This window comes from Phyllostomus hastatus, unplaced genomic scaffold (genome assembly GCF_019186645.2).
Source record: "Phyllostomus hastatus isolate PE091 unplaced genomic scaffold, TTU_PhHast_1.1 phas_contig_80, whole genome shotgun sequence".
Classification (NCBI taxonomy): domain Eukaryota; kingdom Metazoa; phylum Chordata; class Mammalia; order Chiroptera; family Phyllostomidae; genus Phyllostomus; species Phyllostomus hastatus.
Window position 1 is genome coordinate 45,739,636 of NW_025333960.1, and position 72,089 is coordinate 45,811,724.

Consider the following 72,089-nt stretch of genomic DNA (forward strand, 5'->3'; position numbering starts at 1 on the left):
TGGTGAATATGTTCTCCCATTCAGTGGGTTGTCTTTTCATTTTGTTCATTGTTTCCTTTGCTATTGGAAACTTTTTAGTTTGATGTAGTCTCACTTGTTTATTTTTTCTTTCCCTTGCCTGAGGAAATTAAAACCACAATGAAGCCCTGGCTGGCGTAGCTCAGTGGATTGAGTGCGGGCTGCGAACCAAAGTGTCGCAGGTTCAATTCCCAGTCAGGGCACATGCCCGGGTTGCAGGCCATGACCCCCAGCAACCACACATTGATGTTTCTCTCTCTCTCTCTTTCTCCCTCCCTTCCCTCTCTAAAAATAAATAAATAAAATCTTAAAAAAACAAAACCACAATGAGATATCACCTTACAAGTGTCAGAATGGGTATCATCAATAAAGCAATAAAGCAACAAGTGCCGGTGAGGATGTGGAGAAAAGAGAACCCTGGTGCACTGCTGGTGGGACTGCAGACTGGTGCGGCCGCTGTGGGAAGCAGCGTGGAGTTACTGCCCAAAATTAAAAATGAAACTGCCTTACGACCCAGCAATTCCAACTGTGGTCATTTATCCCAAAAATCTCAAAACACTAATTCAAAAAAAACATATGCACCCCTATATTCATGGCGGTGTTAGTCACAATAGCCAAGATTTGGAAGCAGGCCCAGTGTCCACAGGAGATGAGTGGATAAAACAGGCACACTACATTTACACAGTGGAAAACTACTCAGCTGTAAAAAAGATTTTACCCTTCGAGACAGTGTGGATGGACCTGGAGAACATTATGCTAAGTGAAATACGGCAGTCAGAGAAAGACAAACACCATATGATCTCACTCCTATGTGGAGTTGGATCTGAAGAACCAACTGAGGTAACAAACAAAAGAGGGAGAGACTCGTAAATAGAGGCTGACAGCTCTGCTGCAGAGGAGGGTCGGGGGTGCAGGGAGGGGCTGAGCAAACAAGAAAAGGACTCATGGACACGGACAACAGCGTGGAGACCGTGGGCAGGCAGGGGGTGGGTGTTGGTGGAAGAGGGTCTGAAAGGGAGAAATGGTGATGGACAAAATACCATAAAAATAAAATATTAAAAAGTAAGTATTTTTTAATTTTTTAAAAATAGTAATTCACACCTGCAAAAAAGGAAGAGCAGCAGAATTCAGCCAAAGCAGAATTAACTAAGATAAACAGCTTTGAGATGCATTGTTTAAACTCTTTCTCCCCATCCCACCTCTCCCTGGTTTGTATCCACACACACAGACCGACTTGACTGGATGAACTTAAAATTAGCTGCGATGCTGGCAAGAGGGTAAGTTGGTGTAATCTTTCTGGCCATGGGTATCACACACCTGTAAAAGCTACCCTCCCGTTGAACTCATAATTCTATCTACATGACTTTATCCCAAGGAAATAATCATAGAAATATGCAAAGGTTTGTACACAAGAATGTCCACCAAAGAATTTGTAATAGCAAAACAAAACAAACAGAAACACATTTAAATATCCAACAACAGATAACAACGGGTTTCTAAAACATGATACATTTCCACAAAATGGAATAATGTGAAGTAATTTAAAATTACACCTTTTATATTTAAGATAGAAACCTATAAGTAAAACCCAACCCACAGAACAGCACGTGCTGACTGTATACACACCAGGAATGCATAGGCTGGCCTTGGCAGGTCTGGCAAAGATGGACAGCCAGTATTCACAGTGAGGTATCCTTGATTCACGCAAATTCGTGTGATGTTAATCTTTTATTTGTGTTTCCATGTTTTCTCCTTGTTTTCCGTTAAACAGATATTGCGTCCTACCAAAAGTGGTAAAAATAAAACTGAGCAGAGCACTGACTGCAAGGCGTTTTTTATCCCACGATCCAACCGCCCGGTATGGCCGAGCCCGTCCCTCACCTGCCGGGGGCTGCGGCGGCACGGCAGGAGTGCGCAGCTCCAAGTGCGCTGCTGACTGGTGACGTTCCAGACCCCTAGTCCCGGGTCGGGCTGCCCCGGTCCCTTGTCATGACACTTCCATGAGACCTCACAGCATAAACGCGTATTTTAAAACACAGGTACAGTAACTGGACGATGCCACTGTGCCATTCCCCAGACAGGGAGAGAAACCGGAGCCTTAGAAAGAGGGATATACCGTGTGTTTGTGTGTGTGTGTGCATGTGTGTGTGTGTGAGCAGGAGGAGCACAGAGAACAAAGAACAACCTTCAGTCGACAGGTCATTTGATGGATGCCCCGGCCGTTGAGGAGAGGCCCGCAGCGCCTCGGCTCCTGGCAAGTCAGCCGGACACTGGCCAGCAAGGAGGGCCCTGCAGCCTGGGGGCTCAGACCTCGGGCTCCCCTCAGCAACGGCTGGCTTGGTGGCATTACAGAAAGGCTGCAAGATGCAGCTGTTTAATAAACGAGCTCCCAGATGATGCTTGGAGTTTGATATGGATCAGTCCAGCCTCTCTCAAATCGATCAACAAGTATTGATTGAGTGCCTACTGTTTGCTGGGCTTGACGCTAGGCATTTTGGGAGATGCAGAATGAGTACAGAACAAGGTCCCTGTCCTCCTCAATTAGTGCTACGAGCCCATGCGTAGCAAAGCGGGAACTGCCTCGTGTGACAGCACGGGGCACAGAAATGCAGAGGAGAGGGCGCACTGACATCGGTGGGGCCAGGAGGGCCTCAGATGAGAGGCGGACCTGAGCTGGAGTCGGGGGGCAGGGAACACCACAAATACCACGGATGGGAGAAAGACGAGTATGTACTGGGGGAGCACCGGCAACAGTAACGAAACACTCTGAAGTGTCAGAACCTTAGCAGAGGCTTATTTCTTGCCCGCATAAAGGCCACTGGGCAGTGGGGGTGTGCTGGGGTGGGTAGGAGGTGGTGCTCTTCTCCAGGCAGTGATTCGAGGTCCCAGGCTGTCAGGGCTTTAAGGCCACTCAGGGCTTCGACATCCAGCCTGCACACGGGGAACAGGGGAAGGATCACATGAGAGGCTTACATAGTCTAAGCCTGCAAGGGGCTCATACCACGCCTCCCACATCCTGTTGACCTCCAGCTGGTTCACTGCCCACCGAGATGAAAAGGGGATGAAGACTAGGGCGCCTGATGGGTCAGCCACTCGCCAGCAGCAACTCTGCGAAAGAGAGACGTGAGACTTTGGGAAGTCGGCCCCAGGGGAGTAAGAGCAGAGGTGCGACCCAGCACATCGGGGCGAGAAGCTGCAGGAGGCCGTCCACCGGAGGGGCCCGCGTCTGAGGTGAGCTCCAGAGGCCCAGGTGGACGGAAAGAAGCGCTCCGACACAAGGTGCCTGAGATGATTTGGGCAGGGATGACAAACTGTAACCCTAGGAAGTCCAATCGAGGCAGGAGCTGGCCCCGGCCATCAGCGCCGTGGGGACTGGGCACGGGAACGACTTCAGGGAGGGCCTGTGATCCCCTGATGCCACAGCAGTGACCGCTGCTCAAGTCTCCAACGGGCCCAGCACCCGTCTCTGTCGCATGCTTGGCCAGCAAGGCCAAGGAGTTTGCAGCCCCTTCCTCAGACATCACTTGGATCTTAGAGAATGTTCACATTCCCGAAACAAATCAAAGAGAGACCAGGACCTCAGCTGGAACAGGGGATCCTAAGGAGACCTCAGGTAAGGAGGCCCTGGTGCACAGGTTCTCGAGAAAGCCCAGCGTTCCCGGCCCCCAAGGCTGCGGGAGCCTGCTCCAGAGGATGAAAGCCTCGCCCCACCCCAGGGCGCGAGAGGGGACGAGGGCCTGTACTATATAACTCCACGGACCCATACGGTTACATTGTTTTTCACTGATGGCACCATGGACAGTGGCCTTCGATAAGTCACTAGACCTCCCCACACCTTAGCTCTCTGTGAAACAAGTGAGTTTGACACTACGTATGTGTACATACTATATGTATTCACATATACACACGTACGTATATCTGTGTATCTATATATCTACTTATGTATAATATATAGGTATATTTCTAATTACCTGTCTATCGCTATAGTAAAAGTTGGCATCTGTACAACATGCCAAGCATTACGCAAAGAGTTTTTCATGCACGGGTTCTTCTAATCCTCCCAGCAGCCCTATCATCATCCTCAGCACCCCCACGTCACAGGCGGCGAGGAAGCTGATGCTCAGACAGGCCAGCACTGCCCAAGGTCACGGCAGTTAAGGAGGTGTAAACTCGGCCCTGTCCGAGTCCCCACTGGGCTTCCCATCGTCATACTCTGACGCTTCCTGAGTGTTCCTCGTCCCCATCAGTGTGGGGGTTGCTGGCCTACACGAAGGCAGACTGGCCGGCCGCTGCAGGACACCCCGGAGCCCTGCCTGTCCCAGCGCACACAGAGCGGTGCGGTGGTGAACGGCACGGGATCAGAGGCGAGGCTGGAGCCCAGCTCTGCCCCGTACTAGTTACACAAGCTGGGGCACATCACGTAGCCTCTCTGTCCCTCATCTGCAAAGTAAGAACAACAACAGCACCTGTGTCACACGGTTGTCTTCAAGGACTGAGTAAGTTAACATGTTTTGAGATCAAAACCAAGTGCTGTTGGAGTGCTGGCTAGTATTTCGCAGGGCTGCACAGCCAAACACATCAATCTGGGAACCACTTTCCTCGGGGCAGTGGCAGGAGCTGGGCCGCCCTCCTCGCTCAGTGAGGAGGAAGCTGAGCTGAGAGGCCTGGCTCAAGGTCACTCAGGGTTCTAGTGTGACAGCCAGTGGGGCCCAAAGTCCTGCCCCCAGGCTCCACGCCCAGTCCGAGCCCCACAAGTCCACCTTGCCTCCCCAGGGCAGATGCAGGCATTTCCTGTACATCTCATCACAGAATTGTAACTAAACAGAAAATCACAGAGCTCCAACTTTTTTTTTGTCCCCTCAAAGTTTCCATCCAAGGCGCAGTGCAGGGAACTGTTTTTACTCGGAGCAGAATTGAGTTTTAGGTGGCAACAGCGGCTGTCTCCCAGAGGGCAGCCTCTCTCACAGCCCCACTGCTCTGGCCTTGCAGCTGCCTGGGGCAGCAGGAGCGCCGGACACTGGCTGCGGCAGCTGGGGCAGCCCGGCCTGTCCTAGCACCGCCGGGAGCAGCCCTGGGAGCTGCAGGGCAGGAAGGGGGGAATTAGTCCCTCTTGGGCTCTTACACGGAAGCATTTCAGGAAACAGAAAGGATTAAATGTGACGAAGACGGTACATTGAAAGTAAAATCAGACAAGGGTTAGGATGAAACCCCTCCTATTAGGATGACGTCCCTTTCCATTTGTGTGATTCCTTTGTTTCTGTGTATCTTACTGCTCTCGTCGGTGCACGTCTTCAGAGCGGCTGGAAGTGTGTGTGGATGGGGTGAGGGTAGGAGGGAGGGAGGGAGAGGGAAGGGAGAGGGAGACAGAGACTGAGGGATTGAGAAGAGAGAGGAAGTAGGGGGGACAGCAGGAGAGAGAACCAAGGAGACACCTATGAGCCTGGGGGCCCGTCCCGTGCTTCCTCCCCAGGCTAAGGGCTTGTTTCGTGCGCTCCCAGGTGCCGAGGCACAGCTGTCCGTGTACAAGCTCTGAGATCAGCACCCGGCCTGTTCTCCTTTTCCCATCCTGATGATACATGAGAGAGCTCATAACTTCAGGCACAGGGTCCTCTTTTCTGTGCTTTGGATACAATGTACCTTCAATTCTAAATTAGTAATGACTGTTTATTGCTCAGCAGGTGCTGAGCACACGGAGCCCTTCCTGGACCAAATGCTCTAGCGTGCTCCGTTTCCTCTTAAAGATGCTTCCACAGGCTCTCCGTCTACCCAGTGGTCTGCTTAGATGGGCTTGGTTCAGGGATTAGAGCTACTGGACTTTACAAACACCATCTGTGCGCTGACCCCCCCCCCACCGCCCCGCAGCGACTCCTGCCCACCTGCAACAGCAAACACGTTGAGAGGGTCCTGTGAGCTGCTGAGAAGGAAATCTCTCAGGTCTGCAACCAAACAATCACAGCCCATGACAATTCAGCTTTACCATGAGAGCTTCCATATAGACAAACCGATGCAATGCATTTAGCATGCGCCGGCCTTTCTCTTGAACCTGAATATGTAGATTTTTTTTTTACTAAACATAAAAATAAAATAAACAAGCACATGCTATTCATCATGTTCAACATAACCAGGAGTTTTTGATGAGTTAAGTAGTTTTATTAGTAGCCCTCTTTTTATTATTTTATGCTATGTGTGGGTTCAGCTCGAGTATGTACATATCACAGGGATGAGAGAGATGAAACATGGTGCAAACCCTTGAGCTTGCCCAAAGCAACTCTTGTATCTGTTAAGTCCCCTATTACTCAGCCCTCCCAGATGTTTTAGAATCAGCTGCAGCTGTTGAGCAGGTGGTCACAGCTGAAACTGCCATGGGTCCGTCATTTATTCAACAAGCATTTATTGAGAACTTACTATATACCAGCTACTGTGCGAGGGACAAGGGATCAAGCTACAAACAAGAAGAGTCCAGTCCCTGCCTCCGTAGTTCCCGTCGCAGGTCTCAAGGCCAGAGACCATCAGGCCCAACCCCCCAATCACACAGACAAAGACACGAAGACCCCCGCAAAGAAAAGGGACTTGCCCAAAGCCACATCGCACGTGAGAGCTTGAAATGAGACTGAAATCCAGGTGTGCTAGCCCTAGGCTGGGCTCCATGCCAGCGTGGGCCCTCCACCTCTAATGGAAGAAAACGTCATCGGTCAGCGACCCTGGCCTGTGGCACACGGCTGGTCATGGGACCATGACACAGACAGACAGAGGAAGATCCCATTTGCAGCTGTGCTGCTGCCGTGGCTTCTGCTCTGCCTGCTGCCTGCACATGCAAAGCAGATCCCTAGCTTCCAGAGGACAGGCACCCAGGCTCGCGTCTTCACTGCACATAGACATTTAAAGAAAGAAAAAAAACAGGCCTCCAAATGTTTACAGAAAGACATTGCTTAAGGAAAAAAAACATTTTTCCTGCACTGAAAGAGGCTGGCATCTTTTCAGATTCCAAGGAGTTTCCAGGCGGAGTGGAAAGGGAACCAGCCTCAGGTGGAGGTCAGAGGCTGGGGGACCTCAGCATGGCGGTCACTCCCATCTAACCCCTAGGGCCCCCGTCTGTCACTCTCCACTCCTCCAGCAATGGGGACCAGGAAAACAGACAGGCAGCAGAGGTCGGCCACAAGGACGAGGGCAGATAATGACATTAGCTAATATTTACCAGTCCCTGGAATTTCCCTACATTCAGCACGTCATTAAGTCCCCATGAGAACCTACGCGGTGGGTGTTAGTTCCCCGCCCCGTATCTTCTGAGGAATGGAGCCGCACCCTCCTCCCAGACTCGCTGCCAGCCAGTAGGGAGCGGGACTTGGCTCCAAACCTCAGTCCGTCTGACCCTAACAACCAGCCTTTGTGTACCACACAGCAATCGGGCGCAGGAGCTTTCCTGGGAAGAGGTGATGGGAACAAGGAAGGCGTGCCCTGGCTGGTGTAGCTCAGTGGATTGAGCGCGAGCTGCAAACCAAAGTGTCGCAGGTTCGATTCCCAGTCAGGGTACATGCCTGGGTTGCAGGCCATGACCCCCAGCAACTGCACATTGATGTTTCTCTCTCTCTCTCTTTCTCCCTCCCTTCCCTCTCTAAAAAATAAATATTTAAATAAAAAATAAATAAATCTTAAAAAGAAGTCTTTTTTTTTTTTTTTAATAAGGAGCATGATTAAAGTGAGGGGAAGGGAGAAGGCTCGGATGGCGAAGCAACAAATGTTTAGTGGGCACGTGCTATGCATCAGACAGTCTGCCAGGCATCTGCTGGGAGGACACCAAGGAAATCAGTCCCTCCTGCCATCCCATCCGGGGCACGGGTCCAGAATTCACCCACTCGTCATGCTGCGATCTAGGCAACATCCCCATCTCCTATAACCTTCGCTGTCTTGATCCTTCTGCGTACCACCTGTCAGCTGTAAAATGGGGATAGTCAGGTGCCTGCTTCATGAATGCAAATGTAGATCAAGTAATTAGAATAGCCCAAGGCACATAGTGAGTTCCCAGTAATAGAACATAGCCAGAATAGTTGTAGGAGGCTCTCAGTTCAATAATGTTGTCCTTAGTGTGTGTGTGTGTGTGTGTGTGTGTGTGTGTGTGTGTGTGTTTTACCAGCACTTTGAAAGGATGGTGAAACTGACACCACCAAGTCCTCAGAGAACAAGATCGAATGCAGGGAAACCTAGAGGCAAGTTTGTGGCCAACGGGTCTACCTTCCTTTGCTAACCACACCTTGCCGTGTTAGCGCTCTGCATTCTGCCCACGCAGGATCCCATTCTCCTTCCTATCTATGCAGGCCTCACAATTTCTTCACGGCCTACACGAATACGAGCATCCTAGGAACGGGCCCCCGACTGAGAACCCTTCAGAGCAGCGCCGTCCAACAGAAATACATTAGCCACACGTGTCATTTTAAATCTTAGGCAGCCATACTTAAAAAGGTGAGAATAATAATTGTAATTTAAATTTTTACTTAACCCAGTATATCTGCATGACTTTCACCTCGCTGTGTAATCAATATAAACATTAGTAACGAGGGGTTTTACATTCTTGCCTCTGTACCAAGTCTCTATCTTACATTCACAGCACATCTCAGTTCGGACTGTGGCCACCTTTCCAGGGCTGACGGCCATGCGCGACCGGAGGCTGCCATTCTGGACACTGCACATTTAAAGCCAACCGAGCCTGCTTCTGTAAAGACAAAACCATCTCCTGCTTTAACTGGGGGGGGTGTGTGGGGGGGTCATTAGAGTAGCAGGTGGCCCTGTTGGTCTAGCTGCCCCCAGGGGATGTGGGAAGCAGCAGCCAGGTTCCAGCCACAGCAAACCACACAAGCCCATGTACAGCCCCGCTGCTAACACATTCATGGTTTCACGCCCCAGCACGCAAACAGGCTCTGGCTGAGGAGGCCTTTAAAAATACCTTCAGGTCTGTGACAACCCCTTCCCAAAACCAGCTTCACAAAGACAATGCTTCCACATCCCAGCACTCCCTTTTTTACTTTAAATTTTATTTTTCAATCACAGTTTACATTCCATTACGATTTTGTATTCGTTTCAAGTGTACAGCATCTCGTTAGACAATCATATACTTTGCAAAGTGTTCCCCCAATATTCTAACACTCCCTTTTAAATGAGCACCCAAAGTCCCCATGTTGTCTAGCTCCCTGACAACGACACGGTTTTGAATAATTTATTCATTTTTTTTTCAGGTCTCCTGAGCACCAACTGTACACTGGGCACCACATTAGATAAGATATGGCTCCTGGCCGCAAAGCTGTCACTAGGGGAACACAAGCAGTATCAGGACGGGCCTCTTCCTGGTCCTTTCTGGAATTCCAACTGGAATGATCACAACTACGCCCCAGAACAGAAACTTGTGCAACTGCCTAGCCTGCAAGCTGGCTCTGCTGTTGGTTTTGGTTTCATTTGTTCATTTGCAATACAACCTCTCCTGGCCTGGGTCCCTAAATTAGCTGCCCTGCACTACTTCCACTGCCTAGTTCGAGGCCACAGAATGTACAGTTTTCCAGGGCCACCCAGGTAATCTGGAGAAAGAATGCTTGTAGCTGTGTCTCTGACCCAAGCCCTTTCCTCTCGCGAGGGCCAGTCTCCAGACAACCGTGGAGTGTCTCCTAACACAAAGAGCTGATAGCTCCCATTTTTGCCATGTGTCAGGTACAGTGATACAGAACTCAGAAGAGTAACTGGACCCAAATTGTGTTTCTGGGAAGTGGTCTAAATTAAGGTTTACTGCTCAGATGACCAGTTTTTTACAAAAAAAAAAATTATTTGTGCACTGTAAGGATTCTTTTAGAGAAGCTATTTTTGGAGCCATTTTGCCTTTCAGAGGCTTCTGCACCCCAATCAAAGAATGCAATCCATTGTCCCCCAAAGGCTGGGCATCCTCTTTTCAAGGGTGCCCCCTGAGGCGGACTGTCTTATCTACGTTAAAGGTTTCCCAAACTGGCCGTTACCATTCCAAACTATAAAAAAACTTTACCCATTTTCCAAAAAGGCACAAGACCCTGATCCACAGTGGGTATACATATAAGAAGCAGGAGTTTTCAGGGCAGGTGGAGAGTTCTAGGCCAGGTGGAGCCCATCTTTACCTTCGAATTCCCTAAGATGTCTTAACTGAGGGTCGCTCTTTTTCAACAGCTGTTCCAAAACACAGGGAATCACACTTTCACCTTTTTTTAAAAAAAACAAATAGGGTTTTGATTTACTAACAAATTTCCACAAACAAAAGATAGGTATGTGCAATGAAGTGGAGTAGCTCCAGACCCCAAGGGAGCAGATCTGGGATCCAAGGGAGGCCCACCCCTCAAACTACGGGTGTTGAGCGCAACGAGCTCTGTGTGTGCCGCTGGCTGGGGCGCACCGCTGCAGCTATGGGGAGTCCTCTTTGGATCCCACTCACGACATCAGAAGCTGTGAAAAAGCCAAAACAGCAAAAGCGAAACCATTAGATAAACAACAAAGTAGCATTTGGTAAAAGTTTATTGTGCATGTAAGAAGAATTTACGAACTAGGAGGTGTCACATTCAAAACTGATATGAAACTCAGAGGTTTCGGAGTGAAAATGTGGAAGCTGTTCCACCTTTACAATGATTATTACACTACGGGTTCCAGGATGGTAGGGGGTTGGTTAGAAGTGAGTATCTCTCCAATTTTAGGAAGGGGACCACATTTCTTTTATGATGATCGGAGGCATTTACAAGAAATAAGTTAAATTTTATTATGTTCAAAGCTAGATTTAGTTTTGCTTATGTGGCTTCAATGTTCTTGTATGCTCAGGGAATTGTCAAATCTGGTCTCCATTTTGGATTTTATTTTAACAGTGGGAACGGATGACCACAGGGGGTGGGTCTGGTAGCGAGTGTGTGTGCCAGTTCTCTTCCTGATGACTTCAAGACTCCCGCGAGGCAGCAAGACAAGATCATCAACTGAGGGAAAACATCATCAACATGGGAAAAGCTGGAGGAGAAAGGAAGTAGCAATCAGTTAAATATGAGTGTGAGAGGGCCTGAGAGAGGCAGCGGCATCTCCCACTGGAAGTCAGTGTCACAAATCCCAGGTGAGACTCATCAGTGTGTGCATTTCCCCGGTCCAGTTCAGCTCTGTGGGTACAGGGGACGTTGGACTTAACCAGGGATGGAATTTTGAGAAAGAACGTAAATATGGTAATGGGCCATGCCTACTAAGATGGGTGAGGAGGAAGAGAGGCCGTAGTGGGGGGGATGAAGGACAGTACGAAGGGGGTAGGTTGTCCACGGCCACACCACCGTGAATGCGCCCGATCTCACCTGATCTCGGAGGTAAGCAGCGCTGGGCCTCGTTAGTACTTGGGTGGGAGAAGCGGGTAGGCTCAGGGCACTGCAGGCACTAAGCAAGGATTGGTTATTAGGCCTGGAGACCACAGAGAATGAACTGAATAGATGTGACGTAGGGGTCACACAGTGAGGAGACTGGAGTTAAAGGACTGGTGGCTGGTGGTGACAGCCAGGGGTGTAACTTGGGAGGACGGTAGGGTAAATGGTGAGATCAATTGGAAGGGGGGAGAGGTCAAGAAACAGGTAGGATAAGGTAAGAAAGAATCACCTACCAAGAATTATGGCAGGAACAGTATCAGCACGAGTAGCAGCCAGCCAGAAGGTAAAATCTTTAAGGAAGGAGGGGGTGACTCTGGAGTTAGTGAATAACGACAACGCGGGGCAGTGGGTGGCGGGGAGGGTGACATGAGATCAATAATAAGACTTCAGAGAGGCGACAAGGCAGGACAGCTGAGAGCACAGACTGGGGCCAGCCAACCTAGGTCTGCGTCCCAGCTCTGACATGAATTCACTGTGTGACTTTCCTTCAGTCACATAACTTCTCTGAACTTCAGTGTTTTGGTCTATAAACTGGACAGCAGCCAGTTCTGTCCAGTGCTGAACTTCATTCAGAACCACTTGGCTACACTACTCAGCATGGTGGTGAAAGACAGTCATTGGTACAGCACCACGGACAGATGTGCCACTTCCTGCCCCACCAACACACACACACACACCCCAAATGTGAAACGGGAGAATCCTCTGTCCCCTTCTCCCCTCTCCGTGGTCTGCTACCCTCCCAACTCTGTGTACCTTCCCCTCAAGGCCCTGGTGCTCTCGGAAAATCATCTGACATGTGTTCGTGCCGAGAGCTGAAGGACTTGAGTAGGATGCCTCGTTCCTGCAGACCTTGGCTTTGAAACAAAAGGAATCACGTGTGAATAATAGATCTCCCTGATGAGCAGCGGAGCCTACTGGGGATTTAGCCAGGACTTCTATGACCCCTTAAAAACCCTGCCCTGTCTTTCCTCAGTGGCCTCCTCTCATGACCCACGACACTGGCCTTGCTGAGCATCCTCTGGAGGGCAGGTGAGAGTGAGGCCGCTGACCTTTGGGGTGGATGGCAACAGTGGGCAGTAGCCCGAGGAAGGCCAAGAAACGGAAGTTGGCCATTGTAACCGGGGCCCAGGGCTCTCACAGGAAACCACCTGGACTCAGAGATGTGTAGCCACTTGCCTGAGGCCACACAAGCTGCTTGCTGGTAGAATGCGGTCTGAAACCCAGGTCGTCTGACGCCCAGGCCTGAGCTCTGTAGACAGGCCCGCACTCATGTACAGAATCAGGAACCAAGATCTAGACTCCCAAGTGTTGTTACCCACATTTAAAGCAACTTTTGCAAAATGAAAAGTCACGGAGATGAGCCTTCCCCCTCACTGTGCTACAGAGAGAGTTTTGTCATTGCACCATATGCCGCAAGGGCCAAGTATAGATTTTTGTGACAAAATTAGCATGGCTATTAAAGACGGTAAAGGAAATAATCAGAAAGCCAAAGTTAGAGGCAGAGGAGCTAAATTGCCCTCCTCTGCTCTGCAGCACATCCAGACCACACATCCGAGCGGGGAGGGGCCGTGACAACACGCTCCTGCGCCCCACTCCCAGGGAGACCTGGCCTGCAAATAAGAGGGGGATGGGTTGACAGTGCAGACAGAACGATGCGATGCAGGGTGGGGAGAAGTGAGGGAGGGGGAGGGGAGGAAGGTGAAGAGGAGGAGATGATGATAGCAAGCACATACTGTATAATGCTCCCTATGTGCCAGGCACTCTCTGCTTTCCCTGGCCCTTTGAAGCAGCTGTTATCACTAACCCCATTTTACAGATATGGAAATTGAAGCACAAAGAAGCTGGTGTGGCTCAGGGGACTGAGTGCCAGCCTGCGGAACCAAAGGGTCACTGGTTCAATTCCAGTCTAGGGCACATGCCTGGGTTGCGGGCCGGGTCCCCAGTAGGGGGCGCGCAAGAGGCAACCACACAGTGATGTTTCTCTCTCTCCCTCCCTTCCCCTCTCTAAAAGTAAATAAATAAGCTCTGGCTGGTGTAGCTCAGTGGATTGAGCATGGACTACAAACTAAAGGGTCACTGATGTGATTCCCAGTCAGGGCACATGCCTGGGTTGCAGACCAGGTCCCCAGTAGGAGCCACATGAGAAGCAACCACACAGTGATATTTCTCTCCCTCTCTTCCTCCCTCCCTCCCCTTCTCTCTAAAAATAAATAAATAAAATCTTTTAAATAAATAAATTTTTTTAAGAAGCAACAAGACTGACTGTAAATCAGGTCCCAGCCTGGGAAGAGCGTGGAAGCTCTGTTGATCGCTCTCACCTCTCTTGCTGATGCTTGACTCCTACACACAAACATGTTCAAGTTCCCTGTTTTAATAAAAACTTGTTCCTTCGCCCTGTCCACAACATGCTAGTGTTTCTAGAATTATTTCCATTGGCCACCAACTGTCTTAAAAGACGCAGACCCGCCATTCCTGCTTTCTCGACTCCTGACCCCTCATCACAGCAGGCAGGCGTCTGCCCCCACCCTCCCCCCACACCCTTAAGGTGACCGAGGGAACCACAACGGTTGGACCCAATGTCCCCTCCTCCCCAGTTCCTCTCACTCACTTCCTCTCCCCTTCAGACGTCGCCAACCAGCCCTCACACACACACCAGCTCGGCACAGATCTCCTCCTCCATCATCCCTTATACCAGGGTCCCTTCCACCTCTCTGAATACCTGCCTGCCTGGGTCACCTTCACTGGCCACTCCTCCTACGGCCACCCCCTATAGTAGCCCTTCCCAAAATCCCAGGAAGGCTTCTGGGCACAAACTCTGGTTCCCAGCCCTGGGGAGACATCAGCATCACCAACCCCGGTGCCAAAGGCTCCGGATTCAGTGGTCTGGGATGCTGCCCTGTATCTGCGTGTTTTTTAAAGTCTCTGCAGGCCACTCTGGTGCGTGGCTGAGGCAGCAACCCCCTGGTTTAAGGCGCCGAGCATGCCTAGGGGAAGGGAGATTCAGGGGACCGGGGAACACGTTCGGGTAAAGAGGAGAGGGCAGAGGAAATCACAAGAGGGAGGCAGAGAAGGCAAACGTTCTGCAGTCCAAAGGGGGTGTCCAGTGTCTGGCCTGCTTTTGGTTCCTTGAGCGACTTCTAAACCGTTTCCACCCATAAATCTTCCCTAGTAAATCCTACCTTCCTCCCAAGCTAAAAGCAGACTGCTAGAAGTAAAAAGGGAGTACAATAGACCAATTTCTCCTATTATGACAGCTCCATAAGAATTGTTTTATTGCTTTATTGGGAACTTGATTTTTTTTTAATAAGATCAGGCAAAAATGGGCATTAGTATTCCACACATCCACAGAGGTGACCCTTAGCAGTCAAGGAAAAATAACATAAAGCAATGGACTTTTCACTGTAGGATCACATCGATGCTTTCTTTTCCTTAAGAGCGTTTTCATGATTCAGACAGTTCACGGGAGCATGAGAAGAATGTCCGTTCAAGGCCATCTGGCTCGGCCCCTCCTCCCGTGCGCACTCGGGGAGGCTCCGTGCGGGGCACGCAGGTTCACCGTGCGGCCAGCCTCAGTTTCAGTCCCAGGCTGGCCACTTCCTGGCAGAGACCCCTTGGGCATGAAGCACATGAAGGTCCCTCCGTTTACTTGGCCATAAAGTGGGGGTCGTGGTACCTCGGAGCTGTCGGGAGAATAAACGTGTCAATGACTGACGTTAGCCCTCTTCGTTGGATTTTGAATCTTGAACGTGATATTTGACCTCTACAACCACGACCACACACAAAAGCATTTCCTGACAGCATGTTGACACTACCAGTGTCTGTCACTAGCGCTTAGGATGCTCTGTGGCATCAGCCCCATTTAATGTAGGCGGACTATGGGCCGCCTGGGCGGAGCCCCCATCTGCCAGAGCGCCCTCCAGCGGCCTGTCCCGGTGAGTCGGAACAGAACGGAGGTGTGGCGGGCTGCCGGCCGCCGCACAAGCCAAGCTCTCGAGCAGGTGTGGGTGCGAAAGGAAAGGGGTTTTCCTCCGGTGCCTCACAACCTGGGGGAATGGCGGACTCCTGTCTCAGAGACCATCTCCTCTTTCTACTCGGGCCTGAGGTTCTCACGGGGACAGGGAGCGGAGGGCTCTTTCCCCATCCAGTTATCTCCTCCATCTCTCTCTCACTGCCCTGCATGTAGTGTGTGTGCACGCACACACACACACACACACACACACACAATAAAGCTTCTAAAAATAATAATAAACACGAAAACCTCCAAATGTTTTGAGATAAAGAACCAAAATCCTGAACACAGCCTGGCCCCTGCTCTACAATTTTATTCTAGCCCTTCTCCCCAGCCCCAGCTCTGTGCGACCAGTCGGTGCTCTTCTCCTTCCGCAGAGCCGCCACGCCACAGGACCTTTGCACAAGCCCCCTCCTTCTTCTTGGGCACTCGCGCATTCCCTCCCCCCACTCGTGCCCACTCTTCCTGCAGGTCTCGGCTCCCACCACTTCCTCGAGCCCCGCCACGTCTCTCTCCTCCATAGCCCCCACGTCACCGGTAGTTTCGGATGTTCTCACAACAGGAGGGCATTCCATCCGATGTGTGGCTGCGCATTATCTTCACAGCATGAAGCACAGTGTCTGGCACATGGCAGGAACTTTACAAATATTTGTGGAATGAATGAATTCCATGGTTCACGAAGGCAAATGTGAAGCCAACATTTTAAAAGATTTTATTTATTAATTTTTTATAGTGGGGTGGGAGGGGAGAAGAGAGTAACAGAAACATCCAATGTGACAGAGAAACATCAACTGGTTGCCTCTCGGACCTGTCCCAGCTGGGGACCAAACCCACAAGCAGACATGTGCTCTGGCCGGCAGTCAAACCGGCGACCTTCCGCTTTGCAGGACAATGCCCAACCAACAAAGCCACACCAAGTCAGGGCAGAAGCCAACTTTTAAAAACAGTGAAAAGTCCTGGGGCTTTAGTTTAAGCAGTTCTGGGCGGGACACAGCGTCTTTATGCTACAATGTCTCGAGTGCTCTCCAGTCCCTCCGAGCACACACACGAGCAAGCACGGCTGACACAAAGAGAGCGCATCAGACGATCTGCCTCCCCCGGCACCAAACCCTGTTTCCCGGGGCGTGTCCCGGCGGCCGCTGCTGATATACATCTGCAGGGGGCAATGCTCTTTGGTGTCTGGGCTCCCTCGTTTTCTCCCGGGCCTCATCAAGCCAGCCTCCAGCCGGAAACAGCGCTCCGCCTCAGCCGCCATCCTGGGAGGCTCTCCTGCATTATCTGGCTCACCTCTGCCTTTCCCGTCCGTGAGACCCACAACCAGCAAAGTTGCTGGGATCCAGGCTCTGCACCCTGAGGCTAGGGGGCTGCCCGCTTAGGTGAGGAGGTGATCCTTCCACCTCCCATGACGAGGCGGACACCTGGCAGCCCCAGAAGGGAACCCGGGTCTTGTCCCTGCATCTTAGCCCAGAGGACAGCTCTCGGATATGGCGACTGTGAGAGGTGTGTTTTCCGTAAGAATGTATTGAGCTTCTGACTGAATGAGACTTCAGCCAGCATGAAAGACAGAACCTGCTATTTTTTTCTTTATTAAGGTCCTTCATGTCACATCCAGCAAAAATAGGTACCCCTCTTACTGTGTGTGCTGTCTCAGCTTTTATTTGCACAAAGGAAGTGTGTCTGGGGGGCAGAGTGAGACACTGGGCACTGGGAGGGGCAGGAGGAAGAAAGGAGGGAAACAAGCAGAAAGGAAGGAGAGAGTGAAGACACAAAGAGAAAGAGAAACGGAGGGAAAGATGCTCATACAGGGGAATTTTTTTATTAAATTCCAACCCGAGGAAGCTGTGTACGGGGACTCCCCGTTTTCTCCTTCTGAAGCCTGAAGGCAAAGCAAGATGCTGTGTCAATTACAGAAAAAAATCAATGAAGACACTGTTCAGGAGTCCTTTTCACCATTCAGTGCGGACGGCATCCTTCCCTTTCCAGCACTGATTCATTTACTTTCGGCCTCTCTGGAGGCTGCTGACATATTGCTGTCTCTGAAGAATCGGAAGCAAAATCACCTTTGTTTCTTACTGCAACTTGTTTCTCTGTACAATTTGTTACAGGAGCTGCCACATGACCTTGCTAATTCTGTAGGACTGAAGGGCGAGACCTCGCTGGGCCAAGTCGTGGATTTGGGTGTCTCCTTCCACTGACCCCCTATCTCCTCCAAGGTGCCCAGAGCCGCTGGAGGCAGCCTGTAGGCTACAAACCTCGTGTATTTTTACATCCTGTTCCCCTCACCGTATCTGTCCTGACTCTAATAAATTAAAACCTGCTCCTAGCGCCTTCCCCGCTCAACAGCATAATGGAAAAAGCCTTCTTAGAGAAAGCTTCCTCCAAAGCAACGGCATTGGTGAAGGAAGCGAGGCGGTACAGCTCATGGGGAGCATCCCACGAGCTGCTGCGTCGTGGGCGAGTTGTGCAGCAGCCGCACAGCTAAAATCTGCCCTAACAGAGTCATTCATTCGAGCCAAGCAATGCCCTTCCCCTTTGGGCCCATTTCAGGTGCAAACATTTCGAGGGAGGGCAGACCTTCAGTCCCTGTACTGGTTTCCTGTTGCTGCTGTAACAAACTACCAAAAACATGAAGTGAAAACAACACACACACTCATTCCCTCACAGTCCCGGAGATCAGAAGTCGAAAACGGATCAGCAGGGCTGCGTTCCTTCTGGAGGCTCCAGGAAGGGGTTCATTTCCCTGCTTTCTCCTCGACGCTCAGCCATCTCCCTCCGTTTTGCACGCTACAGCACAGCCTCCTCCAGTCTCTGACTGTCTGTCTGTCTGTCTGTCTTCTGCTCCCACCGTCGCATCACCTTTCCTAGCTCTGCTTCCTTTGTCACACGTCCTTCTCTGCCTTTTCTGCTCCTGCCTCCCTCTTACGAGGACCTTTGTGATCCCACGGGACCCACCCCAAAAACTCAGGATCATCTTCCCGTTTCAAGGTTCTTCACTTAACCATGTCTGCAAAGTTCTCTCTGCTTTGTAAGATAACAAATATTACAAAGATTAGGGGTTAGGATGTAGACAATTGGGGGACGGCATCGTTCTATCTCCTACATTCCCCAACATGTAGTACGAGTGAACTATGCAATCATATTTCTTCCCAGCTAGGCGACAGGGATGATATATGGAGAGGCTCAGGGGCTGGGTAAGAGAAGGCTGGGTACTAACAGGGGGTAGGCGTGTGGAATTGAGAGGCATAAGTGCATAGCATGGACTTCAAGGACATTTTTCCTGATGTTACTACGTGACTGATATTTAAGGAAAAAAAGCAAACAATAGAACAGATCCCATTCCTCCCCCACCCCAGAAGATTCAGGAAAATGGATCCAATAAATCCCGGTATTTTCCTACACTGGAATATTACTCTGCCAATAAAAGGAATACACTCCTTGTACATGCAACAACGTGGCTGAATCTCAAAAATATTCCGAGTGGAAGAGAACAGACACAAAAACCGTATTCTGTATGATTCCATTTGTGTGAAGTCCGAGACCACAAAAACTGTTATGTACCGGGGAAAACCGGAAGCGTGGTCTACGCGAGTTGGGAATTAACTGGAATGAGTCGTAAGAGAATGCTCTTGGTGACAGGAATGTTCTAACTCCTGACTGAGGTCATGGGTACTCGGGGTATGCAGAGATCTGTCCCAGTGCACACTTAAGATCTATGCATTTCTCTGTATATACATTTTTCCTCAATTAAACAATTTTTAAATGGTTAAACATAGAAGATAGACTGAAAGACTTCAACATACGTGTAATTAGGCTTCTAGAAGAAAACTGAGGAACGACGCCAAGGCAATATTCAAAAAGGAAATGGTTAAGAGTCGATGAGAGACGATGACTTCTCAGGCTAAAAGCGCGTACCAAGTGCCAAGCAGAATAAACAAAGACAAATGCCCACTTAGACACAGCAACGTAAAACTGGGGGATACTAAAGATAAAGTCAAAAGCTCTCGGAGAGAGATAGGGAGAGAGATACAAAGAGAAAGAAAGAGAGATGAGACTTTCTATAACACCAGGCTCATTACACTGGCGGAGAGGTCGGCGGGTCCCAGCGGCCCTAACCTTCAGTGGCTCCACACGCCCCAGGCAGGGCCCCTGCTGCTCAGACCCCCAGGTCAGAGCATCCCTGACCAAGTCCAGAGGCGCTCTCCCCACCCCCAGCAAAGGCCCTGGCTCTGACACAGTGGAAAATTCCCCCTAGCTCCAGCTTCCTGGGCAAGTGACACCCAGAAGCAAGAACTGGGGGCAGAGAGGAGCGAGGCTGAAACCTCACACCCGGGTGCGATCGGATTGCCCCAGGGAAGACCGACTGTGACAGGCAGGCTCTGCCCCTGGGCCAGGCGCTGTGTGGGAGGCCCGGCCGGCTGACCCAGGAGGCTGTCTCCTCTGCCTCTGGCGGGTCACACGAAAGAGACCAGTGAGTGGGTGTTCTGGCACGGTCCTTCCCATAAGCAGATGACAGGGAAGACAAACCCTCTGGGATCTGGGAAGAGGCATAAAAGGATCTGTAGCAAAAATGTTTTCACCTTAAAGATGCGTGTTCTTTTTGTATCTCATTACACACTCTTTCGTATTTATTTGAATGTAAAAATCTTTGCCCTGTCTCTTCGCTGTACGTACCTCCAGTGCACGTGACACCCTCCCACAGGAGGGACGCACAGCGGGGTTAGAGAAGCCGGGGTCTCTCAGGACTCCTCCTCCCCCACCCTCTGCACTGGCTCTCCTGCCTGAGTCTGGTCCCCAGCTTGGGGGTTCCGCCCGTTGTCGCTCCTGGATTTACACTTGGCTGGTGTAAATCCAGGGTCAGCAGTGTAGCTTCTTCAACCCAGACACCCCCTGTGCTTCAGAGGAAGACTCCCTGTTTCAGTCCCCAGAACCCCATTTCCCAGCACCAGTGAGGAGAAGGAGTTATAGCTGACACCACATCCCACAATCCAGTGCCCTGGGGGACAGTGACAGATCAGGCTACCCTGACTAGACTCCTTCCCCCACCATCTGTGTCTAGGTAAGCCACCAAAGGGAACACCTAGGGCAGCTGGAAAGAAGGCAAGTGTTGTGGGGTGGATGAAAATGATGAGCAGAGCAACAAAATAGCAATTTACAATTGGGGATGCAGCCAGAAGAGGTCCGGCAGAAGGGACATACTTGCAGGCAACCAGCCCCAGTACCCGTGTGGGGTTTCTCGACGGGGGCGCCAAGGTGTTTGGCTCAGGAGGGGAGAGGCTGGCTCTTCCCACCTAAAGTCGGCTGTCACCCAACCAGAGCTGACCCCCCTCTCCAGAGAGGAGCAAACTCAGTTGTATGGGCCCTTCGAATAGACCAACTACTGCCCAATTTTACTAAAGCACTTGCTCAAATCATTGGTGACTACTGCAGTAGTGGCAGCCCGGAATTTTCCATGACACAAGTGGTGCCAGCCAAGAATTTCTTGAAATCAATGGTCTCTAAAGTTTTTTCAATCATTCATCTCTATTAATAAAAGTGTTAGATGCATTGCCAATATATGTACATTTAAGAATTTGTAAATTATATAAACTGTACCAGCATATTAGTATATCATAAAGCAAACACAAACTTAGGCATTTTCAAAGGATGAATTGAAAGTTAAACACAACTGGAAGGTCAAATGTTCATTCCTCGACTCCAGCCAAGCATCAGATACAACCCGCTCCAGAGGCCACAGCTGTAAGCTCCACTGCCTAACACCCCTTTGTTTTTCCTTAAACTTCGTTGGAGGTGCCACGCCTTTACTCAGCCATCCACTTCGTATGTGCCAACTCAAAACATGAATGTCTTCGTCATTTGGATGAATGTGACTGAGGGTGGGAAGACACAGAAGATTAATCCTTGCCCTCAAGCTTAAAAGGTCAGCCTACACATTCTGCAACAATCCAAAGTGCCCAAGTGACAGCTGTGTGCCTGGCACTGTGTTGGGCACTGTGGGAAACACAAGGAAATACGAGGATGAATGAGTGAGCAAGGAATGTGCTCACTGGAGCACTCCATCTCCGCTACTGGGGAGGAAGGGTGCCCACATCACTCCGATTTGGGGCAGCTGGTGGCGGGAGAAGCAGTGGGCCATGGGAATGAGGCAGGAGAGCTGGGGGATGGTGGGGTATTTGAGCTGCTCTCCAAAGGATATGCAGGACATTCACATGTGGGGTAGGGGGAAATAGGAATCTCGGCAGAGGTGCTCAATGACTCCAAACGTAAGGTAATAAAGCATACCAGTCAAGTTGAGAGTTTAGGAATATGAGTAGAACCCAGCAAGGAATTGAGAAAAAAAACAAGCAATGTGGGAGCAAGAAAACTCACAGGAGCATGAATCCTTGAATCTAGAGACAAAATGAAACTCCAAAAAAGGAGTGATCACCTGTGTTGAATGTACTAATAGTCTAATAAGTTTGGGAATGAAGACGACTCATTAGATTTAGCAATAGGGAAGTCACTGGTGACGCTGGCAGGAGGGGGTTCTGCAGAATGTCCAGACAGAAGCCTGATTAGAGTGGGTTCTGGGGAGAGCTGGATACACTGAGAACGGACAACTCTTCCAAGCATGCCATACTGTACTGTTAACTATGCTGTACCTTAATATGCAGTATGGTGTATTTAACAGTTACTAAGAGTAGATCTGAATCATTCTCACCACACACACAAAAAGACTATGTTAATGATGTGAGGTTATGGATGTGTTAATTATCTTGATCTTGGTAATTACCATAAATATGTACATCAAATCATCAAATTGTACACTTAATTGTACTTGTCAATTATTCCTCACTAAAACTAAAAAAAATAGAAAACTCTTCTGAGGAGCTGTGTTATAAAAAGAGAGAAAGATGGGGGGTAACTGAAGGAGAAAATGGGAGTCAAAAAAGTATTTTTTTTAATATGGAAAAAATAAAAGTATCTTGGAAGGCTGTTGGGAGTGAAGTAAGAAAGAGGAACAATTTGATGATGCGGGAGAGAAGTGCTAAACCAACGGCCTTGAGGAAGGAGACAAGGGCAGCGAGGGTCTAGTGCACGAGTACAAGGGCTGCAGGCCTTCTGTGTATCATTCGCCACCGGATCACCAGAGCACAGAACCCTGCTTGGGCACACAGTGTGTTCTCGTTGAGTATTAAATGGATAAAGGCACAGTATCCCAAGAAGCTCAAAGATCCTTTGGGGGATAGTAGCAAGTTATTAGCTAGTTCAGGCATGAGGTGGGTAGGACCTTGATTAAATGGTACAAAAAGAAAGAAAGAAGCAAATTGAGAGAAATACACTATTTCCAAAGGAGGAATTTTAATACTAACATTGAAATAATTGATTATGGGTTGCTGATCATGTCTGCAACCCTAAGAAAAACTAATTTCCATAATGCAAATCTAGAAAACCATTCAGTGACCAAGCAAGTTGACTCCCGAAGTCGCTGTGGCACTTCCTCCATTTCTGCCGGTCAGTGCGCTCCACCTTCTCCCTCTACGTTCCAGGGGAACCCAGAGCCTTTCTCCGTGATCACCGTATGGGCAAACAGCCAGTGGATGGGTGGACCCACTCCCGGCCCGGTCAGCACCCAGAGCGCAGTCAAGACAGCTGCCCCCCAGAGGCCATGCGCCGGGCAGTGCCAGCCCCATGGGGAGACGGTGGTGCAAGCCTGAGTACAGGAGAAAGAAGATTCAAAGCTGACTTACAGGATGGGAAAGATGAGGCTACTGGAAGCAGGAAAATAGTTGGAAAACATTTAGAAGAACTACTTTGTAGAAGGAGGGAAAATGCTGTGCTCAGTTTTGAACAGGTTTGGTTTGAGAAGAGGGTGGCACATCCAAGAGATGGCATTAGAGGGGCAAGACTGAAGTGTGTATGTAGGTCACAGATGTACACATGAGATTCAGTCAAGTAGATGTGATTATTTATCCAGCTATTGAGCATACATCTGTCATAGGTTCTAGAGCTATCCTAGGTTCTCGAGCTGCAGCAGAGATCGAAATAAAGCCTCTGTTCATGCATGGCTTACATTCTAATGTCCAAGTCCTTCAAAATAAATAACCCTGTGCAAAAACTCCCACATTATTCCCTGTACCTTATGTGACCATACAGAGAAAAGAACAAGGTTGAAGTTATGTGAATTGGGAATGTAAAAGATGGTAAAAAAGAAAACAAGACAGGGAGGGCACCATTATAGAACAATAGGGAAGTGAGATTTCTTGGAAACCAAAAGAGCAGAGAGTTTAAAGAAGGAATTTCCCTGGCCAGTGTGGATCAGTTGGTTAGGCATCATCCTGCAAAGCCGGGGGTCACTGGTTCGATTCTCGCTCAGGGCACATGTCTGAGTTGCAGGTTTGATCCCAGGTCCATGGGTGAGAGGCAACTAATTGATGTTTCTCTCTCATATCAATGCTTTTTTCTCTCTTTCTTCCTCCCTTCCCCTTTCTCTGAAAATAAAGTATCAAAAAAAAAAAAAAAAGAGGAGGACTTCCAGTCAAGATGGAGGCACAGGGAGACAGTTTGTCTCCTCATACAACTACAGTGAGAATTATACCTAAAGTTCAAAATAGCACCCAGAACTGCCAGAAAATCAAACTGTATGGAAATCCAACAACCAAGGATTTAAAGAGGCTACATTCATCCAGGTGGGTAGGAGGGGCAGAGACAGAGATGGGTGGAGAGGCGAGGAGACACTGTGTGGAACAGAGAGGCAGTGGCAGCAGCGGAACGGGTGGTCTCACATTCATGTGTGGTGGATAAAAACCAGGAGGAATAGCTTGGGAATGAGAGATTCCAGCCCCTGGCCAGACCACACAGCCCCAGGGGTCCAGAGCTGGGAAGATAAATCCCCAAGACTTCTGGCTGTAAAAACCAGTGGGGGTTGGGGTGGTGGAAGAAACTGCTTTCCAGGAGACTCTGCTTAAAGGGCCCACAAGGTCTCAGAACATACAAAAACCTACCTACTCTGGGATTCACCACCAGGGCAACAGCTAGAAGGGCACCAGTCGCATATAAGAAGTGGGTGAAGTAACTGGAAATGGGGTGAGTGCTGGGCAAACCTCTAGAACCCAGGCAGCATTCTCCCCTCTCCAAGCCCAGCCCCCCACAGAGCCACAAAGCCATGAAGTGGGTTGCCCCGCCCTGGCAATTACCTAAGGCTCTGCCCCACACAATTCACAGGTGCCTTTTCTACAATAGGCCACACTACTAAAACAGGGAGTCAAAGCAGCTCTACCTAATACATAGAAACAAACACAGGGAGACTGAAAAATTGAGGCGACAAAGAAATATGGACCAAATGAAACCCCAGAAAAAGAACTAAATAAAATAGAGATAACCAACCTAAGAGATGCAGAGCTCAAAACACTGGTGATCAGATGCTCAAAGAACTCATTGAGTACAGCAACAACAGGCAATAACATAAAAAAGGCCCAGGAAGAAATGAAGATTACGCTAAGTGAAATAAAGAAAAATCTACAGAGAATCAGCAGCAAAGGGGAGGAAGCCAGGATTCAAATCAGCAATTTGGAACATAAGGAAGAAATAAGCATTCAACCAAAACAGAATGAAGAAATAAGAATTTAAAAAATGAGGAGAGTATAAGAAGCCTCTAGGAGATGTCCAAATGTACCAATATCCTAATTATAGGGGTGCCAGAAAGAGAAGAGGAAGAGCAAGAAATTGAAAACTTATTTGAAAAATGAAAGAAAACTTCCCTAATTTGGTGAAGGAGATAGACCTACAAGTCCAGGAAGCAGGGGGAGTCCCAAACAAATTGGACCCAAAGTGGACCACACCAAGACGTATCATGATTAAATCACCAAAAGTTAAATATAAAGAGAGAATCTTAAAAGCAACAAGAGAAAGGCAGACAGTTACCTACAAAGGAGTTCCCATAAGACTATCCGCTGACTTCTCAAAAGAAACTGCAGGCAAGAAGGGGCTGGAAAGTATCCAATGTAATGAAAAGTAAGGACCTATAACCAAGATGATTCTATCCAGAAAAGCTGTCTTAGAATGGAAGGGCTGATAAAGTGCTTCCCAGACAAGGTAAAACTAAAGAAACTCATCATCAGCAAGTCATTATCACATAAAATATTAAAGGGGCTTATTTAAGAAAAACAGGAAGATCAAAACCATGAACATTAAATGGCTATAAATTCACAACTATCAACAACTGAATCTAAAAACACAAACTAAGCAAACAATCAGAACAGGAACAAAATCACAGATATGGAGATCATTTGGAGGGTTATCAGTTGGGAGGGGGAAGGGAGAGAATGGGGGAAAAGGTGCAGGGAATAAGAAGCACAATTGGTAGGTAAAAATAAACAGGTGAACATTATGAATAGTTTGGGAAATGGAGAAGCCAAAGAACTTACATGCACGACCCATGGGCATGAACTAAGGGGGAGGATTGCTGGAAGGAAGGGTGGTGCTGGGCAGAGGAGGGAAAAGGGGGGAAAATTGGGACAACTGTAATAGCATAATTAATAAAATACATATTTTAAAAAGCAACTGTACACCTAAAAAAAGAAGAAGAAGGAATCAATGTCCAACGAGTCCAGGCAAATAGCTTAGAAAAGGCCATTGAATTTGACATGAGGTAGCTATTGGTCTGCTCCTAGCAGTGATTTTTGACCCACACTGGAGGAGCTTTAAGACATGCAGGTGCCTGAGAATATTTGGATTATATCTCTCAGAAAAAGGGGGGAATAGAGAAAGGTTAATAAATCTTAAAAAGTTAACAATTTACACAGAGGAAACAAAGACATGGAGATGCCTGATGCAATTGGCCTGGGATGGGACCTGGGCACTGGCTTTATTTTCTGGTTGCCTGGGTGACTTAAATGGGCAGGTGGAACTGAGAAACATTGTTTTAAATAGAGCCAATTTCAGCAATAGAAGCTAGGTTGCAGAGAATAAAACAGGAAGGTCTTTTCTTTTTTCAGTAGACTAGCAGTCTTAATACCAGACATAGATGTTTAGCCTCCGTCTCTGGCCCTGCTGTGTGATTTAACCTCCTCGTGTCTTATCTGTGAAATCGGGAGAGGAATCCTTGCTGTGCCCAACTCTCAGTTTCCTTGGGAGGTCAAGACGGGATAATAGATGTGAGAGTACTTTGAAAAAAGATTGAAGTGCTATAAAAATGTAAGATTTATACGGTTGTCAGTTTTTCCCCCAAAGATGCCCCTAAAGATAGTGATTATCAACTGTAAAGACCTATGTGGAACCAGCATCCCCTTCCACACTGAGCTCAGCGAGAGAGAACCCTTTGATAAGTGCTCACGGCCACTATCTAAAGGTCTAATGCTGTTGGCAACTCTCGATTTTTCACAGCTAGCCTTGCAGCGGATCTATACGAGATGCTGTTCCCACAGTCTTGCAAAGCCTACCTAAAGTTGCTAAATACATGGCCATCCGACACTGAAGGGTGCTCCCATAAATATTAAAAAGTAAGTTTAATGTCATTAGGTCCGTATTTACTTGTCAGTCCTAGTTTTTACAGCAAATGGGGAAAGCAGAAGAGAAATTAAGAGACACCTGGGAGTGCAAGCAATACTGCAGGATCACAAAAGCCCTGGCAGATGGAGAAGGACTGCCCGAGATCTGAGCCAAACCCAGTAGCAGACTTCAGTGGCTACCTGGGGACCACTTTGGGTACTTGGATGTACCTACCTATATATGATATATCATGCCAGTTCTCAAAAAAAAAAAAAAAGCAGCAATGCTCTCAATCTCCAACACTCTGACTGACCTTGAGGTAGCACCTGCCCCCACATGAGCAGTGGTGCCTGTTTGTGGTGACCAAGTTCCAACAAGGAGGCTTTCTTTAATCACAGATGATCATGGACGTGAAGAGTAGTATTCCAACATGCTCCCTACTCACTTTTTGTCTGATGCTTTCCCTCAGTAAAAATACAAGAAATACAATTCTTTGTCAAGGAAATGGCATACGTAATGGTTGGGTTTCTTTTTTCTAATAAGCAGCTTGAAGTTAGAGCAAGAATAAAACGATGGGCAAACTTCTACGTAGAACCTGAGCCAGGTGTCAGATAACTGGTGTTAGCACCAGAGATAGCGCGGGGAGGATCAGTTACTCTTCTCTCGCCTCTGAGCCTGCCTGGCTCCTTCTACTCCAGTTTCTATCAGGGAGAAAGTGCTAATGAAATTCTTGACCTGCTTGCAACTCCCAAGATACTCTCCACCCAACCTTGTCCAGCAGTGGCAAGGCTTGCCTCAAAACTGTCCTCCTGGAAACAGAAGTCCAGACACCCAAAGTCAGACATGCCTTCATCTTACACCATCTCCAACAGGACTTAGACCCTTTTGCATGTAAAACTGTAAAATAGAACAAAACAGGATTTTGAAACTAAGGCATAAAAGATTCTTCAGAAGATTCCATCAATCCTTTCATCCACTGAAAAGTCACTTTCCTGTGTTCAAATATCCCTTTGAAAAGCAAAGCGTGAGGAGAAAGTGGTGCAGGAGCCAAGGTGGGTACCACCTCCTTGGCTTTTTAAATGAGAAACATCCACTTCAGAGAGGCATCTTTCATGCCCCCATATACAGACCCTGAGCTTCCAGCATGGGAGGCACCAAGATTTTGAGAAAAGAGAAATAATTGTGCAGTCATATGGTCCTATATTAATTTTTTAAAAAGTTGTTGTGAACTTGTCCAAGCTACTTAATCTGCCTGAGTTCTTTTTTCTCCATATCAATGGAAACAAATAAAAGTACTATCATATCATACTACTGTAAACGAGACTTGATATAGAACATGGAAGTCCATGATCTAATACACAGGGTAGCTCAATCTCTCCTCTCACACGCTGAGCCTGAGCTTTTCAGTATGGGGAAGTACAGTGAATGCTTATCCCTGTGGACTCCCCGTGAACAGAACACAAGAAACTTCAGGGAGGGGTGTGTGCTTATGATGAGGAGAGGGGGTCAAGAGCCAGGGTAGAGGACCCTTGTCAGTCCATCCTGCAACAGTTCCTACCATGTCCTCTGTGGGAGCAGTGCTCACCAATAAATCGGCCAGCAGCAGTGCAGTCTTTAAAATTACATGGAAATTCTACCATTTTTTGTTATAATATACAAAAAGTGGGTTTATCCCCTGCTATCAAAGATATGTTGTTGACAATTACAGTTTCAGAAGTCCAAGGGACAAAAACTGCCCAAAATTTCAGGATGAAGGCTAAAATTAGATTTCTTTTAAACGCCTCCCCTGACGGTACCTGGGTAATGCAACTGCACCTGCTCTAGCCGTGATTTCCTGCACCACAGTCGGCGCAATAAAAGGACACAATAGACACAGAATAGCTTAAAACCTAACTGTAAGATTACTTTTCACGTAGCTTCTCCAAGTATAATACCTTAGCTTCTAGAAAAGTAATTGCTGCAAACATTTGAAAAGTTGGAATTCTATGCAAGGACCCAGGAGATTAACACAACTGAACGTAATAGCTCCTTCCAAACCATTTCCAAGGGACTGGGCCACAAACAGCCTTAAGATGTCTTTCCAAATATGTTTTATTTATTCAATGAAGAAAAGTCTATTTGAAGTTCTTACATTCCTTTCACAGGGAACTGCTTCACTGAGCTTTAAGGAAAGCATTCGTCTGTAGGTGCAAAATGAGTAATTCCTCAGCTTCTAGAAAACATAATTGTTGCAAACATCTGAAATGTTAGAATATTATGCAAATGTCTTTTGTAAAGATACAGGCAAAAACCTTGAAATAAATATCATTTCAAACTGGTCTCAGAATTTATATTTAAAAACTCGCTACACATTCCCATGCTGGTGAATGCACAGTATCTCTGAACGGCAACAGTGGCTGTCTCTAAAGAGACAAAGATGAGAAGGAGTTTTACTGTTCGGAGTATATCCCTCCTGTTCTTTGTATTTGTACTGTGTGCATGTGTTAATATTAAACTAGCTTACCTAACCAATTAATTTAATTAAACGTGGTCTCTTCAATAGACAAGCCAACTCATGCATCCCCGTTGAGGTAAATGACCTTTCTCTCCAATCAGTCCGTGCTGCAGACAGACCTTCTCCCACGCCTGGGCCTCAGGTGCAATGCAAAGGAGTTCCCTGCCTTCTTTCCACACCGAGCATCAGCTGTGCTGGGTGCTGCGCTAGCACTAAATGATACAATGAAGATAACATGCTGTCTCTCACCTGTCCCCACAGGGTGGCAGGCCGTGGGTCCCCAGGCTCCAGCCCTACCCAGCATTCTCCCAGGCCCAGGGAAGTCCACTGCTTTTCAGATGTATCATTCTGGCCTTTTTCTTGTTGTCCCCACCTCTCCACCCTTGTGATTAAATAGCTTTTTTCAAAGAACCTAGTAGGCATTCTTTTCCTCCTTAACCCTACAATGACGAAGGAAGATTTAAGCGCCCGTTCCACTGGGTCCTGGAATACCAAATGGAACACATTGAAGTCACTAGCTGTGTGAACCTGGCAAGTTACTTAACCTCTCTGAACCTCATTTTTTCCATTCTTGAAATGGTGGCAGTCCTCCTATCCTCAGAGGGGTGAAACAGAGATTGAATGAGCTCAATTATGTAAAATGCCTAATAGAATTCCCGACACAGAGCAGATATGAAATAAATGTGAAATGACAGCATCATCATCAGTACTGTGAAGTGGTTCTCACTGCCGGAGGATGAGGCTTCCCACTTTCCCAGGCACACACACACACACACGTTTCCAGCTCTTTTGCATAAGCCTGTAGGACTGGTTCCAAGCAGTATGCAAAGGCAGAAATTGTGGGCTTCACAGTGAAAGAGGCTTTACCTTGAGCAAGTCTGTAACATCCGTTTCTTCAACTATAAAGTGAGGACAATTATGCCTTCCTCCTCAGGTCAAGGGCAGAGAGTACCGATAACATATAAAAAGCGCCTGGCCCATAGAGCTCTCTGCAGCTTGGGCATTTGCACTTTACTCCAAGAGGGCCTACCCAGTCACTGGCCTCAACGTGCCTTTCCCTCTTTCACCCGCCCGTCTCTGTTCAACCTGCGGTCCCTGCCTGCCCCGCCGTCTCCATCCCTGGACACTTCCGTGCGTCTTGCTACTCTCAGTTCCATCTGAGAGCTTCTGTGAAGCTTTTTTAGACCACAATGGCTTTTCCAACCTCTGAACTCATAAAGTATTTATCTTCTGTGAGGAAGCAGGAGGTAGAAACCCAGAGGATTCCAAGATCCTTCCTCTGTGGCCATGGTTAGGTCTACCCGAAACTAAGAAGTCAGGCAACGATGTGCAGAAAACACTCCAGTCACACGTGGCCAAAGAGCAGCTTCCCCACTGACTCCCTGCAAGCTCACTGGACTATGACCTCTGTGTCGTCGAGGAGGGGTCACTCGCCCCACCCAAAAGTCAGCCCAGGATGCCTTATTCGGGAGTGTCTAGTAACAGAAAGTGGCCTGTTAGTTCATTGATGGATGAAGGCACTGTGGCTTCTAGCATGTGGACAGGCCGGTGAGCCACTGGGCGGTCAGCTGACATCCACAAGAGCAGCTCCTGCTTCCATCTCCCGGGGGGCCTGACTCCAGCTGTTCCTGCATCCAATCAGTGCAGCCAGACTGAGCCTCTCGGTAAACACTGCACGGTCTGAGCAGCGATGCTAGAGAACACGGCCCTCTCCCTTCCCAGTCCGACCACAGCCCCCTTTCTAGGCTCTTCTCTTGTGGCAGCCGCCTCATGCCTCTTGCTTTCCCCCAAGCCCTCCATTGCCTTCCTTCCCTGCCTCCTGGTCTCCCCCTATCTAGAACATCCTCTCCAACTTCCTTACCTCATGAATCCCACTTGTGCTTTAACCCCTAGCTCAGATGCTGCCCTCTGTGAAGAGCCCTACCAACCTCTCGCAGGCACGGTCCATTCCCAGTTTCGTCAGCCTTCTATTGCAGAACTCCGCACAGAGGGCTGTGGGGGGGGGCGGGGGGGGGGCGCCCTCTTCCCTCCCCCACAAGACCATAAGCACTATGAGGTCAAGGAGGATTTTATAGCCCCTGTACCTACCCAGCATGGTGCCCGATCACCAATGTATTTTATTTAATAAATTGATGAAAGAAAACACAAGTAAATGAGTGAATCGGGACACTTTAACAAAAGACACCATCGTTCCCAGCCTTCCCCGTTCGAGTGGGGAAGTTACACTTAGTTGGTAAGGACCCACACACGTCAGCAGAGACATGTTTGCCAAGGGTGGGCACTCGCTGGGGTGGGAGAGGGAAGTACTGTGTCCAAAACAACTCCCCTAAAAGACATTACATCGGGGTGGCGGGGGCGGGGGGACTTTCATTTCTGTATTTCTTTTCACCCTCCTCTCCTCTTGTACAGGCCTGATTTGGTAAATTTTAAAGAAATATGTCATTATTAGTTTCTAATGTGCTAAGTAGCTGTCATCCCAGGCACAGAAAGTCCCGCGTCCAGCAGCCGCGGCCGCTCTTTGGAGCGCCATCCCCTGGACTTTCCCCTCCAGGGACTACTGAGCAACCCACCTCCACCTCTAGGCCTGGCACCTGCGGCAAGGGCTCCCGCCTGCCTGCTGATTTGCTGGCCAGTTTAGTTCCTTTATATCATATGACTTTCAGTGGCCCACATGCAATATGGGAATCGCCCCAGTAGGACTTTGTTTAGATGGCGCACAGAGGTGTGCTGAGTACAAGCAATATATACATTTTGAAATCCAAACAGAATGAGTTCATATCATTGGTCCCAGGAAAGCCTGTAACACTGTTTTATAAGGCGAACTGAAGAACTTGTTGATCTTTGCCATTTTCTATAGAAAAATGCCTCGCCCAGTACAACCTTTCCTATGCGTTTTGTAGTGGAACATGGATGGGACAGAGAAAGACACTAAAAACTTGCCCTAGCTCTATTTAGCTCATATTTATTAACTGCTTAATACAGGCCAGGAGCTGGGCCAAGGTCTTCACATGCTTTAATCTTCCCCCAAACCCTGGGAGGTTTTCATTCTGGTTCTGCAGATGAGGCGCCAAAGACACAGAGAGGGTGACAACTTACCGGAGTGACAGGTTAAAGAAGTATTAAGAATCCTCCCTGTTTATGCCCAAGCCGTGACCTTCTACTGTAAGAATGAAATGTGAGTGTGCTGTCTCCCGGGGAGAACTAGCCCTTCTAGGAAGACCAAGCACCACTGATTTTTAACTCAGTCCCTGCAAACACTCATTATTCCCTTGGGGAAGAACTGGTTGGTCCATCAAGTCATGAAGGGCCCTTGGCGTGCAGCCGCTTTTGCCTGAAACACATTTAACTGGAGCCCCAAAGTGAGACTTTGGAATCCCACCCAAGGGAAGGACGCTTTGCCCGGGACTGTTCCCAGACGAACCCTGAATGCTGCTGTCTCCAGGATTCCCCAGTGTCTGTGTTCAGGTGTTGGTAACGTCCTGTCTGGTGATGTACCCTCTAGATTCTTGCTTTTCTCTGTTCTTGCTCAATAAAGTGCTTAACTATTCACCTTTGACTTGAGGTCTTTATTTTCTGCGAATCCAAACCTCCAAATTAAGCGGCCACGATCTCATGCGTGCCCCTTAACGGCACACCAAGGTCACACGGCCCATGGGTGCCAGAGTAAGCTTTTAAAGTCAAGTCTGCTGGCTCCGGAGTCGGAAGGTGTGGCCATCGCCCTGAGCTCGTTCCCTGACTTCTTCTTGTCCAAGTAGATTTTCCCAACATGTGTAGTTCCTAGACAGCTCTCGTAACATCTTACTGCTTTTGGCATTTTATACTATATTTTTAAGATCTTCTGTTTAAAAAAAACTATAATTATTCAAAAGTATGGTTCAAGGATTCATCATGTACAGAAGCACAGACCTTTTCTAAAATTTTTTAAATAATAAAATGCCCCATGAAAGGATTATTTGTGTCCTCTTGACCCACATTTTTAGACTTTTATATAAAATGTCTTCAAAGGATACAAAATGACCAGTTCCCTTTGTCACTGGAAACACACGGTTGCCCCTGGTGTCTCGCCGTCCAGAACCAGGGAGATGTTTCTCACAGGGGAGCCCGCCCGGTCCTCGAGCATTTACGAAGCATGCCCTCCAACGAGACAGCGGCTGCGCCATGCGTAGCAACAGGGAGGGAGGAGACAGGGCCCTGGCTCTGCAGGGGCTTACGGCCCAGGGGTGCGCCCTTTGGAGGACCCACAGCCCACAGACCACAAGGTTAGTCCACCAAAACCCCTAAGACAAGAAGTTCGGGAGAGAAAGAAATCGTGACCAACTTGGAAAATATCAACTTGCTTCGTTGGAAAAGGCTCTTGAAGGCCAATCTCTCATCTCCAGCTTCTTTCATTAGTGCTTACTGCCTGGTGTTGAGAGAGCCAAGCCGAGAGGGAAGCTAGGGTGGAGGAAGCCACAAGCTATTTGCAAGGGAAAGAGATAAAGAAACATGTGGCCTGCCTCTGAGCAACAGCCTGACTAAGAATGGATTAATTTTCATATCCATTTCCAATGGATACTACAACAGGCAACATATGAATATGCTAAAACAAACTGAAGGTCAAGGAATACAAAGCATCAGGCAATGAGCTTCCTTTCCACCCACAGAAGCAGCCTCTCTTACCTGGGTCTTGGGCTCCTTCAAAAGTGAGTTCCGCATTTATAATGGACAAGATTTATAATGCCTTCATCTTCTAGGCCTCTCAGGACTAGATTAGATGGCCCATGCTCAAGGCCTGGGCACAGGGATGGGTCAGAAAAGTGGGGAATGCAGAGTTCAAGTTAAAGAGGGGAGAACTGTTCTGGGCCTGGTCAACACACGGCCTCCTGCTGTTGGCCACCTGTGGTGTGCTGGGGCTGCTGGGCTTCGGGCAGAGGAGGGGGAGCCAGTACTTTATGAAGCACTACCTATTTTTTGGAGAGGAGCAAAGCATGTAGTAAGCTTAGAAGGCAAAGGAGAGTTTCTGGAAAATTCCAAGAAGGCTTAAATACTCACGAGTCAGGTTGGCCAACCTCTGGTTAGGACTTCCGTGCTGGGGAGCAGGGGAGAGTGCTACCCTGTGGCACCTAGGGCAGTGCTCCTTCGTGAAGACAGAAGCGTTTAAATGTCTGCCTTTCTAAAACTAGTCTCCCTGCCTCTCAGAAGCTCTCAGCTGGTGTGTACCCTCCAGGACAGCAAATCCAATCATGTGTCTCCCTCTTCTGTGATATATTTACAAAGTAACAAATGGTCCATTAAACTGAGTTTGGTTGGGCCTCTGTCTATCCACAGCCACCTCCCCACCTGCCCCCTCGGCGGGAGGTTGTTGAAGTGGGCTGCAGCCTTCCAGCCTCAACTCCCCTCCCTCCTCCTCCACCTCTACTCTCCTCCCTCTCCCGCTCCTCCCTCGCCCCTCCCCCGGTTATTTGGGAGATTAGAGTTCATTAATTAAATCCTGTGCTTAGATCGAACCGTAACATTATTCCAATCACATTTATCTTGCAGGCGGCGGAGGAGATGGCAGCCTCGCTGGAAACGCGTGGGGGAGCCTGAGCCTGCGGCCGGAGGCGCACGGTGCTGCGTGCTCCAGCTCGGCCCGCAGCGCAGACCCTCCATCTTCCTGCTTGGCCTCCCGCCCCACTTGCCCCAGCCTTAGGGGTCCCACTTCTCTCCGGCTCCCCAGCCCGCCCCCACACCTCCCACTTCCCTCTGTGTCTCCCCGGCCCGGTCCCCTCCCCCGCCACACACGCTGACGCGCGCGAACACACACACACACACACACACACACACACTGACACGCCAGCGAGCTGCTGGCTGCTCAATGGACCGATTTCCCCGCTGTCTCTGATACCAGCCCAGCCCAGGATGAGAAACTGCAAAATGGCCCGGGTCGCCAGTGTGCTGGGGCTGGTCATGCTCAGCGTTGCCCTGCTGATTTTATCGCTCATCAGCTACGTGTCCCTGAAAAAGGAGAACATCTTCACCACTTCCAAGTACGCCAGCCCGGGGGCGCCCCGAATGTACATGTTCCACGCGGGATTCCGGTGAGTAAGGGCCTCTGAGCGCCCTCGGGCATCTGGGTTGGAGGGGGGGACGGTGGGGGGGGGGCGATGAGAGGGGATGTTTTGGGTTCTCTTAGACACTTTGGGCAAGATAAACTGTGGGGCCCTGCCACTCCTCTCTCCAATTCTCCCTCCCTCCTCCGTTTTATTTATTTATTTTTTAATCCCAAACCCCGCAACTCCATTGTACTAATGGATGTGATTGCATTTCTCATATACCTCGGCATCCCCTCCCCCACTTCCAAAATGGGGGTAGGATTTAAGGAGAATGGTGGTGGAAGGAGAGGCAAGGTGTGTGTTTGGGAGGGGGGGGGGTGAGCCGGGAGATGGACGTGCGTGGTGAGGTGAGCGCCTTCCCTGGGCCCTGTCTGGGGACTTCACTCTGAGGCTGGACTCTGCCTGGTCAGAGACGGCTTAATGGCGCAGGCGCTGCACTCCCCTTGCAATCTCCTCACCCCCCATACCATCAACTGTGGTGAGAGTCTAGTCTTCCCAAGCCCCATGATCCCTTCACCCCGGGTGCCATTCCTCCTCCCCCTCCCTTTTCCAGTTTTTCTGTAATTTCCCCGCCCGGCTAAGTGCCGCCCTCCCTCACCCCAGGTCTAAGGAAGTGCCAGGAGCAAGGCTGGACCAGGCAGGGGGCAGGCGCCAGGTGTGGCTTGGGCCTTCAAGGAGAACCTCCTGCCCCTACCTTTGACCTCTAGGAGCTCTCCTAACAAGGCCACCTGATGGGTGGGTGGCAAATGCAAGCTGCAATCTGTGGTCCAAGTCGGACCAGAGGTGCAAAACCTAGAAGCCCCACCTAGGCGGAAGAGCGGAGCTGGCCGGTGGCTTCCGGGGATCCCCGGTCGGAAAACGAGAAATGAAAGTAGACCCAAGCTCGGGAAGGAAGAGGTTAAGGCAGGACCCACCCCCCAGCCTTCCCCTAGATCTCTGGTTTCCTCTGCCCTTGCTCCAAAAATCATTTCACCCCGACTGCCGGACTGCCGGACTGCCGGACTGCCGGACTGCCGACTGCGTGGGTCCAGCCCGGAGCGGGCGGGCGCTGTCCGCGGTGCTGACTCCACGGTCCTCACTGCGCAGCGGGCTCCAGCGGCGCCCGCTCCCGCCCCTGTGCTCCGCAGACGGCCATTTTATGGTCTCTCCGGCACCCGGAGGGATGGACAAAGGAGACGGATTTCCCCGGATTTATTTCTTACTACGGGGTGTGGGGGAGGGTGGAGAGCAGAGGGGGAAACCAGCGAGAGGGGCCTCGGGGCGGGAGGGAGCCCGGGCGAGCGCCAGCTGCCCCGCCCCCCGCCGGCGGGCCTCGCGGGGCTCCCCCGGCTGAGGCCAGCTCGTCTGTCTGTCCTCACACTCCTCTCCAGGTCGCAATTCGCGCTGAAGTTTCTAAACCCGTCATTTGTGCCCATTACGAATTCTCTGACCCACGAACTCCAAGAGAAACCTTCTAAGTGGACATTTAATCGGACGGCATTTTTACGTCAAAGGTAGGATAGGGGGGAAAGACCCAAAAGGTGTTTGAATTCTAGAGCTCAAAAAAGGAAACAAAATCATCAGAACAGCAAAGTTCTGTCTCCCACCCTGAGATGTATCTGCATTGTCTTCTTGGCCTGACTGTACAAAGGCTGACTGGTAGCCCTTTATGCATGCAGTGCCCTCTCAAAAAAATAAAAATAGGAAAGAGAACATCAGGAAGACCAATTTGAATGGAAGAAAAAAATATTTCCAGTATCTTCCCTAACTCGGGCTTAGTTGAACACCATGATTTATAGTTAACATGCATGGCTAACACTGCCCAAACCATCTATTAAAAAAAAAGTTAATTGTTAAAAGGCATTTTCATTCCCCTGCTGGAAAAAAAATATAAGTAAAAAAGTACTGTCTCATTATCTCATTGAAACACACAGAAAACACTCTAGTCCATCCCCGTTGAATCACTGGTGAAAACCTTGGTCTGAACACATGCTGGTATTTAAGAATGGTTTTGTTTTGGTGTTGCCTGTTTGTTTCCATTGAGCTGTAAGCTTTTAATGTGCTGTAAAAGCGGCCCAGCATCATTCCTGTCTTGTAGCAGCGCCCTTTATACCTGAGGGAGTTGATTGGGGGTGGAGGAGTAGCAGCTGAGGTTTTGGTTTGGGAGTTTAGGGGGGTTGTTGAGGTGGGAAAGAAGGATGAGACTTATTAAATTTATTTATTCTCCTCAGTGATTCTGGTATACTTTTAGCAACCCCACATAAGTCATTTCTACTTCCTTCTTGGCAGAGTTACTATGCTGCTAAATGGAATGTAGGCAATCTAGTGTATTCATTAGGAGTGTGAATACCTATTTTAAATACTTATTTTACCACTCTACTCAGGGGCTTGAGTTTTGGTCATAGCATATTTAGTTATTGCCCTCTCTCTTTTTTATTTTAACTTAATGACAGAATTAAAACGAATTTAGTAGATATCCACAGTGTCATGAAAGTGTCATTTACTTAAAAAGTTGACATACTTTTTTGATATAATCATGTAATTATGATTAAAACTTTTAAAATACTCTTTAATTAGAAATTAGTCTATGACAATAATTGATTAATTCTAAAACCCCAAAAGTGCTTTTCTAAACTTTGGGGGATTTAATCCAATATTAATTTTATAGAAAACCTGGAAAACTTCAATGTATAGAGCACATTACATCTTTTCCTAGAACATGTTCCTAATTCAATAAAAATATTCTCCCACACTAGGCAATATGACCCACATGACCAGCCAGAACAGTATTTTTTCCTAAAACTTCTCTCTTAAAACCATGTAATAGGTAATCTTTAATTAATTTTCCCTGCATCATTTTAAACTTATTTTACCTTTGTAACAGCTTGTCGAGAAAAGTATTGGTAGCTTTGGAAGTTTTGTATTAAAACTGAAATTTCAGTTTATGCTGCTCCATACTCTGACAAATGAAGTAATTTTTAAAAAATAAAATTCTAGGTAAAGTGGTGATATACAAAACACTTAATTTTAGTCCTGCTATTTTTTATGCAAAGGACATCAAATTCAATGTGATTTCTTTGAACTGGAGAATCTATTAGCAAAGTAACATGTTACTTGGTCTCTCTAAAATCTTTTAACTAGCTGAGACTTTAAGAGATGCTTAATTTTACTTAAAGCTCAATATGAAAGCAACCTGAAATTAGTGCTAAGTATCACCCTTGCCTTGCTTATGCTCTGAATTCTTAGAGTAAACACACTTTTTTGGGATTTACAATAGCTTCTTTTTCTGAGGATTGGGTATCTCCAACTGAACTGTGTTTCTATAAAATCAAGTAGAAATATACCCCTGTTTCATTATTTAAAGGACTTTAATGAGATTATCAACTCATTTCTATTAAATATTCAACTGCTATTACCATTTTCATATTTTAATAATAGATAGTGCTATACCAACTCATATCTACTCGGCTCTTACTTGGACACCAGTGACATGTGATATTCCTTGAACACTGCAGTCCAACAGCAAACAAGTAGTCCCTAGTTACAAACTCTACGTCACCAATGTTTGTACATTAAGGTGAGCTCTTAGGACTGGTGTAAAGTGTCTCCCTGTATTTTATAACACAGTTTGGCCTGTGCTTTCCCCTTAATCAAATACGCTTTACATGTAGAACAGAAAACCAAAGAATGGCAACTAAAACTGTAAGTTATACCACTTACCAGCCTCAAAGGATTACATCCACAACTTGACTAAGAGATTAACACATGTGTGTAGATTCTGAAACAGCCTCCCCTCAAAGACCATAGTTATGAATATGTAATCTTTCTTGGATTCAATGGGCCAGTGATTCTTGTCTGAATGAAATGGCAGCATAAGACGTAAAATGGAAAATCAGTTTTGAATGGGATACATTTAATGAATTTCTTTTTATTTTAGGCAAGAAATTCTTCAGCATGTCGATGTAATAAAAAATTTTTCTTTGACCAAGAATAGTGTTCGGATCGGACAACTGATGCACTATGATTATTCCAACCATAAGTATGTTTTCTCTATTAGCAATAACTTCCGATCGCTGCTTCCAGATGCGTCGCCCATTGTGAATAAGCATTACAATGTCTGTGCTGTGGTTGGAAATAGCGGGATCCTGACAGGGAGCCGGTGTGGACAAGAAATAGATAAGTCAGATTTTGTTTTCCGTTGCAATTTCGCCCCCACGGAGGCCTTCCAAAGAGATGTTGGAAGAAAAATCAACCTTACCACCTTCAACCCCAGCATCCTGGAAAAATATTACAACAACCTCTTGACCATTCAGGACCGTAACAACTTTTTCCTCAGTTTAAAAAAGCTCGATGGGGCCATTCTTTGGATCCCTGCATTTTTCTTCCACACTTCAGCAACTGTGACCAGGACATTAGTTGACTTTTTTGTTGAACACAGAGGTCAGTTAAAAGTCCAGTTGGCTTGGCCTGGGAATATAATGCAACATGTCAACAGGTGTGTATATTTTATTGCCTTTAACTCATACCCCACCAGATGGCAAATCAACATCGTAATCTCTTGGGGGTGGGAGCTATCCAGTTAGTTGTTGTGGTTAGCTTAGTAGTTTAGGGAAAACTCCTTTTGTTTTGTAACAAATGAATGAATCATTCCAGGGAAAAAGTTCAATCTTCTACCCCTAGTTGGTCACCAAGTGCCAAATGTGGGGATTGGTGGTTCATCAGCCTCCACCCTCTAGTCCCTTGTCCTCTGGCTTGGTGGTAAGCCCAGCAAGCAGTCATGGAAATCACCACAGATCAAGAATTTTCTTTTTCTTTTTTTACAATGTTTTATACAGTTGCTATTTTTTTAAAGATGTTATTTATTCATTTTTAGAGAGGGAAGGGAGGGAGAAAGAGAGAGAGAGAAAGAGAGAGAGAGACAGAGAAACATCAATGTGCGGTTGCTGGGGATCGTGGCCTGCAACCCAGGCATGTGCCCTGACTGGGAATCGAACCGGCGATGCTTTGGTTCACAGCCCGTGCTCAATCCACTGAGCTATGCCAGCCAGGGCTAAGAATTTTCTTTAAATGGATAGCTATGTCCCAACAATGCCAATTGCTAAATTAGCAAATCAAGCATTTTTTAAAGATGCAATTGACTTAAAATATTTTTATTTGATATTTGGGTGTTTTATAGATGTTCAAAATTAGACAAACACCTAGATAACTCATAAATTGCATAATGTGCCTTTTGTAATTTGGGGTTTGCATGTCAAAATATGTGAAAGGTTTTTATGAGCTCGTTGTTATCCCCTGTAATGTGATAGACAGATTGACCAGAAATGCAATATTTTTGTCTAGTCCGATGATTCTTAACTCTGGCTGTCCACTAGAATCACTTGGATAACTTTTACAATCACTGTCACCTGGGCTCTGCTTCAGGAAATTCTAATGTACTTTGTCTGGTGGAGGAGAAGGGTAGGAACAAGCATTTGGGCTGTCTTATAACTCCGCAGATAATTCTATTATGCAGTCAGAACTGGGAACCACTAATCCAGGGGCATTTTATAAAACATGATATATTGAAGGGTTTTTTTTTTTCTTTAAATCATCTGAAGAAATGGCCTCAACTCTTGATTTCTCCATATGCAAGTAGCCCAAATGTCATAACACACTCTCCGGGCATTACTACACGATAGAGTGGGCTCTGAGAGGCCTGGTGAGAACGGGGAATTCCAGAGATTTTTATCTCACCCCATAGTCCTCTAGAGCAGGGGCGTCAAACTCAAGTTCACCGGGGGCCGGGGCCGCATCAGCCTCACGGCTGCCTTCAAAAGGGCCGCATGTAATGTTAGGACTGTGTGAATGTAACTGCTTCACAGTTGAGCGAGAGCCTGGCACCGCCGCCAAGTAAAACAAGGTGGAGGGCCGGATTCGGCCTGCAGGCCTTGTGTTTGCCACCTGTGCTCTAGAAGCTTCCAAATTTAAGGTCTGTTTGGTTGACCTCTCATAGAAGGAGGAATTGCCATCTAATATGCTGGTAGGTATCTAACAGGTAGGGTGACACCATCATTTATAGTCCAAACTGAAACTTTTTCTTTGAGAGAAAGAGGACACTATTAATAATTACAAGGAGGATAACAGACAAAAACTGGGACTGTCCCAGTTTCCCAGGTTGTATAATTACCTTTTTGAGAGGCAACACAGTCCAACTCCTAAGTTTAAAGAGGAGTTAACTAAGGTACAAAGAACAGGAGTTATTTACCCAATGTCGCTGCCCAGAAAGGGGCATACCCGAATGAGAAGCCGGCCTCTCCCGTGATCTTTTGACTTCCTCATTTTGCTCCCCTGTTGCTCTATTTAAGTTCAGCTGCACCAAAAGAACGGTGGCTAGTCATCCTTAGTCCGTAAGTTAGAATGTTAAAAACAAGATTGAATGTTTACATTTCAGCTGGAAGGGGAAAGGATTATCTTTAAAGCCTCTGAGAAGTGAAGAAAGAACTGTATGTGCTCAGAAACTTGACAAAACTGGCCTGTGTGGCCTACCCTGCCCCCAGCCTTCCAGAGGTTCAGCGAGCTGGCCGTAGTGTCCCCCACCCTCAGGCTTGAACCGAACACACTGGTTCAATGAAAACTTGCAGGAAATACAGTCCTTAGAAAACTGACTCGTGAACAGTTGAATTCTGCCTACACAGCCAACGGTGCACATGCGCGCACGCACACACACACACACTCGTGCCACAGCAGTCTGAACTACATGGCAGTGTGGGAAGGGAGGCTTCCAAATACTATCTAACCCTGGAAGGAACAACAACCATAATTTTTTTTTTTTTCAGTTAGAAAATGTATGCTTTTCTTAGGTCCTGGTATGCTAACGGACTTGGGAACCCCTAGTCAGAAGAAAAGGGAGCAAGGGATATGATTTTATCTTATAAGAAGGTATAAAAAAATAAGTCTCACAATCTTTCCAAACCCAAGAAGAAGGATTTACTCTCTAGGTTTGGGTAAGGAAGTGACACAGGAGGTCCCATTAGAATCAACAGCCCTCTCCCCACTTCCAAGGTCCCTTGGAGTATGAGAAGTATCATCATTCTCATGCCTCTGTGGTGTCACCTCTGAGTCAGAGCCACCACCCTTTAGGGCAACCCGGAGGCACAACTGGCGTCACACTTGTGTGACCCGTGTTTCGCACAGGAGCCTGCTCTTAGGAGGGCACGGCCTTTGGTTTAATAATCTGCTGCCGCCCTCCTGGAATTCTCAATAATTTTTGAAATGAGGCCACACATTTTCATTTTGCACGTGGTCTCACTACTTGTGTGGCTGGTCCTGCCCAGAGGTGTCTTGTGGTCTAAAAGGTAGATTCAAAGCGAGTACTAAGTTGCTTGGACAAACTGACATCCCAGCCCCAGTCAGAATGACCTCTCGGATCAAAGCCTTCACCACTGGCCTCTGAATCGACCTATACTTATTGTTCCACAGGTACTGGAAAAACAAACATTTGTCACCCAAACGGCTGAGCACAGGTATTCTTATGTACACTCTTGCATCAGCAATATGTGAAGAGATCCATTTGTATGGATTTTGGCCTTTTGGATTTGACCCCAACACAAGGGAAGATCTTCCATACCATTACTATGACAAAAAAGGAACCAAATTTACCACCAAGTGGCAGGAGTCCCACCAGCTGCCTGCCGAGTTTCAGCTGCTGTACCGCATGCACGGGGAAGGGCTCACCAAGCTGACTCTGTCACACTGTGCCTAAGGACTTCGAACAGAAAGTGCCAAATGGTGGTTTAAAAGTGCCCCAAGTCAAATTGAATAGTCACCAGATTAGAACCCTAAAGAATTTCTTATAAGGAGTGTCTGCCATTTGAAAGGAGTCTTCCCTCCCTCTTTTGCACTGCTCCTTTAAGGACCTTAACTGGACAGATGCGTTGAAGCCGCCTGATTTAAACTTGATTGATAACGGGAATGTTGCATTTGGAACCATGCTGCTAACGAAATGGTCTGAAGTATGTTCATGCTTGTACTTTAATAATACGCTGCCTCTCAGTTTTTATGAGGACTAGAGCTGGGGCTGCTGCAGCTTTGCTCACAGGTGGTCCTCATAATGAGAGGCCTCTGGCCAATCTGGGCAGGACTTCATCTTTTCCTGCTCGGGATTGGACTCTTCAAAATGGAAACATAAGAAATTGGTTTGCATATCTCATCTCTCCTTCTCTACCCTCTCTTTCCCTCTCTCCCTCTCTCTCTCCCTGCAACCCCTCCCCCTTTCCTCACCCCCATGGAGTTTAATAATTTGCTAGGAATCATAGTGAATTAGCTTTGCTTGTATGTGTTGCATCTGTATGTGATGTGTTCAACGATCTGGGTAACTTTGATGTTTCACCACAAACCGAGCAAATCATGATGGATCTCCTTACAAATACTTTTCTAAGAAATGCCTTTTACAAAGGTCTCATGAGTCCAGACAGTCATTCTACAGCAGAGTGGTCCCTCTGGGGCGAGTGGCACACGATGCAGTGCGTCTTTCACTGTCACAAAGGAGGCCTGTGTCGTGGGTCCATAGCACCAGGCAGAGTGCTACTGTGGCAAACCATTCTGCTGCCACACCTGCAAGGGCGCTCCAGCCTGGGTTTAGTGCCTCCCACAATCCCAACCCAGACACTGGGCTGGAAGTTCTCTCAGAGTATAGAAGCAATGAGTCAGTTTAAGAACCTGGGGCACAGAGAGAAGGAAGACGAATACTTAGAAGTTGTTATGGATGCTGGATAGTCTAAAGTGCTGCAACCAGGTTGCCCATTCAGAGCCTTCAAAAGCCAGCAGGATTCAAGCAGAGTAGAAGCTTCAAGGTCGGCCAGGCCGGGCCCCCGTGTGAACGGTGCTCAGGTGAGGCGACCTTCACTACCACTGTGTCAACCAGCACCGCTCCAGGACAATCTGTTCTCTCGAAGACAATGCAGACATTGGATATTCCCTCTTTCCACTGAAATCAGATCAGTGCATCTACAAATTAAGCATTTCAAAAGGAAACGCCATTGCGTAGTGGCAAGATCTGGTACAAATAACTCTTGGAATTTGAGATGCGAAGATCTGCCATGAAGGAATTAGGGGGCCATTCTCTCTCTCATTATTTCAGCCTCAGGAGTGGAAATCCCATCACTCCCCGCCCTGGCTTTTCACTGAGCAGCACTTTGTTCTTTCAGTTCGGCCAGAGTCTGGCCAAGTTGATGTTAAATTTTAATAAGAGTTTCTTTCTTCTTTCCAAATGCCAGTCAAGCATCTTTGTAATACACTTGGGTGGGGTAGCTTGTTCTTTTCCAGAAATTTCATCTAGGTTTCTTGCAATGCTACAAATACTGTTTAAAATAACTGCTGCTGTTCAGTCATCAGCTCACGACCCCTCTTTGGGAAGACATAATAATGCCTAAAATTAAGCCAAATACAATACGGAAAAAAATAGCCCTTATGTTCATGTTCTGCCTGGTTCTGAAGAGAAGGTGTCTTAATTTTTTTTAAAGCTACTCAGAGAAGCAGACATAGATCCAGATATTCACTAATGAAAGAAAAATCGTATAAACCAATTGCACACACATCTTACAACACTGACGGATGGCAATCATCCAAACAGACAGGAATAGGAATGGATATTTCAAAATGGAAGACAGTGAAAACAGCTCGATACTTGAAATAATTGGAAGGGGAAATATTTTTACACTTTAATTCAGTGGTGTAATTTGATGCACAGCAGAAGCACAGTGTGCTTGCTCCCCGTTTAAACAGGACAGCGCTGCAGTTCTCGCGCTGCAGTTCTCGCGCTGTGCTCTGCTGGGGTCACCATGAGACTGGTAACTGGCAGACGTTTACTTGGCTCTTCCCGAGCACTTCTTCATTTGGTTACAGCCAAGTAATGCTAATGCCAATATTACACAGGCCACACTTGGACTCTGGAGTTTCAATCCCAATGTGCCCATTGCATTTCACTAAATATAAATATGTAGACCCTTTGGAACCAGGCAGGTTAAAAAAATCAAAGAACTAGAATCCATAAAACCAGGGAACTGGTCTATGGTGGGCCATTTCATTTAGATCTCATCACAATGCCAAGTGTTTGCTGGTTTTCTTAAAATCTCATTTCCCCCTTGTTTTCATCTTAATCCATAGTGAGAGGACTTTTCCGTCTCCCAATATCATTTCATCTAGCACAGGGGTGTCAGACTCATTTTCACCGAGGGCCACATCAGCCTCATGGTTGCCTTCAAAGGACCGAAATAATTTTAGGACTGTATAAATGTAACTACTCCTTAACTGTCAAGGAGTTGAAATTACATTCGGCCCTTTGAAGGCAACTGCAAGGCTGATGTGGCCCCTGGTGAACATGAGTTTGACACTTTCACAAGAACTCAAAATGTGAGGAAACAAGCTAATCTTTCAGAACTAGAAGGGCTTAGATATCAGATTTATCCTGTTTCCAGGCAGGACTTCCTGGATGATCCAAAAGGACCATCCTTCCCTTTTCTTTAAAAGTCCCTGAAGAAAACTCTAAGCCCTCCCACAGTGGTTAACCACAATTCTCATAATTTATAAATTCTTTATATACAGTCTGTCTCCCTCCTATTGCAAAAAAAATAGATACAATATGTGGGTAAAGCATTTACCCAGTTTCAGCATGTAGGAAGTACTCAAAATATAGCAGCTTTTACTGTTATTTTTGTTAGTTATGCCCCTGACCTACAGTTCTATCACAGAGAAAAACAGCCTCTAGCCAGTCATACAAAACCTCTCTTAGCTTTTCAAGAATATTTCAAAGATTTGTATAACCACTGTCATGACCAAAAGAGCTGGTGGGTCCCCTGAGTCTGACATGAAAGGCGCTGGAGCAAGTAACCATAACTTCTGGGCTGTGTGGTCAGCAGTGACCTGGGAAGACAGGACCTGCAGCTGAGCATCGGCTTTTTCACTGCCCTTGCTTCATTGGTTCTAGGTTAAGTTCATTCTTTCGTCAGAACCTGTCCTCTTTGCGGTTATTCACTGCAGAATCCACCCTCAGCTACTGGAATGAATTTCGCCATAAAGCGCCCTAGGCTGTCTATACATGACACCAGTACAACCAACCAGGTCGGCTGCACAGGGGAAACCACCCACAGACGTGCAGCGACCTGCTGGATGCTGGTCCCTCGGTTTTCATCGTTCGATCTGAATGTCATGTGCGGACATGTATTTCCAAGGGAGACGGAGTTAAAATGTGACACAAGAATGCCTCCCACTCCCAGAACATCTCTTTCATATCTGATGATTAAACATCTGTGGTTCCTCTGCCTTTGCTTCTGTGTCTTCAATATCCTTGACCTTTATGAAAGTGCTTGTTCAGTACTTGACCTGTTTCGTAGTGTCATGTGCCTAGCAGTGGGACTTGTACATCAGACACCTGACCGTGGTGGGGCCGCCAGCCAGAATGTGCAAAGGGAGAAGCCGCCTCAACCTCCTTGTGCCCAAGCCTCAAGTCACCCATGAACGTGAACTCCAGGACTAACCTACTCATGGGGAAGCCAAGGAAAAGAAGAGTGCTGCTCCTGACTTGGGGCAAAGTACTAGTTATTAGGCACTCTCACGCAGCAAGGAGGGGCCGATCTGAGGCCAAAGGGACCAGGGGCAGAAGTGCAGAGCCCTGGGACGCTGGAAACGGGAAAGCCTCTGAGCGTCTCTAGTCTCAACCCTTCACTCCACAAACAAGAAACGGAGAAACAGAGAAGCTACGTGATGTTCCCAAGATGGCACAGGTCATCAGTGCAGAGGTTGGGACTCCTCACCCAGTGCTTCTTGGTCTTCTCACCATCGAACGAAGATGAGCTCAAGGGGGAAGTGATTTTGGTCTGGGGTTCACAAGGCACAGAAAACAAGTTACAAAGGCTGCAAAGGAGGAAAAAAGATGTCTCCCAAATCATTTATTTCTCAATGCAAAATAACAAAGTACACACTTGCCTCCATATATAAAAGCCCATAGGTAATAACGTCCATTCTTCCCTAAAATTAGAGAAAACCCTCCTGGTAAATTATGGTTCTGGCAAATCACAATACATTTACTATCAGTTCACAGTTGACAGATGGAATCTTCTCCAATAATCTATTCATCTTAATAAAACCTTGTTTTAGTGATACCTATGCATAATTTAAAAGGTGAATGCTGAAATAAACGAGTATGCACTTTTCCATATGCATAATTTTCAGCTGGGGCCCTTGAGGTTAAGAAATACCTTTTGTCAATGAGGTTAAAAAATACCTTTTGTCAATGCCTTCCATATTATAAGCAATTTCAACAGCAGACTTTGTGTTATTGCATTGAGTTCAAATGTGCTAAGATGGGCAAATAACAGTGAATAATTGGGGTTGGGTTTTCATGTGTAAAATGACAGACTGAGCAATTTTCTGTACAGTTCTAGATCCCTGAGTCTTTTTTCCCCTAACTGTGTGAATGTACTAGGCAAAAGTATCTGTTTAGCCTCTCCTTCTCCCCGAATGTGCAGAACTGTCCTTTTGCTTTCAAAGACAGTTGGGACTATGAGCATGTGGCTGGAAACCCAGACGGAGTACCACAAGTGCTGGGGACTCAGAGGCCCTAGGCCACCTGATTGACTTGTCTCCGACCTGTGGCCCAATTAATCAAGGCCACGAGTGAGTTGACACCAAGGACCAAAATGACTAAATATGCCTCTTTCACACTCTCATCGCTTTGCCACAGCATATTTTAGAATGTCATTATTGTATCATACAGTATTTCTTAAAGTGTCTTTTTATTGTGATGAATTATTGAAGATATGTGTTCAAATAGATGTTTTTATCCTTAATGATGCTCATTCTCTTGCTGATTGGACTGGAATCAGAGTCAAGAGCCTGTGACAGAATGACTGACTCCTGCTTAAGATTACAGTGGGGTTACAGGGTTAGGACCTGGATTATGCTGCTGATCCACCAGCAAACAGAGCTGTATGACACGAGGAGCTCTTTAAAATGCAGTTCTTACTCCCCATCCCAGACCTTTGACTCAATGTCCTGGGATAAATCCAGCTTACAAGTCCCAGGTGATTGCGATGTGGCCAGCATCTGGGATGCTGGCAACCAACAATACATAGCAAAGTCACACATACCATTATGACCAAAGTAGCTGAATGCTTATCACTCCTCATATGATTAGTAGCACACCTGTTCCTTGAAGTTATCAGAATACATGGCAACACAGACACAGTCTTAGTGACTCAATCATTCAACCATCTTGGGTAAATTGACCAGTCACCACTTTGTAAGCAACCAGAACTGGTTAATTTAGTCAAAATAGGAACAAGTGTGAAGACAGAGTGGAGAGACATAGCTCTAATACATTTTACCCCAAGGCCAACTCCTTATATTTCAAACTAAAAGGCAGATCTCAGGTAACTTATCTTTACAAATAGAGAAACAGGGAAGTTAAATTAATCATTCAGATTCTACTTGCATATCATTCCCAGAACTTAAAATATTCTTAAAAGGCTCTGATTTCCCAGCCTCCAGGGAACATCCAAAATACAAACACCCCCAGGTTAAAATGAAACCAGTCAAAAAAAAAGAAACCCATGAGCTAAAATTCTAAGACCAACTATGTAATGAGCGGTGGTCAGTTGGCACCGGCTGCCTGGTGCCAGCCTCTGGCGACTCCGGTGCCCCCGTCCTAACGCAGTTTGGGCGGGCTCCTTCCGCAGCTGTGCACGGCAGAGACTTGTACCAGCAGAGACAACAGGGCTCCTTTGATTCCCCTCCTGTGAGATCCAGAGACAATGTTAGCTCTTGGGTGTGCTGCTACATGTTTAACAACTGGCTCTGGAGCATGAGGCCCTGGTTTGCAGCGCTTGCCAGTCTCTGTGGTGTAAATACTCTCGCCAGACCCCGTTGCACCCTGCTGAGTGGATGTCAACCAGCTGAAAACGTAACTATGTTTTCAACAGCAGATCAACTCCCGAGTCAGTGAGTACGAAAAGCTAGCAGTGGCTTTGGAGAACTCCCAAGTTCCCCCTCCCGCCAAGTAAGGCTCTCTACTTTGATTAATTCTACTAATTTTTAGTATATTATTGGGTCTCAGAGGCTAAGGACCTAAGGTGTTCAAAATATGTATTTCCTAGCCATGGGACCCTTAGGAACCTCTCAACAGACTCCTCGGTACCCTAGGAGATTATTAGCCATGCTTGTCTAATTTCTGAGAGTGACATTCCACAGAAACACTTATTTAACTGCCAGTTGAAACAATGTTTGGCTGATCTTTTTTATACCTTATCGTCCATGGCCTGTTTGCCCACTTTTCTAATTTTCCTCCTGCACTTGCTTCTCACCCTGACACAGCACAAAACTCACAGGCATCCAGAACTCAGTGCCCGCAAAGGAGCAGGGGAAGAACAGGACACCCAGTCGGTCTCCCTGGCTCCACCACACCTAGAGAGGCCCCGCAACTCCGACGTCTCTACCCCACCAGGGGACACGCAGCCAAGTAGGCCTCGTGCCCAGGAGTGGAGTATGCACTTAGCTGGGCTTCAGTTGTGCTCAGGAAAGCTCCACATGGGCAAGAAACACCACTAAGTACGAACACCACAGGGCAAACTTTGCAGAGGAGGGCGTCCGTCATGCGACGGCTTGCCCTTAGCCAAGTGACCGACTACAAGGCTGGACCCTGAAAAACACAACTAGCAGCAAACGTTTGGCCGCTGCAGCGCCGTGGGTGTTGAGTAGGACAAGGTTCCTTCTTCCTCCAGCCCATTGTTAAGTGAAGACCCTGCGTACTAAGAGTGCGGAAATCGGATACCCTGGTGAGCCACAAAGGAAGCTTTGTTTGCAAATTAAAGGGTTTTTTAATTTCGACAGAAGTGATTTTTGGGTGGGTTTAATTAGATCCTTTGGAAGGCAATGATGAAAAAACAATGTAACTAATTCCTCATATACAATAAGCGGCCATTGTTTTTTACTCTTTGAGTAGTACATCAAAATAAGATCATGAAAGATCAAATCTGCTTCTCTTGCTGTAGTAAAATATCCTATAGGTTCAGTAAGGCATTGCTCCACTGTAAATGTTTGAAACTTGGACATTTTCTATATGATGTTTAAAAGGCCAGGGTATGCCTCTGTTTTCTGCTCTCCTTAAGTCGTCTAAATGAGTGTGTTTCTCTATACTGAATAAGCTACATTTTGATTTAACTGAAGCAGGTACACGCTCGGGTGTTTTTCTGTATTCACAACAACTTGCACGTAGCCTGGGAACAAAGTAAGCCTTCATTCTCCGGCTCTTTACCGGACACCAAAGAAGTAAGTCCATGAACATAAGCAGAAAGCACATGCCAGCAGGCCCCATTTAATAATAAAATCATAATAAAATGTGTTTATTATATACAAACTCACAGCAACGCCAGCCGTGAGGGACCAGCCACTCTCAGAGCACCGTTAGCTAGGGAGGTGGGACAGGAAAACCAGTAGATGATGGGAGAGAGGTTTGCTCAATGTGTGAGGGTGGAATGAAGTCACTGATGTACTTGCGAAAAGGAAGGGGAGGTTTCCCCCTGAAATCTGGAATCTAGACCATTTTGCAAGACTTACAATAATTGGTCTCCATGTCAGAAATGCCCTTTAGCCTCATTTTAAGATCCAGATCTGAGCCCTCACTATGCAGAGAAGCAGCCTGACAGCCAAGCGCCCTGGAAGGAGCTTATTGATGGGTTTGGACCCAGTCATTAGCACTGAAATCACCCAGGAAACAGAACAGAACCGCTGAAATCTCACAACGCAGCATCACTTACTCACATAGGACACAACAGGACTGCCCAGATCTGGACGTTATCTCAGGTCTAGATTCCAGATCAACGCCTCAATGTGAAGATGAGAAAACTGAGCTTCCACAGGCAGGACGTGACTTATTTCCCAGCTAGGTAACCGGGATTAGAGTCTGAGCCCCCGAACCCTGATCTGCTACCCCGCGCCATGCTGTCTCCACCCTTAACTCGGGAAGGCGACAATCCGCTGTGAAAGCATAAATCAGAAGTCAAGACAAAAGACTGTTTGTGATATTTTCTCTCACTTAAACTGCTTGGTTTCACCATTTCACTTTAGCATTATATTAAATAACATATCAGTTTAGAAATAGGAACAAAGCTCTCTGTAATGATGAAACCAGAAGGTCCAAAAGCATGAGAACAGTGCATGTAAGTTATTAAAGAAATGAGCAGGAAGTGTGTGTCAGGGAAAAATAAATGCTTCTTATGTTGTTATAACCATGGAGCCCTGCCCGCCCCCCCATACTTGATGCATCTGTTTTGGAAAATGCTCTTTCACGCTGAGTGACTGGCACGGAAGACTTCGCTGCCTGCCAGCCCCGTCAGAAGCTTTCTTGCTCTTTAGAAGAATCCTCGGCCCTTAGGAATCAGACTCAGCGTCTCCTGCAGGAGGCAGTGTCACCTGCTCTGACAAACGACCTGCCAGACTGGCAGGGCCGTGAGACCCGAGAGATGCCGGCGCTGCTGGACTGCGGAGCTTCCCTGTAAATACCGTCTGCCTTCTTGGTGAGCAAGGATGGCCACCTTCTCTCACAGAGGTAACTGCGTGTGCTTTGTGACTGTATAGTTCGTGAAGAAAATGCAACGATTTGCTTCGACAGCTCCCCACGTGTACCTGTTAAGTGTGAATGTGCCTGCCTCATTGCCTCACGTGCCAAACACAGTACTGAATGCATTGTTTTTAAATAAACTGTTTTATTGTGCATTGGAAGACGCTGCTGCTTGTTTCTGCCCCCTCAGAAAGACCCCACACGCACACACCAAAACACTCCACCCGATGAAAAGACAAAGGGCATCCTCCTTTTCTCATTCTCAGTGTTTGGAGGATTTCTCCTTGGAGACTTGTGGGATGCTAGAAAGCCTGAGTTTGGCTGTCCACAGACATGATCTAACAGCAAAAGCTAAAAGTCCTTCCAGCACCCTGGCCAGGAACTCAGTGGGTCAGAGTGTCGTCCCCACACGCAGGGCTGCAGGTGTGATCCCTGGTCAGGGCGCACAGGTCTTGTACGCACAAGAAGCAACCAGTGAGTCCACAAATAAGTGGAACAACAGATCAATGTTTCTCTCTCTCTTCCCCAACCCCACTCCATAAATAAAATACCTTTTAAAAAGTACTTCCCACACACGGTTTTTCCAGAGGTACTTTAAATGCAAATCATGCAACAAGCCTCAGCATTATTAATCATAACACATTAGATACATTATTCTGCAATGCTACAGTCACATGCATCATTTTACTATCCCAGGAGCTGGGTGAGGGAGGGGCCCTGAGGCACTTGCCCCCTGTGCACTGCCCGTGGCAGAGGCGAGATGAGCACGTGGTCGGACACCCAGGCCGGCGCCTTCCCCTGGGGCATCACCCCTGCCCAGTCTCGCCTTAGGCCACCGCCTCACAGAGCCTTCCCCGAATGTCCCCCTCCGCCTTCACCCCACACCCTGTGCTACTTTCCTTTACAGCATTTTCTTTTCTCACTTGAAATGACAGTGTTTATTTATCTATTCGCGGTTTATCTGCGTCTCCCACTACACATGGTGTAAGTTCGACCTCCTACAAAGCAGGTGACTTTGCCTTAGTCACACCACGTTCCCCATGCCTGTAACTGTGATGGCAACTTAGCAGGCTGTCAGTTGGTATTTGCTGAACGGATGGATGGATGGACGGACGGACGGATGGAGGTATAGACAAGCAGACGCACCACAGTCTATGGGTCGCTTCAACTCTTTTTTGTCATCTCCCTTCCCATCTCTGTGTGTATCAATATCCATGTTCCAAATCAAGAAAGTCCCACCATACTAATACACAAAGCACACCCTGTTCTTGAGCCTGGTAGCTAGTAATTTCAAGCAAAAGGAGAACTTGTGCAGGTTAAAAAAAAAATACAGCGTGTTTGGAAAGACTCCGCCTTCAGGAACATATTTGCCTTTCGAGAGGGCTTGCTGCAGCGCTCTGTAACTCGAACCTAAAATCCTTTTTGGTCACTGTGCACAATGCTCAGCAAAATCACAATGCCTATCCTGGAAAAAGTTAAGTCTTACGGGGGAAACAGTTCAGCATCTTAGCAGGGAATATCTTTTATCCTGGGCAGCTCCGGGAACGCTGGGATGCAGGCAGAGACACTGGGAAGGAGTGAGCGGAGGAGAGAAAAGGATGGGCCCATTAAACGCCAATGAAGACAGCCAAAACTACAGAGGCTAGTTGTAATGCTGGGGATTATGTTTTCTGAAAACTGTTTACCAGTCTGATGATTCCCCCCACTACCCCCTCGGAGAGAAATGGTAAGTTGTTCTAAAACAAAACATTTCACAAACTTCCACAGAACATGAAATTGACACCAAGTTAATTGCAAGCTCTCTTCATCTGGGGCTGATTAGCATAAATTAAATTTTAAAAGTAAAAAGTTTTCCCTAAGAAAATGCATTGCCACAGCTTGATAGAGACAAAGAAGGTTCAAGAAACCCCACTCATAAAAGGACAACTTGACTCAAGGCTCTCAGGCCAGTAAAAAAAAAAAACAACAGGCTTTCTGTGTTAGTCTAAGCATGGGCGGGCTCCCTCCCCAGTGGGCTTCCCCGGGGTCCAAAGGCCCGGGGGGCAGCCAGCACCGTCCTCGACAACCGAGGTGGCCGGGTTCGAGTGCACTGGTCTTGGCACGCTGGCTTGGCTGAAAGGCGGCTCTGAACACTGCCTCACACCACCTGGAGTGCAACAGGTGGCTAGGAACCTAGAGATTCAATGAATTCAACACTTGCACTTCTAAATGAAGAGACCAAGGCTCGGGGGAGAAAGTGGCCTGTCCAGATGTACTCTCCTGGCAAGCAACAACTGAAGCACTTTATCAATTTTTCTGGGAAGCGAAAGAAAAAGTTATTTCTACGCCAACTAACAAGTCTGAATTCTAGATGGAAACACACGAAAGGGTGGTCTGCTCACTTTTCCTTTAACTCTTTTCTTCTTACTGAAAGTACAGTCTTTGAAAAGACATTAGATAACAGAGAAAAGCAAAACAAAACATGGAAAAAAACACCTAAAGCTGTTTTTCTGAGTGCGTGCCTCTTCTATACCAAACATACTGTTGTTTTCTGCTCTCCCCCACTTAAATGTGTGTCAAGAGCATCTGTCCATGTCATTAAACATTCTTCGGTAAGCTCACAGTATGGAAGGACTACACCTAGTTTAACCAATTCTCTGCTGTTCTTCAAATTTAGGTTTAGATTCTTTGCCACTTTTCATTGGGCTTTGGTCAACATATTTGTTTAACCAATTCTCTGCTGTTCTTCAAATTTAGGTTTAGATTCTTTGCCACTTTTCATTGGGCTTTGGTCAACATATTTGTTTAACCAATTCTCTGCTGTTCTTCAAATTTAGGTTTAGATTCTTTGCCACTTTTCATTGTGCTTTGGTCAACATATTTGTAACCAGATGTCTGTACATCCATGATTATTTCCCTGCATAAAGCCCTTGAAGTGGATGGATTTTCAAGAGACGTGAAAAATTTTTGTAAAGGGAACCGTTTTCAAAGACAATCAGAAATGTTCAAATAGAAGTTCAATGATCAAATTTCTAAATCTTTATTCCCCTAGAAAATTTGAAAAGGCTTTCAAAAAGGCAAAAAGGTTAAGAGGAAAGCATGGAGCATCATTAAGGACCTGGGAGAATTTCGCACATCAAGAGAGAAAACCCACCAAATTGCATCCTCATTGCTAATCAAATAAAAAGCACCTAGGACCATCTGAGGTAGACGGGACCTTCAATACAATGATAGATAGCTTTTCTTCTTATTCTGAGGGTATGTTTATTGCTTACTCAATCCTACTAAGCTAATAATGTTTCCAATTCACATTAAGTCCAAGAAGTCAAAATGAGGAGGTTGAACTTAGACCATCTACCTTGAGGCTACACAAATCCTATAGATCAGTTGTTTCTGTTAAACTTCTTTTAATCAATATCTCCACTGTTATTGAAGAATGTGACTTTAAACAAATTCAAAATATGAATGTACAAGATTTTCAAAGCAGATATATTAAGGATGGTCATAAACCCACTACAGAATTCCTTATTCCCTATCATTGTCCCTGTCTTGAATGAATATATATTTGTGCATATATATATATATATATATATATATATATATATTAGTAATTATATGCATCACTATGGGCCTTACATCTCAGTCACAACTACTCATTTTTGCTGCTGGAGCACAAAAGTAGCCAGAGATGATTCATAAATGAATGAGTATGGCTGTATTCCAATAAAACTTTATTTACAGAAACAGGCAGCATCCAGATTTGACCCACAGGGCTATATGGTTTGCCAACCTTTGCTTTAAGTAACATGCTCCTTACTGTATGTAAAATATTTCACTTGACAACCTTTATTACATTAGTTTGTTAGGGCTGTCATGATAAATTACCACAGACTAAGTGGCTTAAAGCAATAGAAATTTATTCTCTCCCAGTTCCGGAGGCCAGAAGTCTGAAATCAAGGTGTCAGTGAGGCTGACTCTCTCTGGAAGTCCTGGGGGAGAATCACTTGATGTCTCTCTCCCTCCTTCTGACAGCTGCCAGCAACCCTTGGCATTCCTTGGCTGGCAGCTCCCTGACTTCAGTCTGTCCCCAGCTTCACATGGCCTGCTCTGTGTGTCTGGGTCTGTTTCCCCTTCTCTTCCCTCCTAAGGATTTGCCGTTGGATTTGGGACCCACCCCAACTGAAAACGATCTCATCTCAAAGACTTTACTTGGATTATATCTCAGAGACCCTCATTACAAATGAGGTCACATTTCAGGTAGACATATATTTGGGGGGCCACAATTCAATCCATTACATTCATTTACAATATTACCCCATCCACAAAGTAATTCAAGGACCACAGAACACAGTTCAGTGATACACAGACTCAGATGTGCTCCAGGTACCATTATTCCCCTTGAAAGGTAACAAATCCATACTGCAAAAGCCTGAAGCATTATTGGGTGGGGGAATAATTATTGATTTATGCCCTCAAATTACATTTTATAAAGCTTTTTGTGTCTATAGACAGTAAATGGATATGCCTCCAACAACAGATTCAGAAACAAATCAAATATCACCTCCAAAGTCAACACATTCTAAAGACATTCCTAGTGTACATGAACTCATTTCCTACATAAGGAGATGCTCAGTGCCAGGGTATTGATCTTGTGTGAGTGAGTTTTCTGGCTGGGGTGCATGCATTGCACTGAAAGAAAAAAAAAATGTGTATGTAGAAAATATGAAAGTTGACCAACCTATGACATGAGGTGATAGATTCAGAAGAAATGTCTAAAATGCTTCAGTAGACACAGTTGTTCAACACTTAAAGATCAATTTAAAACTCATTCTCATCTTATAGCAGATATCACAGATATATGGATTTAGAGCTAAACGACTTTAGTCACAAACACTAACATATCTGATTTAGCTTCCAGAAACCTTTTGTGACCTAATCAACAAAAAAAGCCAGCTGGGAACTAAGGTGGAAATTTAGTTGGAGATATTTTTCTCAGAAATGGGACATACTGAAACTATCTTTAACAAAGTGTAGAAGATAGTAATGGAAGATGATTGAGTGACTTAAAGGAAGAGAAAAGGAAAAGTTAAACAGCAAATCAGAAACTGAAACAGCCACAAAGATTTGTTTCCTCCTGTTGGAAGCACTACATCCTTCAAAATGGAACATTTACAAAAAAGTTTTCTGCCTTAAAGTATGTCAAGACCAGAATGACGTGGAGCCTTCTTAGGAGACAAAATTGCATAGAATGTGAACGCTTCTAAGAGGAAATCGTCTTTCCTATAGGTAGCTGAGAGTTCCCAGATTTGAGACGGCACCCCAAGATCCAGCCTATATAAAAAGAGTATCAGAATAACGCCAGGAGCTGGGGACTAGGAGTCTGACCTCCTCTGCTGCCAGTTTGGGAACACACAAGAAGCTCAAGGGATAAACTAGGTGGCTGCATCGTGATAAAGAAAAAAAAAACAGCCCTGACCAGTGTGGCTCCGTTGTTTGAGAGTCGTCCCAGAAAGTGAAAGTTCGCCAGTTTGATCCCCCATCAGGGCACACGCCTGGGCTGTGGGTTCAATACCCTGTCGGGGCACCTACGAGAGGCAACTGACTGATATTTCTCTCTCACATCTGTGTTCTCTCCCTCTCTTTTTACCTCCTTTCCTCTCTCTCTAAAAATAAGTGAATAAAATCTTTTTTAAAAGAAAAGCCCTCTATATATTAAGTTACAATCTCACTTTTTATCTGACACAAAATCCTAGAATTGAGGGGAGGGTATATCCATATTCTATCAAACAAAGGACAATAAATCACTTAAAACCTCATAAGTAATAAATCCTTAGATATGTAAAGTATTTACATCTTTCAACATGAGATGTGAAAACTGTGGCATAAGCAGGCATACAGTGACAACTGGGCAGATCCTAGAATTCACAGGCCTTAATTCTTCAACTGGTTGTTTTCTTGATACAGTGTTGCTTCTGTAGCATTAGAGGGAAAAATAACATCACATTGAGAGATATAACATCATAAATTAGTGAATTTTCCCACAAATTAATAAGGAAATTGAATGCAATTCCAATTAAAATGTCAGCCAGATGTGGGAAATAGAAGGCAGAGAGCAGGCAAAGAACAACTGAACTTGGCAAAAATGCCTGTTAAGTTCAGCCTGTGCAAAAACAAACAAAAAAATATATGGAAAAACAAATAGTAATAAATGATGAGCCCTGACAGATATTAAACATATTAAAAAGGTACTATAATTAAAAGTGTATTATTAGTGATGAGTAGACAGAAAAATCAATACATTCTATTCTAGGACAGAAATTCTAAAAGCAGACCCAAGAATTCATATCATATATATTGATAATGACTCTTTAGATCAGTGATTAAATAAATGGTATTGAAAATGGCTATTTACCCCAAATATTTGGGAATAAATAGTGAGAAAGTTCAAGAAACAATCATGCAGATGCCCACATCTAAAGAGAGGTGGTGGTGGTGCTCATTTTCAACAAATTTTTTTATGTTCTCCTTCTTTATAGTTATTTTTTATTTCATTTACCAGGTCACTCCATGTGTAGAATAACCACCTTGCAAACAGTCATTTACCCAAAGCAAACAACATTTTTTCCTGGAAAGTTTAAAGAATTGGGATTTCTTCCATATCACTGCAGTGGAGAAGCCTGCGGACTATTTTTCAGAGAGTCCCAAGGTTGGACTATGATTTACAAATATTGATGAGTTTGACTTAAGTCCTTTCTCTGGGCCAAGCAACGTGCTAAGCACCGAGGACACAAAAGTGAGCTGGACGCAGTTTCACCGTCCACATGCCGCCCAACCTGACAGTAAGTCAACAGACCGCCTGCGGTACCAGCGGTCTCTTCGCTCCCTCTTGGGTCCGGGCTTGGGTATAATAACAGAGGCGTATTAGGTAAGAATATGAAGCCCCAGAAAAAGTATTCGGTATAGATCTCTGCCAAGAGCCGAAGCCAGACTGTTAGACGGTGATGGCGAATCGGAGGATGCGCGCTCCGGCAGATCTGCTGAGCAAGACGGGTCCGCCAAGTTTTCCCCTTCACACCACAAACAGTCACAGCGGGATGCTTTATCACCGCTCTGCCCTCTCCCCGAAACACATCTGACAAGCTGAGCGTGTTAGGCCGTAACATACAAAATATGGCATAATTGTAGACTGTAATCATCATGATGATAGCTGACTTGATAAGAGAGGTCAAATCCCATTTTTATATCCTGAATTTCTAAAATATTGTTTTGTCAAAAAAATCAATTTCTCATTTTTCTAGCGTTAACTTGAAAAGGGTATAATTGATCAAGCCTAAATCCCTTACATCACCCAGGACCGTGTGGAAGGCTCAGGCCCAACGAGCCACTTGAGTGAGGGCCAGACAGACAGCAGTTGTCCTCAGCAACCAACACCCATGGGCCCGAGCAGCTTCTGAGCAAGAACATGTTTTACATCCTTCGGTTAAGACTGTGGGGAAAACAAAGGCTCACAGAGTACAGATGCTCAGCTGGCTCATTTGGGTTTTGCGGTCCAATCTGTGGATGAGACATTTATAAAATCCGGTGATTACAAAGCCATCTCATTAACATTCGTTAAGTGAAAACCACAAAGTGCAGGATGGGAGCTCCGATCCGAGGGGAAAGGAGGACGGGAATGAACAGGGAGACGGGCTTTCTCAGCTCAGTACAGGCAAACGGAGAGAGCCGGAGGGAAAAGACCCCGCTCGCCTTCCTCTAAATCAGACTTCGTCCTTGCTGAAGGACAAAGGGAGGAGAGGAAGGGGGACAGCTTTCCCATCTTCCTGTGGTGTTTGATCCCTACGCAAACCAAATCCAAAGCAAGCCCAAGCTGATTTCCCTGTGAATTCGAATTCTCCATTTCTGTACAATTTAGCCAAAGAGATACCTCCTCTGGGACATCTGACCAAATTAAACTTATTCCACAAGGTGTTTGCATGAGCAGTGGGGCTGTGTGGACTGGACTGAACTCACTGTGTTTTCAGCACAAAGTTGCTGTTGTGCCTTGCAACAGATTTCTGCCCTGGCCCTATGGGGAAAGCAGTGGGACTTCAGGGAGAGAACCAAAGCTATGCAGTCGAAAAATCCTGGACCGCAGCCCCAGCTCTGGCACACACTGGTCACAGAACCTCTCATAATATCCACTTTCCAAGGACTTTACAGTGACGGGTGGTGCAGCAGAGCTTATATGAATTATAGAATATCTGACTAATGAGTAGATACTCAATAAATGGTAGCTACAATTATTTTTTACTGATATCACTGACTTTTCCCTCCTAGTCAATCTCAAACTTGCAGGTGGCTTAAATAATGCATTCCATGCAGAACCAGCAATAGGATTATCCGTTCAGTGGACACTCAGTAAATGCCAACTAAACATATGCATGATACAGTGTCCAGAGGGACAGCATTTGAAAGTTGGACTCAATCTTCAATGATTAATCAAATTTAGTGATTATGGCTGTGGTGTGTGCACTGACTTTATCTGGGGACTGTGCTAAAATTTCAGAAGTCAATTTCTTTGTCAATTATAGAATAATCTAGATCTCTGGCGTCCTTCCCTCCTAACACCTTACCCCACCCACCCTATCCCTCCTCACACACACACCCCAGGGATTATTTCCATGGTGCTTAGAGTCACTGAATTGTAGAGCCAGAAACTCCAAATGAGGGTGTGGAGGCGCGGAAGCAAAGAGACTCTGTCACACACAGTCAAGAGAAGAGTTGTGGTCTTCATTTGTGTCTTTTACCCACACTCACGTGTGTTCGGAGGAGGGGCAGAGGACCTTAGAAGGTAGAAGCTTCACTGACTCTAATTCAACACTGCCATGCGTGCTTTTTGCCTGCAGAGCAGGCCTGCATGCATAATCAACCCTCCGCAGGCTGAGCAAGGGAAGCAAGGTATTGCTGGAGCTGCACCCGGCAGAGGGAGAGGACTGATTCTGTTCTTCCAAGGGCCAAACACAGACTAAGGGGTGAAGTCACAATTGAGAAGATTTCCTAACCCTGCTACCTGAGAGCAACTGAATGGGCTGCCTCAAGGAGTAATGAGATTTTCAAGATGATAGCACAGATTCCTGCACTGGGAGGAAAAAAGTGGCCAGCCTCTCAGATTCTACAGCTCTCAGATCCTGGGGTCAGCCTTCAGGAAGCAGGGACCCCTGGCTGGCCAGGAGATGGAGTGGGGCGGCACCCTGCTGACACAGTGGTTTGGGAGCCTTGAAGGCTTCAGAGCCCTGCTCCTAAACCTCCCAGTGTGTGACAAGTAAGTTCTTACGATAGGGCCCTGTATTTAACAGAACAAAACCCCATTAATTCATTCACTTCTTTAAGGGAAGAAATCTGAAGAAGAGATCTTTGTTTCAATTCTGCAGCATTAGAAAGAAACTTGAAAGTCTTGGTCCACCAGCTGATGGTTCCTCCCCTACAGCTGGAATACCCTGAAGTTGTCCCACCCCCCTCACCCCCACCACGGCCCCTTCTAGGTCCTAAAGACACACACTCCCTTTGCACCTAGGTTTCTCTCTCAATTCTACCTCATTCAGCATAAGTAGAATAAGCAGCAAACAGCCTAGGATGATCTGAAAGACATTCAAATTCCCTCACACTCCACATCCAGTTCCGCTTCTGAACTGCAACTGGCTCTGAAATAACTGCCATCAGGGATAAACCTTTGCATTAAAGCAGTTCTTTCACAAGCAATGGAAGTGCATAATGAGCACCATAAGCAATGAGGCACGTGTTATTTTACCAGCTTCCCAGCAAAGATCCTGAGAAGAGTAGGAGAGCAAGGTCAGGAGTCCTACATGTGTGGGAGTTGAGTACGAGGGTTCAAAAGGGGTGACAGACCCACAGGGTGCACCACAGTCTCGGGGGAGCTTAGTGGCCAACAGTTCTGAAGGCAAGTGGAAAAGGGGGCATCGAAATGGAAATTACAAAGGAGTAAAATGAAGCTTGGTCAACATTCATTCATTCATTCTTTCAATGAACACTCCAACACTCCCAGGCACTGTTCCAGGCACGGAACAGTGTGCTTGCTAGCCATGCAAGTTTAGGTTCTGTGGGTGTAAAGGCCCTAATTCTCAAAGACACAGCATGGGCACATAGTATGAGTCCCTTTGAACTTGAAGCCACAGCTTCCGCCCAATTACTTTGGGATCCTCATGCCAAGAGACCAAAGGAATCAAGCATGCTGGCAAGGGTAACTGACTCTGGCTCACAGTGGAAGTAGAGAGGAGTGTGTGCAGCAAAGAGCTGGTCCACTGTGGAGTCTCATGAAGCCCCCACACTTACCATTTAATGGTAAATGGATGAGAACAGCAGCCATAATCTGAGAAAGGCACAGTAGCCAGGGGCTCAGCACCCTCTGGGAGGTAAGACACCTACACCAGCAGAGGGGTTGGCCAGGGTTAAGGGCAATCTAGAACGAATCATAAAGAAGGGCAGCAACAAGCATCAGTGACAGCCTTGAGATCGACTGTAGCAGCAAGAGCTGTAGTATTTCCCACTAAAGCTTCATGGGCAAGTTCCCAGGGAATGACCTACCAGAATTGGACACAAGCTGCTCCCAGACAGGGTGAACTCATCACACAAAGGAAGAGGATTTGAGCAGCACACCAAGGTGCCCCACCAGACCCCCACTTAGGACTGACACTCATGCCCCGGCTGCTAAGAACGCCAGGCGCTGTGACTCACAGCTGAGCTCATCATTCAGAACTGCCCTCAGCAGCAAGGATCTGCCTCCCCCAGAACGACGGTGCCTCCCAAGGAACCACCCATGACCAAGGACTGCTTTATCAAGGGGTACGAAGGTCTGGTCAGCATGGCTCAATATGGCACTCCTCTGCAGGGCCATCCCATCTCCAGAGCTCCCTGCAGAATCAGCTGAGGCCCACCGCCACAAAAGTCCGGGTCGATTTCTCCCTCTGCCCAATCCCGCCTTACCCACTACCTTACAGATGTCTCTCCTGAAACACTCACAGCAAACGCTGCGCATCAAACCGTCTCCAAGTCCATGCCCAAGTACCCAGCCGAGGAGGGCCATGCTCACACACAGCACCACGTGGCCTGAGCAGCCTGCACGGGAACAGAGAGCAGAAGTGTCTTGTCTTGGCTCCACCTCCTTAAGTGAGTTCTCCATTTAAGCAAATCTACTTGCTCTCCCCAAGTCCAGTGGGTAACCTCCCTCCAGTTCCCATTCCGAATCCATGAAACACACAGGTCATTAAATAGACTCACTGCCAACTGTCCTGCTTATTCCGACACTAAGTGTTCGACTGCAGGTAGAATAAAGTGCGGGCACAAGGGTAGTACATTACTACCGCAGTGTCAGACAATTCGCATGCTGGTATCACTGGGGAGTGGTCTGTGAGGAAGGGGTAAGAAGACCTAAGTCGTTAGGGTAAAAGAACCGTGTGGACGTTGTTTGGCCGCCACGAGCCTGTTTCCTAATTTTTCTGAAAAGCTGGTTCCGACCACCCGCACCCTCAGAAGGGCCAGGAGGACCTTATCTGCGAAGACAGCAGTGCCTGCCTCATGGGGCTCCCCGGAAGACTGGCCGAGATGATACATGATGATATCTGGAACACATTAAACACCCCGTACATGGCTAGTATCAAACAAAAAGGTGCTTGCAAAACTGGCTTGAAAACGGTAACATGAATATATTTAACATGTAATATTTTAATTTTTTTCAGAGGTTTAGCCTTGTCTCCTTAACAAGAGCAGGGTCCTTCCCTTCCATTTCAATTCATTTAAAGCACCCAGAGAAGTGTGTGCCACTCGATGGTTAAAATCTCTTCCCTGACGGGCAAGACAGGAAGCAGGGAGTCATGTCATGCTTGGCAACCTCCAATGCAGGCGAGTGCAAGTGCTCCTGCCACACTCTGCGGAAGAAAAATTCTTTTTTTCTGGGGGGCGGAGCATCGAATGAAAAAGGGAGTGGGGGACAACCACCTGAATGTCACCCAGTGATTTCTAGTGTGTTTCCATCTGTCTAAATGTATTCCAGCCAAGTCATTTCTAATCATCTGCCATTTCAGGTGCTGATGTGTGTACACCCATTTCCCTTTACATTTTATTAAATGAGGAACCAAGGATTACATCTCTCCCGGGCTCAAAAATTTTAATGGAACCAAAATCCTCTGAGGATTATCTCAAATCCAGGTAATTTTCTTAAGTGGGACCTGGATGTAGCCAAACAACCGCATGGGTGGAAACCTGTCTATCTGTCTCTTTAAAGCGATTTCATGAATGTGGATCCCTGGGTCCCCGAACCACTTCAGTGTGGGCATACATATGATGAGGAAACACACTGATCAAAATTCAAAAACCACTCAAGCAAATGCCCGATCAGGATGATTTGGAAAGCGCCATCCGTCCAGTGCCTCCCATCTGATCTCATCTTTAAACGGCCCTAAACTCTGTATTCCCTTCCTACGAGCAGGCCAACTTTTCTCCTTGCCCCTCACCTGCTCTCTGCGATAGCACTCCCAGCCTATGAATCCGCCGGACAGCTTTCTTTTCCAGAGCCACCTCAAAGCTTACTTCCTGCTGATGCCCTCCTAATACACATGAATTCCCAGAACCCATCCACCTTTGTGAAACGTGGAATTCTCCCCACCCCCCCACCCCCATATATATGACTACTCAACAGAGTAGGCCCGGACCTTAGTTCAGCGCTGGTCTTCTGCACGGGACAAAGCACAAGGCATAGCGGAGAGCCACTTGCCGTCACGGAAGCAGCTGTAATAATCATATAATAATGACCTAGAGACAGAGTTGCATTTGGTATTTAAATGACAGGTCTCCATTCCACAGAGGCAATATTCCGCAGAAATATTTTTGTGCATTCCTATCATTAAATGTTGCTTCTTCATATTAATGATCTACATAAGTGATTTTCCTCCTTTTTCAATCTCATGGGACATGTAAACTAATTACGAAAATTCTACGGCACACCATAAAATATACATATTTTTTGCCAAACTGACCAAAAAAAAGGCACAATTTTGATGTATTCACACGAGATGGCTATTGTTGTGTTGGCTGTTGTCATTTTTTTTTATCTGACAATCTAAGGGAAAAGAGATCAGTGTCCCTGACTAGTCAGGTGTTGCAGGTTTTAAAAACTCTTGGGGCACGCCGGTGTCCCCAAGAAACAGTCAGTGTGCCGTGGCACTCTGGTTGAAAATCACTGATCTACATGAATATCACGCTGACAGACCTGTAAGACTCACTCCTACTTGACCACATTGGGACACTGCTCCCCATGAATCACAGAAGCCATGTCTCACATCAGGTTTCGAACAGTACCTGGGAGCAGGTACCTTGCTGGGTTCCGTCCCCTCAGCTGCCGCCCCACGCCGGCACATGGCCGAGGCATCAGTGCAGGGTCCATGGCGGGCTGTGCGCTCCCTTTCAGTGGGGCACACCTCTCTTCACGACGTCTTCGCTGGCCAATCTTAAAGAAATGAGAAGAGATGGAAATTCCCGGTGCCATGGCAAGCCAAGGAGTTATTTTTTGAGCAGAAAGTTCAGAAACCTTGAGAGAGACAGACAAAAATGCCCAGGACACAGGAAACCCATTCCTAGTTCTGCTCCTGAATGAGTGACTTAGCTTCTCCGTATTTTACATACCTCGTTTGTGAAATAGGGATCATCACATCTTACTTTCTAATGCAGAGAGTGAGAAGGGAGCATAACCCTCTTGCTTTATAGATGAAAAAAGACGCTTAGGATAAGTGTCAGTAAATGGCACAAGAGGGAGGACTGGAACCTAGAATTCCAGGTTTACATCTCCACCTAGGCTTCTGATTTATTCCAATACCCAAGATCTAAGGTCCTATAAAGTGAGTTGAGTATTACAACCCTATTTGACAAAAAAGATTAAAGTGAGGCAGAATGAGGTCATGTGGTTCAATCAGGGCAGAATTTGGACTAGAACCCAGGCATGCTAATGTCTAAGCCAGAGTCAGACCGAAGTTGCTCTAAGTTGACCTCCTTTTTCTGATTGAAAAAACAAACTCACCCTAACTAGATATATTTAGGTGTAGCAAATGTCCTGGGAGGCCCAATCTGAATCCTATTTCATTGCTTTCTTCTTTTACTATTTCAGTCCTTCTTCTTTATTTGCGCTTACTTTCCTGTTATTTCTCTACTGTCTTGAGATGGATATTTAGATTACTTATTTTCAGTCTTCTCTCAGATCTGCAATTAATACTATAAATTTATCTCTAAGCATCTGTTGGGGACTGTTCTGCCTGGCTTCAGAAGCTGTAATCCCCTTGGCTAAGGCTGAGTAAAGGACCTTGGGACCATAAACCACTTAGGAGACAAAGCTTATCTTCCTTGTAGGGGTACCACCTCTGCCCCCTTTCTCTTCACTCTGCTTGGCCCCGGGCGGATGACTGGTTAGCCAATGACAGGTAAGATTCCTCAAGGGAGGGACAACCTAAGACAGCATGGTCATAAAGGGGTCCTCAGGGAAGGACTTGAGGGGCTATAGAGAAAGGGGGTGATGGACCCTCACCCCTCGGCTTTGACATAACCTGAGTCCTCATTGTCTATGAGAAGTCTCCTAATCTCTTGGCTGCCTTACTTCCCCTTCTGACTTAAGCCTGAAGCAATGCCTTAAGCCTGAAGCAATGCCTTAAGCCTGAAACAATGCTGGAGGTGAGTGTGGCCCTGTGCTGGAAAGGGTGGGTTTCCCTAGGATGATCAGGCCTAAGAAAGAATGCATAAAATCCTATGAAACCTACTTTGCTAATATCCTCAGTTTAAATGATAAGGGTCCAAGTCTGAAATGAGTTTGTTCTCCAAAGTTTTATGGCCCTTTAACTATCTGACCCTGACTCAGAACAAGCCCTCATAGTTCTCTGAATGTTATCTATTGTTTAATCATTTCTGCCTGACAATGACTGATGAGCTTTACATATACACCCTGTATTCCTGTGCAAATTGAACCCAATAAAAGCTTGTCAAGGCAAGGGTTGGGGTGCTCTCCTCTTGAGAGAGAAGCTACGCCATCCCTTTTCCTCCCCAGGACTCGAGAGTCCGTGTGAATTTGTCTCGTCTCATCCATAACGCCTTGGGCCCCAGGAGCCAGGACCGGTGTCGAGCATTATTTCAGCTGCCTCTTCCAAAGTTTTGATAAACCATATTTCCACTTTTATTCAGTTCAAAATATTTTGTGATTTCTTCTTTGATCCAAGGTTATTTAAAAGCATACTTGCTTAATTCCAAAACTTTGTAGAATTTTCTAATTATCTTTTTATAACTGATTTCAGGCTTCAGTCCTCTGCAGTCATCAAGATACTCTGAATAATCAAAATTTTGAAATCTGATGAGATTTGATGTAGGTCCCAGAATACAGTCAATTTTGGTAAATATTCCATGTGTACTTGAAAATAAGACACATTCTTGTTATTATTGACTGTAGGGCTCTCTATATGTCAATTCAGTCAAGTTCATTTTTCATATTGTTTAGATGGTCCACAGTCTTTCTGATATTTTTTTTCTGTCTACACTACCAATTATTGACATGACATAATCAAGGTTTCCCACAATGATCATGTACTCACATATATTTTCTCTTTGTTCTACCAACTTTCAGTTTTCAGTTTAAGGCTATGTTACTAGATGAATAATAATTTGTAATTGTTTTATGTTCTCAATGAATTGACTCATTTGTCATCATGAAATGTTACTGTAATGCTTTTCTCTCTGAAGTCTAGATTTTTAACTATTAGTTATATATTTTTCCATCCTTTTTCTTTTAATCTTCCTGTCTTTATTTTTAAGGTATATGTTCTCTTGTAAGTAGTCCATAATATGGTCATGTTTTTTTATCCAGTCTTATAATTTATTTATTTTAGCTAAAGTCCATTTACATCTAAAGTAACTACTCATATTACTTGTATTATCCATCTTATCATTTGTTTACTACTTGTTCCACCTATTTTATGTTCCTTTTTCTCTTTTTTGTCTTATTTTAAACAAGCATTTCTATTTTTTTATCCTCACCCAAGGCCATGTTTTTACTGATGTTTTTAGAGAGAAAGGGAGAGAGGGAGAGAGGGAGAGAGAAACATCGATGTGAGAGAGCAACATCACTCGGCTGCCTCCCATAAGCACCTGGACCAGGGATCAAACACACAACCTTTCTGCTGGACAGTGCTCAACCAACTGAGCCTCCTGGCCAAGGGCTAAACAAGTATTTCTTACTGTCTGATTTTCTCCCTATATTAGATAGATTGTTAGTTACACATTCTTTTACTATATTTTTTAGTACTTAGCATAAGGAATACAATCAGCATTCTTGACTTATTAATATGTGTGATGGGATAGCTTCTCAGCCTTTTGGCTAAGATCAAGTGTAGTATCTGTTCTTATCAGTGTAATATGTGTGATGGTTACTTCTATGTGTCAGCTTGGCTAGGTTACAGTACCTAGCCATTCCACTGAACACTAATCTCGGTGTTCCTGTGACATGGTACTTTGTAGACCTGGTTAATACCTACAATCAGCTGACTTCAAGTGAAAGAGATTCACTCTGACAGTGGGTGAGTCTCATCCAATCATCTGAAAGGCCCTAAGAGCAACAGTGAGGTTACCCTTAAGAAATTCTGCCTCTACACTGCAACATCAACTCCTGCCTGAGAATCTCCAATCTGCCAGCCTGCTCTACAGATTTCAGACTTTCCGGCCCCCACAATCGCATAAGCCAGCTTCTCAAAATAAATGGTTGACCTCTTACGCAACCTACCAAGAAATACTATGAAATTAGAAGTTTAACACAAGTTACCCATCCATCATCCATTTATTATTTCATCATGCATTTTAGTTCTGTATATTTCAATACCCCACAACACACTGTTGTTCTACATAGTCAATGTCCATTTATGTTTATCTACATATATATTCTTTCCAATGCCCTTCACTCCTTTCTGCATTTCTGTTTCCATATAGGATTATTTTCCTTCTGCCTGAAGAATTCCCTAGGTCTGCTAGCAAAATATTCTCTCAGTTTTATTTATCTGAAAATGTCTTCATTTTGCTTTCATATTTAAAGGATATTTTCACTGGGTACAAAATTCCAGATATACCCGCCCCCCAATTCCCAACCATCTTAAAGATGTTATTCCATTGCTTCTGATTTCCAACTTATTATTCTGCCAGGTGTAGTCCAGGTTCTTTGAAAGTAATGCACTTATTTTTTTTCCAGGCTTCTTTTAAGATTTTTTAGCAAGTTTATGATGAGATTTACCTTTATATTTATATTTTCTGAAGTCCAGAGAACTTTTGAAACTGTGACTTGATGTAATTCATCTGTTTTTAAAAATTCTTGTTCATTTTCTCTTCAAATATTGCTTCTACCCTATTTTTACCTCCTGTTATTCTTGAACTCCAATTTTATATATGTTAGGTCTTTTCATTGAGTTATATAAGTTCCTATACTCTTTCCTGTGTTTCTATTTTCCCCTTCAATGTGTTAGCTTGTGCTTTCTGTTCAGCTTGGGACTTCCGGTTCCCCAAGAGGATAGAGCACTTCTACCACCACCTTACCCTTCCCTGGTAAATGTAAATAGAAGTCAGCTAAGACAGAATATTTAAATAAGACCTAGAGTCTCATAACATGATACCTAAAATGTCCATGTTTCAATGGAACGTCACTTACATAAAATAACTAGGAAAATCTCAGCGTGAATAAACAAAGACTGACTTCACAGAGATATTAAAATATTTCTGACAAAGATTTTAAACATTTATCATATATATCCTTGCCCTTAGCAATCATAAACACACTTGAAACAAATGAACAAATGTTCTCAGCAAAAATAATGCATGATATAAAGAATCAAATAAAAATCATACAAATAAAATAACAAATTTTTTTTCATTAAATGGATGGGTCAACAGCAAAATGGAAGGGTTAGAAGAAGAATCAGTGAAGCAGAAGACAGAACAAAAGAGGATTCCCAACTGAACACCAGAAGAAAAACAGATAGGAAAAATGAATAGAACCTCCTCTAAGACTTATGGGACTGTTGGGAACCACCTTGCCTGGTTTCGGAAGCTGTAACCCCCCAAGGCTAAGGCTAAATGAGAGACCTTGGGACCCTAAGCCACTGAGGAGACGAAGCTTATCTCCCTGGCAGGAGCACCGCCTCTGCCCACCTTACTTCACCCTGCCTGGCCCCCAGTGCATGACCAGTTAGCCAATGACAGGTAAGATTCCTCAAGGGAGGGATGACCTAAGACAGGCACAGTCATGAAGGGGCCCTCAAGGAAGGACTTGGGAGGATATAGAAAAAGGGGATGATGGACCCTTGCCCCTCAGCTTTGACATAGCCTGAGTCCTCATTCTGTCTTCAAGAAGTCTCCTAATCTCGTGGCTGCCTTACTTCCCCTAAGCCTGAAACAATGCTGGAGGTGGGTGTGGCCCTGTGCTGGAAAGGGCACGTTTCTCTAGGGCAATCAGGCCTAAGAAAGAATGCATAAAATCCTGGGAAACCTGCTTTGCTAGTACCCTCAATTTAAATGAAAAGATTCCAAGCCTGAAATGAGTTTGTTTCCCCAAAGTTTTATGGCCCTTTAGCTATCTGACCCTGACTCTAAATAAGCTCTCATAGTTCTCTGAATGTTATATATTTTTGATCATTACTGCCTGACAATGATTGATGGGCTTAATCTGAGAATGTAGGTTTTTGGAGCTGCTGGTTGCTTACTGATTATAATAATGCTCTTTGTACTTTGATGTGTTTGCAGATTATTTTCCCAGGGTCATGTGAGAGACCAGCAAGTAGCAAGCTTTGTGGGATCTACAGCAGTCCTAACTAAAAACCAGGGGAGAAATATAGGAGACCATTCTGTGGGGCATGGGCCCAGCTCCCACTTGGAAAGGCCAGCGGAAAGTAAGATCTGGTACACAGGACCCACGCCCAAGGATAGGTTCTCCTGTGGGGAATTAGGCCTGTATCGTACCTATGCCGCTTTGAGACTTGCTCTTTGCTAAAACTCCCTCACCCTAATTTCAGGCGGCAAACGTTTACTGCATATCTTTAAAGTAACTACCTAAAATCTATGCTAAACCTTTCAAGGACAAGTGTAACCAGTTCAACCATTTTTCCCTTTACATTTGCAAATATCCTTCTTTTTTGATGTAATTAGCAACATCCCCTTCTTTGTTTTCTGTAAAAGGTAACCACCTAAGGCGAACCTGTGCATAGTAAATGAGGACCATCTTCAATGTAATGTGCCAGAAAAGCAACAGAAGCTTGTCAAGGCAAGGGCCAGGGCGCTCTCCTCTTGGGAGAGTGGGTGAGGCACTTCGAGGCGCTCTCCCCTTGAGAAAGTGGCTGTGCCGTCCCTTTTCCTCCACAGGACTCGGTAGCCCATGTGAGTTTGTCTCATCTCTCATCCACAACACCGTGGACACTGCAGGCCGGTGTCCACATCATGGGACTATCACAAAAGAGCTAATGTTCATGTAATCAGAGTCCCAGAAGAGAAAAGAACAAAGTACTAAGAAAGTATGTAAAGAAATAATGGGAGTTCTGGAAACCTAACATACAAAATGGTGACTATAATTAAAAATAATGTATTATATACTTGAAATCTGCCAAGAAGTAAATATGAATTATTCTCACTACACAAAAAAATGATGAATATATAAAATGAGAAAATGTTAAATTTATTTTATATATACAGGGTGGGGCAATAGGTTTACAGTTGTTTGTATGGAAAATAATACAATAATTAATAAAAAATACAAGAATAAATTTTGTTTCATGTACATACAACTGTAAACCTACTTTTGTTGTACTCTGTATAGTTCACAATGTATACTTGTACATCTATTATCAAAATGTTACAGTGTATACCTTAAATATATACAATTTTTACTTATCAAAAATAAATAAGTAAATATATTAAAAAAAGAGAATGACAGAAAATGTTTTTTAAAGATTTTTTAATTCATTTTTAGAGGGTAAAGAAGGGAGAAAAAAGGAAGAGAAACATCGATGTGTGGTTGCCTCCTACATGTCCCCAA

At 46.1% G+C, this 72,089-nt stretch overlaps 1 protein-coding gene and 1 pseudogene across 1 annotated transcript; both read left to right on the forward strand.

Moving 5' to 3' along the window:
- Positions 1-16,901: 16,901 nt before the first annotated feature.
- Positions 16,902-52,102, forward strand: ST8SIA3 (ST8 alpha-N-acetyl-neuraminide alpha-2,8-sialyltransferase 3). The gene is given in 7 exon segments (XM_045849639.1): positions 16,902-16,917; positions 34,947-34,982; positions 34,985-35,121; positions 35,123-35,436; positions 36,822-36,944; positions 39,368-39,925; positions 42,889-52,102. Coding segments are annotated over 7 exon segments (1,467 nt in total). The 3' UTR covers positions 43,172-52,102.
- Positions 52,103-68,379: 16,277 nt separating this feature from the next.
- On the forward strand, positions 68,380-68,532 carry LOC123826489 (annotated as a pseudogene).
- Positions 68,533-72,089: the final 3,557 nt, after the last annotated feature.